A 72,089-nucleotide genomic window follows, 5' to 3' on the forward strand; every position below is an offset into this window, starting at 1 on the left:
CGATGTGTTTGATTGATAGGTGATTTATGTATAAAATGTCATGTTGGTTATTTTTATTGTATTTTTCATGTAGATATTTATAGTTAAATATGTGATTTTAATATATACTTATTGTTAATACATTCATTTTTATGTAATGTGTATTTTTTTGAACATGTAAAACATGTTAGATACGTGTTTTACACTTGCGCTTACCCAATGTTTCTGTTACCCAACAAACCAGGGTGCCTCCGGCTGTTTAAAAACTACAATACCCAGCATGCCCTGACAGCCAAAGGCTGTCCGAGCATGCTGGGAGTTGTAGTTTTGCAACAGCTGGAGGCACTCTGGTTCATTGGCAAACAATGCGCTAACCTATTTCTGTTTTTTATTTTTTACATTTCCCTCTCTTTTCACTGAACTGGTTAGTAGGTTAATGAATTGCCATGGGAAATTTTTTTATTGACAAAACCACAGACATAATTTGATAATTGCCCTTTAGAATGTTTGTTGCTTGATAAATAAAAAATTTTCCCACGTCAAATTACTATGCATTTCATTAACCTACTAACCAGTTCTGTAAAAAGAGAGGGAAAAAAAAAAAAAAGAAATAGGTTAGCGCATTGTTTGCCAACGAACCAGGGTGACTCCAGCTGTTGAAAAACTACAACTCCCAGCATGTCCGGACAGCCTTTGCCTCAAATCACATATTTTACAATAGATATCTACATCAAAAATACAATAAAAATAACCAACATGACATATTATACATAAATCACCTGTCAATCAAACACATCAATCATTCATGCAGCATTCATTCATTCATTCAACATTACATCATGTATTAATAAATCACATAAAATTATACATTATCTTACCTGTCTTCAAATGTTCTGATTTCCATGGGTCTCTTCTTTTCCGTACACCCGCTCCCGATAATGGTCCCCTGCTTCTAAATGAAAAAGAATTTTGTTTTAACAAAAATAAAAATAGTTTTTCACAATTTTGTAGGCACGTACAGTTCGTTTTGTTACAAATTAGGACTCATTTGGATGTAAATATTTCGTACCTTCGGATCAATCAGAAAGTAGGAAATATGAACAATTCGGACAAAAACGAATTTCTTACGAAATGAATTGCACATGTCTAATATATACTCATTTAATACATCTATCTATATGTGTCTCCCTCCTTCCTCAGGTTCGAGTTACAATGTGTGGATACAGTACTTTATATATACATATTTCCATAAATACATTAACTAGAGATGAGCGAATTTCCAGTAATTCGATTCATCACGAACCTCTCAGCTTGGTGTTTGCGGACTTTAGCCTGCATAAATGAGTTCAGCTTTCAGGTGCTCCGGTGGGTTGGAAAAGGTGGATACATTCCTAGGAGAGAGTCTCCTAGGACTGTATCCACCTTTTCCAGCCCACCGGAGCACCTGAAAGCTGAACTCATTTATGCAGGCTAAAGACATCAACTGCTGAGCTGAGAAGTTTGTGACAAATCTAATTACTGGAAGTTCGCTCATCTCTAACATTAACCCATTAAACATTTGAAGTTTGCCGGGTCTGAATGCCATTGGAGGCTGAGTATGATGTCAACCTCCAGGGTCTATTGATGGGAGATCTTGCGGCAAACGGGGTAGAAACCTTAACAGCAGGGTCCTGATAGTAACGTGGATGGAAGACCCTGGTGTAGGTTCAATTCCTGGGTTGATATACAGTGTCGGCATTATATTTTAATTAGGATAGACATATATGGGTCAATTGATAGTTAAGAAAGTGTTTGAACTGTGTGAACTAGGTCAATTGGATACCATAAATGGGCAATTAGGTTAATTGAAACAGAAGGTAATGTGTGGTATCCAATTGGCCTAGTTCCCAGGGTTCAAAAAAATCATGTCTATCCTAATTAAAGTATAACCCAGGAAATGAACCTACACCAGGGTCTCACATACACATCGTTTGCCGCAAGATCTCCATAGACCACAATGGGCCCATTGATTTTAACCCCTTAAGGACTCAGGGTTTTTCCGTTTTTGCACTTTCGTTTTTTCCTCCTTACCTTTAAAAAATCATAACCCTTTCAATTTTCCACCTAAAAATCCATATTATGGCTTATTTTTTGCGTCGCCAATTCTACTTTGCAGTGACATTAGTCATTTTACCCAAAAATGCACAGCGAAACGGAAAAAAAATCATTGTGCGACAAAATAGAAAAAAAAACGCCATTTTGTAATTTTGGGGGCTTCCGTTTCTACGCAGTGCATATTTCGGTAAAAATTACACCTTATCGTTATTCTGTAGGTCCATACGGTTAAAATGATACCCTACTTATATAGGTTTGATTTTGTCGCACTTCTGGAAAAAATCATAACTACATGCAGGAAAATTTATACGTTTAAAAATGTCATCTTCTGACCCCTATAACTTTTTTATTTTTCCACGTACGGGGCGGTATGAGGACTCATTTTTTGCGCCGTGATCTGAAGTTTTTATTGGTATGATTTTTGTTTTGATCTGACTTTTTGATCACTTTTTATTCATTTTTTAATGTTATAAAAAGTTACCAAAATACGCTTTTTTGGACTTTGGAATTTTTTTGCGCGTACGCCATTGACCGTACGGCTTAATTAATGATATATTTTTATAGTTCGGACATTTACGCACGCGGCGATACCACATATGTTTATTTTTATTTTCTTTTACACTGTTTTATTTTTCTTATGGGAAAAGGGGGGTGATTCAAACTTTTATTAGGGAAGGGGTTAAATGACCTTTATTAACACTTTTTTTTTACTTTTTTTTTGCAGTGTTATAGGTCCCATAGGGACCTATAACACTGCACACACTGATCTCCTATGCTGATCACTGGCGTGTATTAACACGCCTGTGATCAGCATTATCGACGCTTGACTGCTCCTGCCTGGATCTCAGGCACGGAGCAGTCATTCGTCGATCAGACACCGAGGAGGCAGGTAAGAGCCCTCCCGGTGTCCGATCAGCTGTTCGGGACGCCGCGATTTCACCGCGGCGGTCCCGAACAGCCCGACTGAGCAGCCGGGATACTTTCAGTTTCACTTTAGAAGCGGCGGTCAGCTTTGACCGCCGATTCTAAAGGGTTAATACCGCACATCGCCGCGATCGGCGATGTGTGGTATTAGCCGCGGGTCCCGGCCGTTGATTAGCGCCGGGACCCACGCGATATGATGCGGGATCGCGGCGCGATCCCGCTTCATATCGCGGGAGCCGGCGCAGGACGTAAATATACGTCCTGCGTCGTTAAGGGGTTAATGGGCAAAAAATCACAATGTTATAGATCTAGCCCATTCATTCCTATACACCACCAATAGACCCTGGAGGCTGATGTCATTCTCAGCCTCCAATGGCATTCAGACCTGGCAAACTTCAAATGTTTAATGGGTTAATGTATTTATGGAAATATGTATGTACTGTAACTCTGACTTGAGGAAGGAGGAAGCCCCTCAGAAATGTGTAGTCCTACCATGTATTGCCACTTTTTATGATTAGAAGTAGAGGAAACACTGTGACTGAAAAAAAACTGTCTGCGACAGAATTTACATTGCAACAGAAAACCCTGCAACAGAAATTACCATGCGACAGAACCATGCGACAGAAATTACGTTGCAACAGAATTTTTACCTTCGACTAAAATATCGGGAAAAGTGCGACAGATTAGTAAATACCAAGTTAAAAAAAGGTTGAGAACACAAAAAAGAAACACAAACTGACACTCCATTCTTAGTAAATGAGGGCCAGTATGTTCACATGAAGCAGCTTTTTTGCAGCAATCCCTTCCATACGTGTGAATTGCGAAAAGAGTTGTTCCTACAGCATGTGCATGGATTTTTGCAAATCCCATTCAGATGAATGGGATGATGTCACAAAATGGTACCACTAAAAAGGACCTGTGGCCAACCACAAGAAGTTGAGATTGTCATTAAGTAGCCTAGGATGCCCTGATCAAACACCTTTGTACAGTTTCTTGATATTCCCTTCTGTTCCTGAATTCAGGAATTAGTGGGCGTGCATGTTGTACATTGAGAGTGTGTATGCCTAATACACAACCCTGGTTGTAGATTCTCTCCTATCATCTGATTTTCACTCCCATTATTAGCAATAAGTTCACGCCCATCTGACTGATTCTCTTAATTGTCAGACAAACTATAAACCCTTATATCTCGGGAATGGGAGGGAGTATTAAGAAACTGTATAAAGGTATGTGATCATGGCGCTCTTCTCTTTAATGACAACTCAATCCCTTTTTCTTGGGACTGGCCACAGATCCTTTTTAAAGTTTTGCAACCAGACACAGAATATAGTATCAATGTGAAATAGGTGAGTGTGCCATCTAGATAAACAGGGGTTCTGTACCATGTGGCTTATAGTAGCTTTCAATAAGAAAATAAGCTGAGGCTCTGTCTGTATGAGCCCATGTAGTAGAGACTGGTGGGGCATCTGGGATGGAATGGAAATGTGTAAAAATTACACGCCCAGACGCCAGACAAACCCTTTAATAAAACATTGTATTTTCATTGTCCTGCTTTGTCATTGGAGCAGAACAACAAAAAGCAGCATCGTCCGGATCTGTTACATGCAAGGCCTGAAAGACACCCAATGGACCCCCTGGATCGTAATGGGAACTGCTGGGTTTTCGACATGATGTCTAAGTAGCATGGCCTGCTGCACTATTTTGGAAGGTATTTTTAATAAAACCTGCTGTTTCCCCCATCATCTGGATACACTATAAATGTCTTCTGGTGGATTACCACTTTAAAATGTATCCCAATATAACTCTCCAGCTCAAATTCTATCAACCTCGCAGTGAAGAAAGGGTAAATGTACTACAGCATGACAAGCACTTACACTGAATGGAGCTGCCCTTTAAAAGTTAGACCTTTATAATTTAAGTTTCCTTAGCAAACTGGCAGCCACATGCTGACAGCACACGACAGACAAACCTTTAGTAAAACAATTGGAAGTGCTGCTGCTAAATGTAATTTCATCACTAGATGGAGCTCACTGCTTATTACAACACTTTGTTTCTGCTCTAAAAGCTTTGGCTGTTTTCTCTAATATATAAGATGCAACTGTCATCACTGTACCATTGTATCTTTTTTATTTAAAATAAATGAAAGAGCATTCTCACTTATATAAGCTTTTTCATCAACTTCAAGTTTTAGAATTGTCCTTTGTTATACAGAATTGATTTCTTTCCTTTCATTAGCTGTTTTATAGCCATGTAATTGAATTTTTCTCTGCCAGATGTGATTTTATAAACTATCGCAAATTTCAGCAAGAGAGATCATGCTGTATGCAGAGTGTATTCTCATTTCATGTGTACAGTGCTAGTATTGATGTCATAATTCAACCTTAAGTATTTTCCAGTTCAAAATAAAATAACATACATGATTGTGCAATAGCCTGTGGAAGAATATGATGTAATACTAAGTTAATGTTCCTCCAAATATTAAAAATAGATATTGTTCATAGACCTGGATCTTGTGCTGTACATAGATGTCATCTGAGCGAAAAATAATATGGCACTCTCTTGCAGGGCCGGATTAAGAGCATAATGGGCCTGGTGCTGAGAATTTTTCTGGGCCTTTTTATGAAATGTATCACTCCTATCCTTATATAGTGATCCAGACACTGATGGTGGTACGGTATAACTCCTATCCTTATATAGTAGCTCCCCACATTAGGTGCAGTATAGTTCCCCCATATTAGGTGCAGTATAGCTCCCCACATTAGGTGCAGTATAGTTACCCTCATTAGGTGCAGTATAGCTCCCCACCTTAGGTGCAGTATAGTTCCCAACATTAGGTGCTGTATAGCTCCCCACATTAGGTGCAATATAGTTCCCACACATTAGGTGCAGTATAGTTCCCTACATTAGGTGCAGTATAGTTCCCCACATTAGGTGCAGTATAGCTACCCACATTAGGTGCAGTAAAGTCCCCCACATTAGGTGCAGTATAGTTACACCACATTAGGTGCAGTATAGTTCCCCCACATTAGGTGCAGTATAGTCTCCCACATTAGGTGCAGTATAGTTCTCCACATTAGGTGCAGTATAGTTCCCCACATTAGGTGCAGTATAGTTCCCCACATTAGGTGCAGTATAGTTCCCCCATATTAGGTGCAGTATAGCTCCTCACATTAGGTGCAGTATAGCTCCCCACATTAGGTGCAGTATAGCTCCCCACATTAGGTGCAGTGTAGTCCCCCACATTAGGTGCAGTATAGTCCTCCACATTAGGTGCAGTATAGTTCCCCCACATTAGGTGCAGTATAGTTCCCCCACATTAGGTGCAGTATAGTTCCCCACATTAGGTGCAGTATAGCTCCCCACATTAGGTGCAGTATAGTCCCCCACATTAGGTGCAATATAGCTCCCCACATTAGGTGCAGTATAGCTCCCACATTAGGTGCAGTGTAGCTCCCCACATTAGGTGCAGTGTAGTCCCCCACATTAGGTGCACTATAGTTCCCCTACATTAGGTGCAGTATAGTTCCCCCACATTAGATGCAGTATAGCTCCCCACATTAGGTGAAGTATAGTTCCCCACATTAGGTGCAGTATAGTCCCCCACATTAGGTGCAGTATAGCTCCCCACATTAGGTGCAGTATAGTCCCCCACATTAGGTGCAATATAGATCCCCACATTAGGTGCAGTATAGCTCCCACATTAGGTGCAGTGTAGCTCCCCACATTAGGTGCAGTGTAGTCCCCCACATTAGGTGCACTATAGTTCCCCTACATTAGGTGCAGTATAGTTCCCCCACATTAGGTGCAGTATAGCTCCCCACATTAGGTGCAGTATAGTTCTCCTCATTAGGTGCAGTATAGTCCCCCACATTAGGTGCAGTATAGCTCCCCACATTAGGTGCAGTATAGCTCCCCACATTAGGTGCACTACAGTTCCCCCACAGACAATCAGCCTTCAGCCATATACAGTGTATGGCTGGAGGCTGTATGCCTGTGTACTGCCCCACTTCAGTGTTCCGACCACCACTCCTCCGGTCCGGGGTCACAATCTACTGCTATGGCCTACGCACGGGACGTCAGTGATGCGGCCCCTGCATTTTTAAAGTTAATGCGGGGTGGCAGAGAGGTAACCGCCAGAACATCCTTGTGTCCCGAAAAGATCTTTTGGGACACAGGGATGTCCAGAATATGTGGGGAACTATACTGCACCTAATGTGGGGAACTATACTGCACCTAATGTGGGGAACTATACTGCACCTAATGTGGGGAACTATACTGCCTAATGTGGGGGAACTGCACTGCACCTAATGTGGGGGAACACTGCTGCACCTAATGTGGGGGGAACTCTGCTGCACCTAATGTGGGGGGAACTGTGCCGCACCTAACGTGGGGGAACTATACTGCACCTAATGTGGAGAACTATACTGCTCCTAATGTGGGGGAACAATACTGCACCTAATGTGGGGGGACTATACTGCACCTAATGTGGGGTAAACTATACTGCCAACCTAATGTGGAGAACTATACTGCACCTAATGTGGGGTAAACTATACTGCACTTAATGTGGGGAACTATACTGCACCTAATGTGGGGAACTATACTGCACCTAATGTGGGGGAACTATACTGCCAACCTAATGTGGAGAACTATACTGCACCTAATGTGGAGAACTATACTGCACCTAATGTGGGGGACTATACTAATGTGGAGAACTATACTGCACCTAATGTGGGGAACTATACTACACCTAATGTGGGGTAAACCATACTGCACCTAATGTGGGGAACTATACTGCACCTAATGTGGGGAACTATATTGCACCTAATGTGGGGGAACTATACTGCCAACCTAATGTGGAGAACTATACTGCACCTAATGTGGAGAACTATACTGCACCTAATGTGGGGAACTATACTACACCTAATGTGGAGAACTATACTGCATCTAATGTGGGGTGAACTATACTGCACGTAATGTGGGGAGAACTATACTGCACCTAATGTGGGGGAACTGTACTGCACCTAATGTGGGGAGAACTATACTGCACCTAATATGGGGGAACTATACTGCACCTAATGTGGGGGAACTATACTGCACCTAATGTGGGGGACTATACTGCACCTAATGTGGGGAGAACTATACTGCACCTAATGTGGGGGAACTGTACTGCACCTAATGTTGGGAGAACTATACTGCACCTAATGTGGGGGACTATACTGCACCTAATGTGGGGAGAACTATACTGCACCTAATGTGGGGGGAACTATACTGCACCTAATGTGGGGGAACTACCGCCTAATGTGGGGGAACTATACTGCACCTAATGTGGGGGACTATACTGCACCTAATGTGGGGAACTATACTGCACCTAATGTGGGGGACTATACTGCACCTAATGTGGGGAGAACTATACTGCACCTAATGTGGGGGGAACTATACTGCACCTAATGTGGGGGAACTACAGCCAAATGTGGGGGAAATATACTGCACCTAATGTGGGGAACTATACTGCACCTAATTTGGGGAACTATACTGCACCTAATGTGGGGAACTATACTGCACCTAATGTGGGGAACTATACTGCACCTAATGTGGGGAACTATACTGCACCTAATGTGGGGAACTATACTGCACCTAATATGGGGAACTATACTGCCTAATGTTGGGGAACTATACTGCACCTAATGTGGGGGAACACTGCTAGCCTAATGTAGGGGGAACTCTGCTGCACCTAATGTGGGGGGAACTCTGCTGCACCTAAAGTGGGGGAACTCTGCTGCACCTAAAGTGGGGGGAACTGTGCCACATCTAACGTGGGGGGGGGGGAACTGTGCCGCACCTAACGTGGGGGAACTGTGCTGCACCTAATGTGGGGGCCTCGTATCGACGTTCGCTCACGTCGCGCTCCCAGCATTCAAGGGCCGGCGTTACTACGTCCTGACGCCAGCCCTGACGTGCGTGAACATCAAGGGGGGGCCGTTCTTGTCCATTTTGCTTGGGGCCCCCAAATTCCTTCAAACGGCCCTGGGTGGGGGGTGAGGTAAGGTAAGTGTGGGTTTGGTAAAGGGGGCAGAGGAGTGTGAAGGGGACTGGGGGGGGGGGGAAGGGGTGCAGAAAAGTGGAATAGTGGAGAAAGGACCAGGAGTGTTGAAGGGGGGGACTTAAAGGGGTACTCCACCCCTAGACGTCTTATCCCCTATCCAAACGATAGGGGATAAGATGTCTGATCGCAGGGGACCCCCGCAATATAGCATGCAGCACCCACCTGTATCTGCTTCCGGCATGGGTGCTGCATGCTATGCTATGAGTGCTGCATGCTATATTGCGGGGGTCCCCAGCGGCGGGACCCCCACGATCAGACATCTTATGCCCTATCGTTTGGATAGGGGATAAGATGTCTAGGGGTGGAGTACCCCTTTAAGGACCAGGGGAGGACTAAGGCTAAGTTGCCAGAGAAGTCAAAAGCACAAAAAAAATGCCAAAAAATTATCATAACACAGGAAAAAGCAGTAGCAGTTTTTCTGTGTTTTTGCAGGTAAAAAAAGGGGGAAACCTAGCCTTAGGGGTCTCTGGGAGAAGGAGTCTGGAAGAGGACTTAGAGGTCTGGGGGGCAGAAGGCTCGTCCACACTACGAACTTCCGCCAGCAGAATTTTGCTTGTTTTCAATGGGACGCTGCTGCTATGTGCACACTACAGAAGACACAGTGTGTGGTAGTATTATTTTTAGAGGGCATGATGTTTGGCAGTATAATATACAGGGTACACAGGGTTTGGCAGTATTATATTTAGGAAGCACAGTCTATTGAAGGGTTATAATGATTGTTGTCTTTATACAGAGGATCGGCTGGCAAAGTGAGGAACCAATGATGTCCAGGCGTCGAACTTTACAGAGGAAGATGGAGCTGGAAGAAGACAAGGCGTCTGGGCCAGATGAAGAAGAAAAGGAAAGACAACAGAGAAGACGTCTCCTGTGAGTCATTTTATGTTTGTGTATTCTCCTGACTGTCCCATTAGATCTCTCGTTACTTCCACGTTTTGCAGTAATAATGGATGACACTGTACCCCAATTTGAAGCTCTAGCTGTTACAAAACTACAACTCCTATAATGCCTGAATCTCTCCAGACATAATGGCTGTTGTAGCTTTGCAACAGCTGGAAAGAGTGACTTGAACTGAAGTGATTTTAGACCATGCAGACCATTTTATTTTAACGGGGGCCTGACTCCTGTGACACCCACCAAAAAATTAATTTAAAAAAGGCGACATAGTCTAATATGCCCAGGCCTATTTTTGGTCTCAGTCTGTTCCTTACTTGACAGGCCCGCAACAATTCTCAGTGGAAGGGAAGGGGGGACTGTCAAGGGGGGGGGGGATCATAATGAAGTGCTCCATCTTCCAGGCAGCCTTAATCTGGCCCTGCCTGTAGCAACACACAAGGAATTACCTCTGAAAGAGCTTCCTAAATTCACACATATGACATTCATTTCTGAAATTGCACCAAATTCGTAGCCAGTAAGTTGTAAAGCCGCCCATGAAAAAAAAGGAGTAAAAAAACACATAACACAGCCATTATTCGTAAATACCCCCAGATGTCTTCACTCATAGGCTGTCCTTGCACATCCATTTGTGCTGCAATATATATGAAAAGGGAGCAAAGAAGAGGTTAACCTGGAAAAGGGGGTTAAGCTGGAAAATGTAAAGAATATTGGGGAGAATTTATCAAGAGTGGTGTAGGTAAACTTTTTTTGCACCTTTAATTTGTGTGATAGAAACTGTGTATGTGCGCCAAATGCATTATTTGATGCAGAGCATATGATAAATATGGTGCTGGTATACATTTTTAACTTCAGTACTCCACTTTCTATGGTGCCTCCTCTGTGACTTGTTAACATGTGCACCAAAATGTGCAGCCTTTTTAAAATGCTATTTACAGTCAGTTTTGTAGCAGAGCACAGGCGCTTCTCCCTTTCTACACCCAGAAGAATGGCCCATGTGATCTGCTACAATAGCAAAGCACTCACAGGACTGCAGGTTCTCATGTCACTAGGACGCAAGAGTGAAGAAAATTGTATATTTATATCAGGGGCGAGCACATTGCGGCATATTGAGGAGACAGGGGAACTCGACTTTCAAACTGCTGGATTAACTTATGTAAGTGACACATTGGCCCTGATTTACTATTGTAAACCCGACATGTTTTGTCGGGTTGTGCACAAGATTCTGGCACATTGCACCAGAATTATGGCTAATTGCGCCAGGAATTAAGAAAACCCAACCAACTCTCCATTTTACTGAGAAAACCAGAAAAAGGGGCGTGGTATTGGGAAAAGGGGCTTGATCACATAAAAGAGGGTGTGTCCCCGACATATTCACAAAAACCCAACATATTAAATAAAGTTTCCACAGAAAATGTGGTGGATTTCAGCTGAGGGAAACCCTCCAGGTCAGAGCATGTGTAAAAAAAGGAAAATGTAGGGAAAAGTGCAAAATGTAGGGAAACCTTACACCGTGGAAAAAAAATTGTAGGGAATTAAAACCCATAAAGAAAATCACACTCCACTCTTAGTAAATCAGGGCCATTGGGGGGAGACTTATCAAAACATGTCCAGAGCAACAGTTGCCCAGTTGCCCATAGCAACCAATGAGCTTGCTTCTTTTATTTTTAACAATGCATCTGTAAAATGAAAGAAGCAAACTTTTCCTTTGCACAAATTTTGATAAATCTCCACGATTGTTTTACTCCTGTTCCCCCGCACTGTAATCCAGTGTATTCGGTTTAGTGCTGGTGAACAGGCTGTCAGTTTCCCTTTAATGTCCATTTCATTAAACAAATCCACTTAACCTGTTCACGACGCAGGGCGTATGCATACGCCCTGCATTCCGAGTCCTTAAGGACGTAGGGCGTATGGATATGCACGTGGGAATTCCGGTCCCCGCCGCTAGCCGGTTGGGGACCAGACCGGGATGCCTGCTGAAATCATTCAGCAGGCATCCCGCCCCATCGCCGATGAGGGTCCTGAGACCCACCATGTCGGCGATCACAGGAAATCGCATGTAAACTCAGACATGCGATTTTCTGCTATTCCGGGCTGATCGGGTCTCTGGTGACCCGATCGCCTGGAAAATAGGGATGATCAGAGCTGTCAGTGACAGCCCCGATCATTCTGAGGGATATGAGTGAGGTTGCCGTGCTGAAGCCTCCTCCTATCCCCTGCCATTAGTCAGTAATGAATGCTGACTAATGGCAGTTGAAGATGGGGCGTTGCCATGGAAACCCCCCGCTCTGCCCACCCCTGGATGTCGGGCAGAACGGGGGGAGAAGATGGCAGCAAGTACCTGCAAAGAAGATGCTGTGGGAACCGCCGATCGTCGATGACATCAGCGGAGATCAGCGGCGCATGTAGGGAGGTGACGGCGTGGAGCATCAAGGAAGGTGGCAGTAAAGTGATCTTTACTGCTGTATTCCTAGTGGTTGCCAAACTACAACTCTCAGCATGCCCAGACATGGGCATACTGGGAGTTATAGTTTTGCAACATCTGGAGGGTCACAGTTTGGAGACCACTATTACAGTGGTGCCCAAACGGTAGCCCTCCAGATGTTGCAAAACTACAATGCTCAGCATGCCTAGACTGCCCAGGCATGCTGGGAGTTGTAGTTCTGTAACATCTGTCCCATCAGATTTTCAAATTTTCATGAACATTTTGAAAATTGCTGCTATACTGTTATGATTCGGCAAGCTGGAGGTGGATCCTCTGTGTCAGAGAGGGATTGGCGTGGACCGTGCCGGCGGACCGGTTCTAAGTTGCTACTGGTATTTACCAGAGCCCGCCGCAAAGCAGGATGGTCTTGCAGCGGCGGTAGCAACCAGGTCGTATCCACCGGCAACGGCTCAACCTCTCTGACTGCTGAGATAGGCGTGGTACAAAAGGACAAGGTAAGAGCAAGGTCGGACGTAGCAGAAGGTCAGGGCAGGCAGCAAGGGTCGTAGTCAGGGGCAACAGCAGAAGCACTGGAACATAGGCTATGGACATACACTAAATGCTTTCTCTGGCACATGGCAACAAGATCCGGCAAGGAAGGGAAGGGGAAGTGAGGTTATATAGACAGGGAGCAGGTGGAAGCTAATAGACTGATTGGGCCAGGCACCAATCATTGGTGCACTGGCCCTTTAAATCTTAGAGACCTGGCGCGCGCGCGCACTAGAGAGCGGAGCCGTGCGCACCAGAACGTGACAGCCGGGGACCGGGACGGGTAAGTGGCTTTGGATGCGATTCGCGAGCAGGCGCGTCCCGAATCGCATCCCCATCGTGAATGTCAGTGCAGCGCTCCCAGTCAGCGGGTCTGACCGGGGCGCTGCAGAGAGGAGAACGCCGCGAGCGCTCCGGGGAGGAGCAGGGACCCGGAGTGCTCGGCGTAACAGTACCCCCCCCCTTAGGTCTCCCCCTCTTTTTGTCTCCTTGTCCCTTCAAATGAGACGAGAACATAGGGGACGCCTCTTGAGTTTCCTTCCGGAACAAAAAGAAGTCCTGGGTAGCTACATCAGCGGCAGGTAAACCAGAAGAAGTGGGAATGGGGAGGGGGGCAGAGGGTGAAGCTTGTCACAGGGCAGAGTGTCACCAGGAAGGAGCAGGAGCAGATGTGAGGCATCGTTTGTGACAAGCAGGACCCCAATTCTTGATCTCCCCGGTGGTCCAGTCAAGGGTGGGAGAATGACGCTGGAGCCATGGCAGACCGAGGAGGACTTCAGAGGTGCAGTTGGGCAGAACAAAAAATTCAATTTTCTCGTGATGCAGTCCAATGCTCATAAGCAAGGGCTCTGTGCGGCAACGCACAGTGCAGTCCAACTTCACTCCCTTGACCGAAGAAATGTAGAGCGGCTTGACGAGACGGGTCACCGGGATGCATATCAGCTGCTATCCACATTTTTTTTTAGGGAGGAAATTTTAATGAAAACCAAAATTTTGCACATTTTGGAGGGCTTTGTTTTCACACTGTACACTTTACGGTAAAAATGATATGTGTTCTTTATTCTGTGGGTCAATCCGATTAAAATGATACCCATGGCTAGATACTTTTATATTTTTGTACCGCTTAAAAAAATCTAAAACTTTTTGTACAAAATCAGTAATCTAAAATCGCCCTATTTTGACCACCTATAACTTTTTCATTTTTCCGTATATAGGGCGGTATGAGGGCTCATTTTTTGTGTTGTCATTTGTACTTTTTTTAGATACCACATTTGCCTATATAAAACTTTTAGATAATTTTTTATTATTATTTTTTTAATAAAATGTGACAAAAAAAGCAGCATTATTGGCCTTTTTAAAATTTTTACGTTTACGCCATTCACCGTACGGGATCATTAACATATTTTGATAGTTCGGACATTTATGCACCAAATATGTTTATTAAAATAAAATGTTTACGCTTTTTGGGGGTAAAATGGGAAAAACTGAAATTTTCATTTTTATTGGGGAAGGGGATTTTTAACTTTTTTAAAACTTTTTATTTTTACATTTTCAACTTTTTTTTTAACACTTTTTATGTCCCCGTAGGGGACTATCTATAGCAATCCTTTGATTGCTAATACTGTTCAGTGCTATGCATAGGACACAGCACTGCTCAGTATTATCGGTGATCTTCTGCTCTGGTCTGCTCGATCGCAGACCAGAGCAGAAGACCCCGGGAGACGGCCGGAGCTAGGTAAGGGGACCTCTGGCTGTCATGCTGGATGATCGGATCCCCGTGGCAGCGCTGCGGGCGATCCGATCATCCAATCAAAGTGCCGCAATGCCGCAGATGCTGTGATCTGTATTGATCACGGCATCGGAGGGGTTAATGGCGGACATCCGCACGATCGCGGATGTCGGCCATTACGGGCGGGTCCCCGGCTGCTGCTGGCAGCCAGAACCTGCCGTGTATGACGCCAGCACCCTTCCGATGCTCACGGTCATACACAGGACGTAAATGTACGTCCTGGTGCGGGAAGTCCCGCCAAACCAGGACGTACATTTAGGTCCGTGGTCGTTAAGGGGTTAAAATGACAGTGGTCAGAATTGCAAAAAATGGCTCCGTCCTTAAGGTGAAAATGAGCTGCGTCCTTAAGAGGTTAAAGGGAACCTCACACCAAGAAAATGCTGTCTTACCTACCAGATCATGTTATGGAGCTGAAGTAGCTCAGCAGATTTATGAATTGTTTTGTATGAAAAGATTTAGTATAACTTGTGATATATCGATTGAAATCCCTTCTTATTTTACAATTAAAACTATAGGGGGATTGACCGTCCTCCCTGTACATACAGATAACAGTCTATTACTGGAAAGAACCACCCAATGGACTCCTAAGACTAGAATCAAAGGATTTTAATTACTACATTCAAGTTACACTAAATCTTTCACCACAAAACTATACATCAATTCACTCAACAAATCCAGCTCTATAACATGATGCTGGCAGGTCAGACTTTTTTTTAGATAAAAACAAGCAATCTCCAGGTAGCAGAGCGGGATCAATGGAAGCGCTGAGACCAGATAAGAAGGTAAAAGGATTTATTTCCCATAATGCAACGCGTTTCACGGTCACCCGCTTCCTGAGGAAGCGGGTGACCGTGAAACGCGTTGCATTATGGAAAATAAATCCTTTTACCTTCTTATCTGGTCTCAGCGCTTCCATTGATCCCGCTCTGCTACCTGGAGATTGCTTGTTTTTATCGTGATTCTATTTCAGCGGGACAAAGCTGCAGAGACCCTTTGATGATACGCCCTGTTCCATTGTTGTACTTGGTTGGAGTACAACTTCATGTGGTAAGCGCAATTCACCAACTCACCTTTGGTGTTACACTACGGAGCGCATCCGTTTGTGCTTTTTTATTTCAGACTTTTTTTTAGGGTATTTCACACATACTGTATATGCTACAGATTTGATGCTTTGCAAATCAATATAAATTAATAACTGAACATGTGCATATCCGTCAATGTGTTTGCCATATTCACATTGGCACAAAACAAAACCTGATTGCCAGCACTAACTAAACACTTTTTACAAGCCCTCACTATACAAGTGGATTACTACCGACCGTTCGAACACTGGCAATTGTCACAAAGTCCGCTTTTTGAGGCTGCAGCCTTCTAGAGTACAACTCCTATCAGAGAGGGTCAGGTTCCTCTCAGCCTTTGTCTGCATTCTCGGTTACACTTTTTCTTATTGCCCATTAATAAGCTTCTCCTGCATCTATTCTGCTTTGGCCTCATCTAAAACCTTGAGCAGCCTTGGAAGCAGAATGAAAGGACCCACTACCAAACCTGCCTTTCATTCCATACAAATCCAGGCCTAAAAATAGGACATACCAAAGGACTTACCAAGTTAAAGGGGTACTCCAGTGGAAAATATTTTTTTTAAATCAACTGGTGGCAGAAAGTTAAACAGATTTGTAAATTACTTCTATAAAAAAAAAAATCTTTATCTTTCCAGTATTTATTAGCAGCTGTATGCTACAATGTAAATTCTTTTCTTTTTTGTCTTGTCCACAGTGCTTTCTGCTGATACCTGATGCCAGTATCAGCAACTGTCCAGAGCAGGATAAATTTACAAATCTGGACAGTTCCTGAAACGGACAGAGGTGTCAGCAGAGAGCACTGTGGAGAAGACAAAAAAGAAATTCGAAAATAATTTCCTCTGTAGCATACAGCTGCTAATAAGTACTGAAAGGATTAAGATTTTTAAATAGAAGTAATTACAAATCTGTTTAACTTTCTAGCACCAGTTCATTTAAAACGTTTTCCACTGCAATACCCCTTTAAATCTTGCCAATGATTTAACTCTCTCTTGGATTTCCCATATCTTCCATAGCTTTGCCTGGATGAGATATGCGCTCTTTGAAACCTGGGATGTATGTACAACATGTATTTTGGGAAAATATAGCCATTTATTGCCACCAAATCGGTCACTGTATCACAATATACTCTAAACTATGTATTGAATTGTGGTGGTAACATAAGTTCTAGTTCTATTAAATATGTTATTTGTTCACTTCTTGGCTTAACCCACAAGTTACATAGGTACAGCAGAGATTACTTATATATTTTGAGTTTATCTCAAAACAAAATTTTATATTCTGCAAGGCCTCAAACTACAGGTTAGCACTAGAGGGCAGGCCACTTACTCAGGTCACAGGTTGTGCTTAGTTTTATACATGCAGTCCACCTAGATATTTTAATATGTAATACAGCCGATATGGTTATAAGTGTAGAGGGGACATATAATAAAACACAGGAGAATTCCCCATAAACTAAAATGTCTGGTATAAATGGAGAAAAACTGGGTGCGGACATATATGAATATTTGTTTATAGCTGACTCCATATGGACCTTGAATTTTGGCAGATAATAAAGAATCTAAAAGCCCTATTCATATCTCTTTATCTTCCTGCCAGTCCTTTCTGTTTATGCAGTAACAAGGCACTATATTGCTGCTTCTCATCTGTATCATCAGAAATGTTCTGTGCTACACAGAAAGCATCATATCATGGGGAAAATGTATCATTGCTGGTTCATTATATAAACATTATGCCAGTTTCTGCCCCTGGAGATGCATACACAAGGCATATGCCCTGTTGATAAATCAGTTGTAGAGGGGCGACATTAGAAAATCAGAAAACTTGGGCAAATAAGCAGCACTTGGTACTACCTGCTTGTCATATTTTTCATTCTATTTATGCTTGAAAACTGGGACAAATACATAGATAAATCTGCACCTTTGTGCATAAAACATATCTAGTCAGCAAAGTGACTAGTACAGGAATTTCAGAAACATATTAATCAGGAAATACAAGAAATACTGTGAAATAGTAGAATGAGATACCGTAGTATAATTGTAATACTTATCAGTCATCCTATCTTAAATATTAAAGGGGTACTCCCCTGGAAAAAAATTTTTTTAATCAACTGGTGCCAGAAAGTTAAACAGATTTGTAAATTACTTCTATTTAAAAGTCTTAACCCTTCCAGTACTTATCAGCTGCTATATGCTCCACAGGAAGTTATTTTCTTTTTGAATTTCCTTTATGTCTGACCACAGTGCTTTCTGCTGACAACTCTGTCCATTTTAGGAACCGTCCAGAGTAGAAGCAAATCCCCATAGCAAACTTATCCTGCTCTGGACAGTTCATAAAATGAACAGAGGTGTAAGCAGAGAGCACTGTGGTCAGACAGAAAGGAAATTCAAAAAGAAAAAAACTTTCTGTGGAGCATATAGCAGCTGATAAGTACTGGAAGGATTAAGATTTTTTTTTATAGAATTAATTTACAAATACGTTTAACTTTCTGGCACCAGTTTATTTAAAAAAAATGTTTTCCAGGGGAGTACCCCTTTAAGGGCACCTTTACGTGCTATGTATAAATACACCCAAAGGACACTTTTAGTGTAAAAGTGTAAAACAGGTGCTTTTTTGCTCTTTGATGCCTGCAAGATCTGGCTTGACCAAAGGTCTAAAAATCTGGGTGGAAAAATATGCCTGTATTACAGGTATAAAACCGGCCTGTGTAAATGGTTGTTCGACAATTTGGGGCTTGTCTGCAACCTGCTGGGCACTCTTTTTAAAGCAACCTTCAACCATGACAAGGATTTCCTTTCCAGCAATTGAATTACTGTTACATTTACATTTTTAAGCAAAATAACATCACTGAACCTAACTTTTGGATCACAGGGATCATGTCATAGGTAAAAAGTGGAAGACTATTCCTAATACATAAAAAAATATTTATCAAAGAATTTACCTGTTTTTTGGGTTAAAAAAATTGTGTTAATTTATTGCAGCATTTGTCTCTGTGTAAAATTTGCAACTTTTCCTTATACTTTTGGTTTACGCAAAAAAATCAAGGCATGCTGTAATACACTGATTTTTCACACAATTTGTTGCAAAGCCCTCTATTTGTTCCAAATCTACACACGCACACACAGACACAAAGAGTCCCAGAGGAATTGGGGTACTAAAGTAAAACATGTGTACCAGCACAATATTTATCACATGCCCTGCACCATTTAATAAATTTGGTGCACATACACATTTTCCACCACACAAATTAAAGGGGTAAAAAAACACGTTCATCTTCACCACCCAGGGCCGACTTTAGAGCGGGGAAAACCAGGCAATTGCCTAGGGCCCCCATCCCCGAGGGGGGCCCCTGCCGGCTGCTCAGTAGGGGGGCAACTGTTTTAAAGTGGCCACAGCGCCGGTTGCTTGTTAAAGATAAGCAGCCCGGCCGCGGCCACTTTAAAACAGTGACCAGCGGCGGTCCAGGACACTTCTGCTTTTTCTATTTTTCATATATCCTTACCTGGCCGCGCTCGGCGGGCTCAGGTAATGCGGTGGCTCTTGTGGGCTGTGTGGATAATACGACGAGTGACGTCTCCTGCCGGGTCCTCTGTGCGGCATCATGGACGTCACTCCTCATTCCCTGCAGTGCCGGCCGGACTGCTAAACTTAAGCAGCCGCTGCTGCAGGGAATGAGGAGTGACGTCCCTGACACCGCGCAGAGGACCCGGCAGGAGACGTCACTCGTCGTATTATCCACACAGCCCACAAGACCCGCCGCATTACCTGAGCCTGCCGAGCACGGCCAGGTAAGGAAATATGAAAAACAGAAAAAATAGGGGTAGAAGGGGGGGGGGCAATGAGCAGGGAAACTATACTGCCAACCTAATGTGGGGGAACATACTGCAAACCTAATGGGGGGGGGAAACATACTGCCAACCTAATAGGGGGGAACTGCAACCTAATGTGGGGGAACTATACTGCCAACCTAATGGGGGGGGGGACATACTGCCAACTGAATGGGGGGAAACTGCGACCTAATGTGGGGGAACTATACTGCCAACCTAATGTGGGGGAACATACTGCCAACCTAATGGGGGGGGACTGCAACCTAATGTGGGGGAACATACTGCCTACCTATTGTGGGGGAACATACTGCCAACCTAATGGGGGGAACTGCAACCTAATGTGGGAGGAAATACTGCCTACCTAATGTGGGGGAACATATTGCCAGCCTAATGTGGGGGAACTATACTGCACCTAATGTGGAGAAACTATACTGCCTACCTAATGTGGGGGAACATACTGCCAACCTAATGTGGGGGAATTATACTGCCTACCTGATGTGAGGGAACATACTGCAAACCTAATGGGGGGGGGGGGACTGCAACCTAATGTGGGGGAACATACTGCCAACCTAATGTGGGGGAACATACTGCCAACCTAATGTGGGGGAACATACTGCCAACCTAATGGGGGGGGAATTGCAACCTAATGTGGGGGAACATACTGCTTACCTAATGTGGGGGAACATACTGCCAACCCAATGGGGAGGAACTATACTGCACCTAATGTGGGCAATCTATACTGCCAACCTAATGTGGGGGAACATACTGCCAACCTAATGGGGGGAACTGCAACCTAATGTAGGGGAACATACTGCCTACCTAATGTGGGGAACTGCGACCTAATGTGGGGGAACATACTGCCTACCTAATGTGGGGGAACATACTGCCAACCTAATGGGGGAACTGCTGCCTAATGTGGGGAAACTATACTGCCAACCTAATGTGGGGGAACATACGGCCAACCCAATGGGGGGAACTTCAACCTAATGTGGATGAACATACTGCCAACCTAATGGGGAACATACTGACAACCTAATGGGGGGAGGGGAACTGCAACCTAATGTGGGGGAACATACTGCCAACCTAATATGGGGGGAACTATGCTGCCAACGTAATGTGGGGGAACTATGCTGCCAACCTAATGTGGGGAAAACTATACTGCCTACCTAATGTGGGGGAACTATGCTGCCAACCTAATGTGGGGGGAACTATACTGCCTACCTAATGTGGGGGAACTATACAGCCAACCTAATGTGGGGGAACTGTACAAAAATATAAAATTGTACTATTCTGATCCCTATAACTCTTTTATTTTTCTGTGGGATTTTTTGTGCTGTGATCTGTAGTTTTTATCGGTACCATTTTTGTTTTGATGGGACTTTTCAATTGCTTTTTAGATATTTTTTTTTATGGTATTTGAAGTCACCAAAAATGTGAAAATCTGGTTTGTGCACTATTACGACTTGGGGGCCCCTCTTTTGATTTTGCCTAGGGCCACGCTAAGCCTAAATCCGGCCCTGTCACCACCCTTGATGAATTTCCCCCGAAATTCCTCACAGTTTGCAGAATTGTTTTGACGGACATTTTATGGCAAAATGAAGGATAAAAAGCATATTAAGTAGTGTAAAACGTACAATTGGTCTTGAAAAAAAAAACATGTCTTTGCATGGCTCTGTGTACAGAAAAATAAAAGAGCTTTGGCTCTTAGAAGGCCATACAAATAGGAGTTACAAACAAAGTTTTACAAAAAGGAGTTGCCAAAAATTCTGAAAGGAGAATGTCACATTTTTGTTTACAGCTCCAATGAAAACCTAGGAGTTCTCACAGCTACACTACCATGTTACTGCCGTGGTTCTTGTCCTTCTCTGGCAAGCAAGGCAGGAAAGATATTGCTCCTGGCTGCTCTTCAGTGAAACTGAATACCAGTTGACCCAATTGTCATAACTTACTGAATCATTTCAATAACTTAAACTAAAGTAACATAGCACTTAGTAGCACTTTAACTAAATAAGCTAACAAATCTAATGTCTAACCAGATGTGACTACTGAATAGTGCTTTAGGGTGCCAAAGGTTGCGGGACCATATACTGTAGGTCATTTTGTAAGCATTACTAATATATTCCTGAATATTACCATATGTGTTGATGTACTGGCCCATGCTGAGGTTGACGTTCATATTTTGCTTTTTTTGTGCTTTAACTCTTTTACTTTTTGGTTCAGATCCCAGATCCATATTAAATATGTCTTCACAAATGCAGTCACATTAAAAAAGAAAATGTCAGATTAAATGATTGTGATGTAACTCAGTGTTTCATGGTTGACTTTGGAATGTACTTTACAATTGGCCTATGTATAATGATTAAGATATTACAAAGTGTATTATAATGAGCAACTTTATGGCTGATCATAACACATCAGACGATTGCATTCCTCTGCACAAAGCCAAATTAAATCTTTAATATTTATCTTAGAGATTTTCTTTGTTATTCATTGTAACAGTGCTTCACCTTATATTGCTGCCTGCATATAATTCAATTTCATTTAATTGTTGAAAGAGTCTGTTGCACAGGGAGAAAGGTAATCACGTATAATAGAAAATCTTCCATACCGCAATGTAGCTCTTTCAGGCCTGTTCGTCAAGATTTAATTTAACAGGCAGATAATGCAAATGCCTTTTCTTCAGCATAATCTGCTTTCTAGTCCCATAATGTTTTATAATCCTGTAATTTGGGACATTTCTGAATCTCATGTTATCTACAAGGACCTAAGTTAAGGGAAATTATTTGCGTGCTTCTCTTCCATATAGTAGGAACATTACTACAGTTGTGTGATCACACACAGTAATCCAACTAAAAGTCATTTATGGGACTGACAGAATAGTGAATAATCGAGTTATGGAATGTTCAAAGTCCAGTCAAAATTGTGGTGATGACTTAAGGAGGACCTGTGGTCAATCTATAAAAATTGTAGCCTTGAATGCCCTGATTCCAACACTGTTTTTACTTTCGAGCTACCCCCCCCCCCCCCTCGGTTCCCAAAATATAGTTGTTTTACTATTTGGTTGACTGTCTGCACTTCTATTCCCTGAATAGTCAGATGGGCGGGAACTTTATTACAAAAAGTGGTGTGAATGCTAGGCTTAAAGGGGTACTCCGCCCCTAGACATCTTATCCCCTATCCAAAGGATAGGGGATAAGATGTCAGATCGCCGCGGTGCCGCTGCTGGGGAGCCCTGGGATCACCGCTGCAGCACCCCGCTCTCATTACAGCACAGAGCGAATTCGCTCTGCACGTAATGATGGGCAGTACAGGGGCCGGAGCATCGTTACGTCACGGCTCCGCCCCTTGCAATACAAGTCTATGGGAGGGGGCGTGGCAGTCGTCAAGCCCCCTCCCATAGACTTGCATTAAGGGGATGGGCCGTGATGTCACGAGGAGCGGAGCCATGACGTCACGCTTCTCCATCCCGCGTATCGCCTGTCATTACGCACAGAGCGAACTCGCTCTGTGCTGTAATGATAGCGGGGTGCTGCGGCGGGGATCCCAGGGCTCCCCAGCAGCGGGACTGGGGCGATCTGACATCTTATCCCCTATCCTTTGGATAGGGGATAAGATGTCTAGGGGCGGAGTACCCCTTTAAGGGGTGTGATAAGTCGACTGAGGAGGCGTGAATCATGTTTCTGGGGTGTGTGATTATGAAGCTGGTATTCAGACCCCCTTAGCCCAATATATACCCTGTTTAGTAATCCTTTTTACACCCATCTGACTATTCAGTAAAATATACATATAATCAGCCTATTTAATAAAATACCTATATCTTGGAAACTGGGGAAAGTAGCAGAAAAGTAATAACACCACAGAACCAGGATACTTGGGGCTACGAAGTGATATAAGATGCTATTTTTTGGAACTGACCACAGGTCCTCTTTAACAAGAAGTAAGCTGTTTCCACGCTTTAGTCAGTCTAAAGGAGTGCTAGCATTGGGGGAGATTTATCAAAACCTGTCCAGAGGAAAAGTTGCTGAGTTGCCCATAGCAACCAATCAGATCAGTTCTTTCATTTTTCAGAGGCCTTTTCAAAAATGAAAGAAAGAAGCGATCTGATTGGTTGCTATGGGCAACTCAGCAACTTTTCCTCTGGACAGGTTTTGATAAATCTCCCCCCTTGACACTGTTTAGACACTGCAGCTGAACACTTTAGCTGGTAATGTGTAGGTGCACTAAATTTATCAAAGTGCCGCAGGGCATTTGATACATCTTGTGCAGATTAGTCGCAAATCTTAACAGCTGATCTGTACACACTTTTTTTTAAAGTTTAAACAAAAAAGACACAAAAAAAAGTCCAAAACGCTGCATAGTGCCAACTTTGCGACAAATATACACACAAAATCAGTATGCATAAAACAGTGATATGCATAAAATTCTTCAAAATTTTCACATAATTCTTAATGTAGGGAAATATATTAGCTGTCATTTTAATATTTTCTTCTAGTGACTAATTATAATGGCTATCCAGAAAGCTCATCGTGAAGAGATTCTTTTCTTTAATGTGTTATATCTGCAGGAAGTAAAGAGCTAGGTTACTTAGGCTTCACTATCTCCATATACGGTAGTTCTTGTAACAAAAGGATGATTCCAACCTAAAAGAAAAAAAAAAAAAACATTGGACTTGACCTGTTTTCTTGAGCTCTACCAATTCAATAATAATACTCCTACAGATTACATAAAAAAAAAAAAAAAAAAAATCACAGCTTTATTTAAAAAAATATAAATCATAATAAGCCATACTCCAAAAAAGTATGCAGGCATATAATCACCATAGAAATAGAAAAATACTATTCATGAGGGGGGTGGCAAGGCAGTAATTTATTATTTACCTATGTTTTCCTTCATATTTTTAGTTTATATGTTTTATGCTATAGTGAATTTATTTCGAATTTTTAAAATAAAGATGCTTTTCTGTTTTCAACCCCTGCCACAAATGAGATGTTGTAAAAAATGTAAATTGTCTTTACCTCAAAGGTAATCTGACATCAGTGTCACCTGTACTAACCTGTTGGTACAAGCTTATAGAGCAGGTGACACTGATGGCAATGATACTTACCAGTCACCGATCCATCGCTCTGTTTGCCTGTTATTCTTCTTATTGGGTTGATGGTAATCGGCAGGCGCGGTGCTCAGGCGGTGTTCCAGGAGCATTCTGACGTCACAGCTACTGCTTCCTCTCGACCAGCATGTTTATCCTATTGTGCCTGTGCAGCCATGGGACTTGTGATTTGCTGGAGCACTACTGCCCCCCAAAAAAACCAAGAAAAACAATAAATTCCTCCTTTGTGGTTAACAGATAATTATTTAATTGTTTATTCTGCTACTTAGAAATAATCTGGAGAAGCTGACTGCACATATGTCCTCCTTTTATCCTTTATTTAGTTGTCATTAAACCTACGAAAAACACTTCAGCAATTGTTATCACTTTGCAGTGTCTATTTGTAAAGTTGATGTGAAAGTTTCTTGGCTTGTTAACTGATGTCATCTATGCCGCATATGTTAATAAAAAAGCACTTCTGTACATCTGAATCATTTAATTAGAATCAACAAAAATAGAACAAATTATAGAACAATTGTTTTGTTTGTGATTGAAACATGCCAATATCTAACCATATGATTCTTCTTGTGTATCAGATATGTGACTGTAGAAACATTTTCATAATTATAACAATAGACTTTTTTGGGTCATTTCACATGCCAGGGCTATTATTTATTTTGCTCTAAAGTTTCCTTTTTACATATAGGTCTTTTATACCACAGTTTATAACCCGCTGTATGTTACAAGGTTGTACAGAAAAGTTGCCAATATGATGTCCCTTAACCCCTTAAGGACTCAACCCATTTTGGCCTTAAGGACTTAGACAATTTAATTTTTACGTTTTCATTTTTTCCTCCTCGCCTTCTAAAAATCATAACTCTTTTATATTTTCATCCACAGACTAGTATGAGGGCTTGTTTTTTGTGCGACCAGTTGTCCTTTGTAATGACATCACTCATTATATCATAAAATGTATGGCGCAACCAAAAAACACTATTTTTGTGGGGAAATTAAAACGAAAAACGCAATTTTTCTAATTTTGGAAGGTTTCGTTTTCACGCCGTACAATTTATGGTAAAAATGACGTGTGTTCTTTATTCTGAGGGTCAATACGATTAAAATGATACCCATTATTATATACTTTTATATTATTGTTGTGCTTAAAAAAAATCACAAACTTTTTAACCAAATTAGTACGTTTATAATCCCTTTATTTTGATGACCTCTAACTTTTTTATTTTTCCGTATAAGCGGCGGTATGGGGGCTCATTTTTTGCGCCATGATCTGTACTTTTTTTTTATACCACATTTGCATATAAAAAACTTTCAATACATTTTTTATAATTTTTTTTTAATAAAATGTATTAAAAAAAAGTAGAAATTTTGTACTTTTTTTTTTTTTCGTTCACGCCATTCACCGTACGGGATCATTAACATTTTATTTTAATAGTTCGGACATTTACGCACGCGGTGATACCAAATATGTCTATAAAAAAAGTTTTTTACGCTTTTTGGGGGTAAAATAGGAAAAAACGGACGTTTTACTTTTTTATTGGGGGAGGGGATTTTTCACTTTTCTTTTACTTTTACATTTTTTTACATTTTTTTTACACTTGAATAGTCCCCATAGGGGACTATTCATAGCAATACCATGATTGCTAATACTGATCTGTTCTATGTATAGGACATAGAACAGATCAGTGTTTTCGGTGATCTTCTGCTCTGGTCTGCTCGATCACAGACCAGGGCAGGAGACGCCGGTAGCCGGACGGAGGGAGGTGAGGGGACCTCCGTGCGGCGTTATGAATGATCGGATCCCCGCAGCAGCGCTGCGGGCGATCCGATCGTTCATTTAAATCGCGCACTGCCGCAGATGCCGGGATCTGTATTGATCCCGGCACCTGAGGGGTTAATGGTGGACGCCCGCGAGATCGCGGGCGTCGGCCATTGCCGACGGGTCCCTAACTGCGATCAACAGCCGGGATCAGCCGCGCATGACACGGGCATCGCTTCGATGCCCGCGGTTATGCACAGGACGTAAATGTACGTCCTGGTGCGTTAAGTACCACCTCACCAGGACGTACATTTACGTCCTGCATCCTTAAGGGGTTAAAGGGGTACTCTGGTGGAAAACTTTTTTTTTTTTAAATCAACTGGTGCCAGAAAGTTAAACAGATTTGTAAATTAGGGAAATGTAGATATGTGTAGCTCAACCACAGAAAAATGAGCGAGGTTAACTAAAAGCTCTCCCCCACAGAGAGATGCAGAAAAGTGAAAAAATAGAATATTAGTCCTCAGCTCAATACCAGAAAAAAGATTAATGGGGGATGTCTGGTATCAATAATAGAGAAAAAACACAATTAATGTATAAATGGTATTTAATAAATATTAAATAGTGCGTTCCCGCAGGGCCCTACGGTAGCGCACAATTAGTTAAAAAAGAAATATAAAATACAACAAGTAGTTACACTACAGAGCGAGTGTATCTATTAAGGCTAACAGCCGTATAATGATACACTGGGTGATACACTGGGTGATGATATGTTAAAGTGTTACTCTGATCAGAATGATAGTAAATTCAGTGTGCACAAAAATAAGAATAAAAATAAAACGTTCCTCCTGGAAAGAAAAATGGTTTGATAGAAAAAATGGATGATACAAGAAAAATAAGTCCTGAAAAATAAGTCCTGAAAATGAAAAGTGACAGTCCTGTAAATGATGGAGTTATGACCTGTAGGATGGATCCTATAATTGGCCTAAAATAATGTCCTGCAAAAAATAATGTCCTGCAAAAAAACGCATACTGTATATGATGATACCATATGAATTGTTTGAATAGTGGATATTGCAATTAAATCGCTGTTGCCGGTTTCTCCACTCCACAGCCTACAAATAGAAATAAAGTCACTGGCACGATTGTGCCACTCACCGCACCGCTGGTGGACAGATGGATGATGAACGAATAAGCTCTAGCCGGGGCGGCGTGATGGTCGCGGGATATACAGCCGTTCTCACCGGCGAGCTGTCCCTTGGCGTCAGGTGTACTCTAGCCGGGGCGGAGTGTTGGTCGCAGAATATCCAGCTGCTCTCACCGGCGAGTTAACTCTTGGCGTCTGACGTAGCAGGTCAGCTGATGGCAGGTCAGCTGACCTTGTGCGGGAGGTTAGTTGGTGCTGAATGATGTTGTATAGTAATACTGCATGCAGATAGAGATGTTGATCCAATGGTGGAGGGTTCTACACCGGTTCAGCAGATAAGTTTAAGTACCGGACCATGTAATGAATGGATAGTGGATGAAATCTCTCCAGAGAGGAACTATCCGATAGGTGCTTGTATAACCGCAGCTGTAGTGTGAACTAGACCAATAAAAGAGGCTCAATCTCAGTCACCAAACGCGTTTCGGGGTTCAGAGCAGATAAGTAATACCCCTTCCTAATTGTGCGCTACCGTAGGGCCCTGCGGGAACGCACTATTTAATATTTATTAAATACCATTTATACATTAATTGTGTTTTTTCTTTATTATTGATACCAGACATCCCCCATTAATCTTTTTTCTGGTATTGAGCTGAGGACTAATATTCTATTTTTTCAGATTTGTACTTCTATTAAAAAATCTTAATCCTTCAAGTACAGAGGAAATTATTTTTTTTTGGAACACAGAGCTTTCTGCTGAATCACGAGCACAGTGCTTTATGCTGACATATCTGTCCATTTTAAGAACTGTCCAGAGTAAGAGAAAATCCCCATAGTAAACATATGCTGCTCTGGACAGTTCCTAAAATGGACAGAGGTGTCAGCAGAAAGCAATGTGCTCGTGATGTCAGCAGAGAGCACTGTGCTCGTGATGTCAGCAGAGAGCTCTGTGTTCCAAAAAGAAAATAATTTCCTCTGTAGTATTCAGCAGCTAATACGTACTGGAAGGATTAAGATTTTATTTAATAGAAGTAATTTACAAATCTGTTTAACTTTCTGGCACCAGTTGAAAAAAAAAGAGTTTAAGGCCACTTTAAGGACCCCCCGCGATTAGGCATCTTATCCCCTATCCTTTGGATAAGGCATAAGATGTCTTAGCGCCAGAGTACCCCTTTAAAAATCTCTGTATCTTACCTTTCTTCTTGCTCACATAGTGCAATTTTCCAGCAGGAGTAAGTGGGCGTTATCCAGCAGGTATGACATCACTGAATAAGAAATAAAGTTCTCTCAGCTCACCTCCTCCACGGTCTGCAAGGACTTGAGCCCGGCCAGGCTTGGATCTTGTAGGTAAATGAAGAAAGGTAGTCCAGCAGTCCCTTAAAACGTAGTTCCTTTATTTCACTTTTCTTTAAAAATACAGAGCACACACCATCCACCTTCACCTGGTCAGCAAACAACTCCTATGGACGCGTTTCGAACGCATGCGCGTTCTTGATCACCACCTGATCAAGAACGCGCATGCGTTCAAAACGCGTCCATAGGAGTTGTTTGCTGACCAGGTGAAGGTGGATGGTGTGTGCTCTGTATTTTTAAAGAAAAGTGAAATAAAGGAACTACGTTTTAAGGGACTGCTGGACTACCTTTCTTCATTTAATGACATCACTGAAGCCTGCTGGGGGACCACTCCTCCCTTACATTATTGCAGCGCTGTGATGAATAGAACACCTCAAGTGTATCTTTCCATGAGGCTCTTTGCAGCTTTCAGTGAGGCTCTGTGCAGCTGTTAATCAAGCTCAGTGTAGAGAAGCACTTCTTGAGTTTGGTCTTCTGCCAGGCCAGGAGGACACCAAACTCACTGTATTAACCACTTAGGGACCAAGGGCATACAGGTATGCCCTGATGCCCTGGTACTTAAGGACCAAGGGCGTGCTTGTACACCTGTGGGAACTCCGTGGGAATTGTACCCCGTGCAAACCCCGGAGGGGTCCTCAGACCCCCCCATGTCCGCGATAACCACAAAACGCTGGTCAATTCAGATCTGCGGCAATTCCGAGTCATACAGGTCTTCGGGGACCAGGTGACCCGGAAAATAAGGGTGATCAGGGATGTCCAAGACACCCACGATCCACCCCAGCGGGCAGTAATGAGGTGCGGCACCCTGGTGCAGACTACGGAAGCTGGTGAGTTGTTGCCTAGCATTATCTGAAGGGCTACAGTTAAACTGTAGCCCTCCAGATGTTGCAAATATACAACTTCCAGCATGCCCAGACAGCTATTTTCTGTCTGGGCATGCTGGGATAAGTAGTTTCGCAACATCTGGAAGGCCACAGTCTGGAGATAACTGTGCGGTGGTTTTTAAACTGTGGCTCTGTAAATCTTGCAAAACGAAAATTCCCAGCATGCACGAACAGCAAACGGCTGCCTTGCCATCCTGGGAGTTGTAGTTGCGTGCCTCCAGAAAGTTAAACAGATTTGTTAATTACTTCTATTAAAAAATCTTAATCCTTTCAGTACTTATGAGCTGATGAAGTTGAGTTGTTCTTTTCTGTCTAAGTGCTCTCTGATAACACCTGTCCCCATAGCAAATCTCTTCTAATCTGTGCAGTACCCGAGACAAGCAGAGGTGTCAGCAGAGAGCACTGTTGCCAGACAGAAAACAACTCAACTTCAGCAGCTGATAATTATTGAAAGGATTAAGATTTTTTAATAGAAGTAATTTACAAATCTGTTTAACTTTCTGGAGCCATTTGATATATATATATAAAAAAAAGTTTTTTTTCCTGAAATACCCCTTTAAGGTGAAAATGGACTTGGTCCTTAAGGGGTTAATTGTGGCAGGGAACAGAACAGAGCAACCTAGTGAGCGTTTTTTTCTATTACATTTTAAACATATTCATGTTGATAATTTTCTTAACGGAAAAGTGTCTGCTAATTGCACAAGGAACACTATATTAAAAGTTTTATTTGTTAACAGGTACCCTTTAAGCACATATCCTGTTGTATGGTATGCATAAAAGTGACACACAGAAATATGTTGGTAAATTTCTGGGTTTTATTTTTCACCCCCCCCCCCCCAAATGTTTTAAAAAAAGTTAGCCAGTACATATGTACCCCCCCCCCCCCCCAAGAAAAATACTAGTCAAAAATTAGTCCTCACATGGCTACATGAAATGTGGAGATAAAAACTAAATAAAATCAGTGGCCCTAATTTACAAATTTTTCAGAGAGAGAAACTGGAGTGATTTTCCCTAGCAACCAATCAAGGCTCAGCTTTTATTTTACCAGACATGAGCTGTGATTGGTTGCTTGGGAAAATCACTCCTGTCACTGTCTCAGACAGATTGATAAATCAGGGCCAGTGTGTCCTTAAAGGGGTACTCAGCTGTAAACATCTTATCCCCTATCCAAAGGATAGGGGATACGATGTTAGATCGCTGGGGGTCCCCAGCGGCAGTACCCCCGCAATCTCTGCTGCAGCACCCCTGTCATTCGGTGCAGGGAGCAAAGTCCGCTCAGGGCCCGATGACTGGCGATGCCGGTCACCACACCCCCTCCATTTACGTCTATGGGAGGAGGCATGACCATATGTAGTAGACGTCACGCCCCCTCCCATAGACATGAATATGGACCTTTTAAGGCCCAAACTAGGCAAAGTCCATAAAAGTCTAAATAACCCTTAAATACAGTATTAATGTAATGACATCAGTTGATCACAAAATGGCAAGATTGGATTTTGGCTATAGCATTCAACTTTCAGAAAGTAAGCCAGATGGATGATAAAAAGAAACTAACTACAAATGGACCCTAAGTCTTCTACTATAGTTATAAAAGAACACTGACACCAGGTGCCACCAGCCGTACAGGGCCAAGGCGGGGCCCGCTACAGGAGATCGCGGGGGGTTCCCAGCAATGTCCCCCCACAATCAGACATTTATCCCCTATTCTGGACATCTTCTTTAAGTAACAAATACAGTAAGATAAAACTGGGAGAAACAACAATAACTATGAGATACAAAAACAAGAAATGCACAAGAATGAACCAAAAACCAACTGCAATGGCAAAGAGCAAATTTTGCATTATGAACAAAATACTAGAGAAATATAAGGAATGCTGAAATACCGGGTTTAAATGCACGGAGCATACAGTATAATCTGCACCACACACAGTGTGGGATATAATTAACCCCCGAAGTTTTTTTTTTTTTTTTTTTTTTTGTACTTTTATTCTAAAAAACACAACACTTTTTTTAAATTTTCCACTTACAGACCTATACAATATAGGGGCTTGCTTTTCGCACCACCAATTTTACTTTGTAAGGTAATCAAGTATTTCACCACAAAATCTATGGCAATTTGTAACTTTTGGGGGCTTCCGCTTTTACGCAGTGAACTTTTTGGTAAAAATTACACCTTACTTTTATTCTGTAGTTCCATGCGTTTACAACAATACCCAAATAATATAGGTTTTATTTAGTTTTTCTTCTTTTGAAAAAATAAAAAGTTTTGTATGAAAATTTGCATGTTTAAAAATTTCCTTTTCTGACTTTTTAATTTTTCCATATACGGGGATGTATGCTCCTTTTTTGCATCATTATCTGTAGTTTTTATTAGTATGTAGTTTTTATTGGTTGTTGCCTGCAGTTTGTAATATTTGCACACCAAAAATAAAGTGATCATTTCTTCACGATTCCTTGGTGAGTGCCTCCCAGTTACCTTCTGTTTGCATAATCCTTAGGATAATGATAATGATTTTTTTTAAGAAAGAAGATTTCTCGTTTTTATTAATTACTCATTTTTTCTGCTTCCTTTTCTTCATAAACTATTTTTTCACTAATGAGCTGCACTTATCGACCTTTAAAATTCGCCTCTTCCTCAGTTTAATTTACTCTCATTATTGCTTTTATACACATGAGGCTTTAAAATAAAGAGAAAATGCCAAAATAGCATCTATTATAAGCAGTTTTGTATAAAAAAAAATGCTCCTGCATTGAAAAAGTTACTTCTGAAAGTTAATGTTACGCCGAGCGCTCCGGGTCCCCGCTCCTCCCCGGAGCGCTCGCAACATCCTCGCAATCGCAGCGCCCCGGTCAGACCTGCTGACCGGGTGCGCTGCGATACCTCTCCCAGCCGGGATGCGATCCGCGATGCGGGTGGCGCCCGCTCGCGATGCGCACCCCGGCTCCCGTACCTGACTCGCTCTCCGTCGGTCCTGTCCCGGCGCGCGCGGCCCCGCTCCTTAGGGCCCGCGCGCGCCGGGTCTCTACGATTTAAAGGGCCACTGCGCCGCTGATTGGCGCAGTTGGCTTAATTAGTTCATTCACCTGTGCACTTCCCTATTTAACCTCACTTCCCCTTCCCTTCCTTGCCGGATCTTGTTGCCATCGTGCCAGTGAAAGCGTTTCCCAGTGTGTTCCTAGCCTGTGTTCCAGACCTCCTGCCGTTGCCCCTGACTACGATCCTTGCTGCCTGCCCCGACCTTCTGCTACGTCCGACCTTGCTCTTGTCTACTCCCTTGTACCGCGCCTATCTTCAGCAGTCAGAGAGGTTGAGCCGTTGCTAGTGGATACGACCTGGTTGCTACCGCCGCTGCAAGACCATCCCGCTTTGCGGCGGGCTCTGGTGAAAACCAGTAGCAGCTTAGAACCGGTCCACTAGCACGGTCCACACCAATCCCTCTCTGGCACAGAGGATCCACCTCCTGCCAGCCGAATCGTGACAGTAGATCCGGCCATGGATCCCGCTGAAGTTCCACTGCCAGTTGTCGCCGACCTCACCACGGTGGTCGCCCAGCAGTCGCAACAGATAGCGCAACAAGGCCACCAGCTGTCTCAACTGAACGTGATGCTACAGCAGCTACTACCACACCTTCAGCAATCATCTCCTCCGCCAGCTCCTGCACCTCCTCCGCAGCGAGTGGCCGCTTCCGGCCTACGACTTTCCTTGCCGGATAAATTTGATGGGGACTCTAAGTTTTGCCGTGGCTTTCTTTCACAATGTTCCCTGCACTTGGAGATGATGTCGGACCAGTTTCCTACTGAAAGGTCTAAGGTGGCTTTCGTAGTCAGCCTTCTGTCTGGGAAAGCTCTGTCATGGGCCACACCGCTCTGGGACCGCAATGACCCCGTCACTGCCTCTGTACACTCCTTCTTCTCGGAAATTCGAACTGTCTTTGAGGAACCTGCCCGAGCCTCTTCTGCTGAGACTGCCCTGCTGAACCTGGTCCAGGGTAATTCTTCCGTTGGCGAGTACGCCATCCAATTCCGTACTCTTGCTTCCGAATTATCCTGGAATAATGAGGCCCTCTGCGCGACCTTTAAAAAAGGCCTATCCAGCAACATTAAAGATGTTCTGGCCACAAGAGAAATTCCTGCTAACCTGCATGAACTCATTCATCTTGCCACTCGCATTGACATGCGTTTTTCCGAAAGGCGTCAGGAGCTCCGCCAGGATATGGACTTTGTTCGCACGAGGCGTTTTTTCTCCCCGGCTCCTCTCTCCTCTGGTCCTCTGCAATCCGTTCCTGTGCCTCCCGCCGTGGAGGCTATGCAAGTTGACCGGTCTCGCTTGACACCACAAGAGAGGACACGACGCCGCATGGAGAATCTTTGCCTGTACTGTGCCGGTACCGAACACTTCCTGAAGGATTGTCCTATCCGTCCTCCCCGCCTGGAAAGACGTACGCTGACTCCGCACAAAGGTGAGACAGTTCTTGATGTCAACTCTGCTTCTCCACGCCTTACTGTGCCTGTGCGGATATCTGCCTCTACCTTCTCCTTCTCTACTAAGGCCTTCTTGGATTCCGGATCTGCAGGAAATTTTATTTTGGCCTCTCTCATCAACAGGTTCAACATCCCAGTGACCAGTCTCGCCAGACCCCTCTACATCAATTGTGTTAACAATGAAAGATTGGACTGTGCCGTGCGTTACCGCACGGAACCCCTCCTAATGTGCATCGGACCTCATCACGAAAAAATTGAGTTTTTGGTCCTCTCCAATTGCACTTCCGAAATTCTCCTTGGACTACCGTGGCTTCAACGCCATTCCCCAACCCTTGATTGGTCCACAGGAGAGATCAAGAGCTGGGGTACTTCTTGTTTCAAGGACTGTCTTAAACCGGTTCCCAGTACTCCCTGCCGTGACCCTGTGGTTCCCCCTGTAACCGGTCTCCCTAAGGCTTATATGGACTATGCTGACGTATTTTGCAAAAAGCAAGCTGAGACTTTACCCCCTCACAGGCCTTTTGACTGTCCTATTGACCTCCTCCCGGGCACTACTCCACCCCGGGGCAGAATTTATCCTCTGTCCGCCCCAGAGACTCTTGCTATGTCTGAATACATCCAGGAAAATTTAAAAAAGGGGTTTATCCGCAAATCCTCCTCTCCTGCCGGAGCTGGATTTTTCTTTGTGTCCAAAAAAGATGGCTCCCCACGTCCTTGCATTGATTACTGCGGACTTAATAAAATCACGGTAAAGAACCGCTACCCCCTACCTCTTATCTCTGAACTCTTTGATCGCCTTCAAGGTGCCCACATCTTTACCAAACTGGACTTAAGAGGTGCATATAATCTCATCCGCATCAGGGAGGGGGACGAATGGAAAACTGCATTTAACACCAGAGATGGACACTTTGAGTATCTGGTCATGCCCTTTGGCCTGTGCCACGCCCCTGCCGTCTTCCAAGACTTTGTTAATGAAATTTTTCGTGATCTCTTATATTCCTGTGTTGTTGTGTATCTGGACGATATTCTGATTTTTTCTGCCAACTTAGAAGAACATCGCCAGCATGTCCGCATGGTTCTTCAGAGACTTCGAGACAATCAACTTTATGCCAAAATGGAGAAATGTCTGTTTGAATGTCAATCTCTTCCTTTCCTAGGATATTTGGTCTCTGGCCAGGGACTACAAATGGACCCAGATAAACTCTCTGCCGTCTTAGATTGGCCACGCCCCTCCGGACTCCGTGCTATCCAACGTTTTTTGGGGTTCGCCAATTATTACAGACAATTCATTCCACATTTTTCCACTATTGTGGCTCCTATCGTGGCTTTAACCAAGAAGAATGCCAATCCTAAGTCCTGGTCTCCCCAAGCGGAAGACGCATTTAAACGGCTCAAGTCTGCCTTTTCTTCTGATCCCGTGCTCTCCAGACCTGACCCATCTAAACCCTTCCTATTGGAGGTTGATGCCTCCTCAGTGGGAGCTGGAGCGGTCCTTCTACAAAAAAATTCTTCCGGGCATGCTGTTACTTGTGGTTTTTTTTCTAGGACCTTCTCTCCGGCGGAGAGGAACTACTCCATCGGGGATCGAGAACTACTGGCCATTAAATTGGCACTTGAGGAATGGAGGCATCTGCTGGAGGGATCAAAATTTCCAGTTATCATTTTCACCGATCACAAGAATCTCTCCTATCTCCAGTCTGCCCAACGGCTGTGTCACGATGCCGGCTGGCAGATAGTGGATCCTCTGTGCCAGAGAGGGATTGGCGTGGACCGTGCTAGTGGATCGGTTCTAAGTCACTACTGGTTTTCACCAGAGCCCGCCGCAAAGCGGGATGGTCTTGCTGCGGCGGTAGTGACCAGGTCGTATCCACTAGCAACGGCTCAACCTCTCTGACTGCTGAAGATAGGCGCGGTACAAGGGAGTAGACAGAAGCAAGGTCGGACGTAGCAGAAGGTCGGGGCAGGCAGCAAGGATCGTAGTCGGGGGCAACGGCAGGAGGTCTGGAACACAGGCTAGGAACACACAAGGAAACGCTTTCACTGGCACAATGGCAACAAGATCCGGCGAGGGAGTGAAGGGGAAGTGAGGTATAAATAGGGAGTGCACAGGTGAACACACTAATTGGAACCACTGCGCCAATCAGAGGCGCAGTGGCCCTTTAAATCGCAGAGACCCGGCGCGCGCGCGCCCTAGGGAGCGGGGCCGCGCGCGCCGGGACAGGACAGACGGAGAGCGAGTCAGGTACGGGAGCCGGGATGCGCATCGCGAGCGGGCGCTACCCGCATCGCGAATCGCATCCCGGCTGGAGACGGTATCGCAGTGCACCGGGTCAGTGGAGCTGCCCGGAGCGCTGCGGTAGCGAGAGAGAAGCGAGCGCTCCGGGGAGGAGCGGGGACCCGGAGCGCTCGGCGTAACAGTATCCCCCCCCTTGGGTCTCCCCCTCTTCTTAGAGCCTGAGAACCTGAGGAGCAGACTTTTGTCTAGGATGTTGTCCTCAGGTTCCCAGGATCTCTCTTCAGGTCCACAGCCCTCCCAATCCACCAAAAAGAACCTTTTTCCTCTGACCGTCTTGGAGGCCAGTATCTCTTTCACTGAGAAGACGTCAGAAGAACCGGAGACAGGAGTGGGAGAAACTAATTTGGGAGAGAAACGGTTGATGATGAGTGGTTTAAGAAGAGAGACATGAAAGGCATTAGGAATACGGAGAGAAGGAGGAAGAAGAAGTTTGTAAGAGACAGGATTAATTTGGCACAAGACTTTGAAAGGACCAAGATAGCGTGGACCCAGTTTGTAACTGGGGACACGAAAGCGGACATATTTAGCGGAGAGCCATACCTTGTCTCCGGGAGCAAAAATGGGGGGAGCTCTTCTTTTCTTATCGGCAAACTTTTTCATGCGAGATGAAGCCTGTAAAAGAGAATCTTGGGTCTCTTTCCATATGGTGGAAAGATCACGAGTCACTTCATCTACAGCGGGCAAACCAGAGGGCAAGGGAGTAGGGAGGGGGGGAAGAGGGTGACGGCCGTACACCACGAAAAATGGGGATTTGGAGGAAGATTCAGAGACTCTAAAGTTATACGAGAATTCGGCCCATGGTAGAAGATCTGCCCAATCATCCTGGCGGGACGAAACAAAATGTCGTAAATAATCACCCAAGACCTGGTTAATTCTTTCTACTTGTCCATTGGATTGAGGATGATATGCAGAAGAAAAGTTTAATTTAATCTTGAGTTGTTTACAGAGAGCCCTCCAGAATTTTGACACGAATTGGACGCCTCTATCCGAGACTATCTGTGTGGGCAACCCGTGAAGACGAAAAATGTGTACAAAAAATTGTTTAGCCAACTGAGGCGCTGAAGGAAGACCAGGAAGAGGGATGAAATGTGCCATCTTGGAGAATCGATCAACGACCACCCAAACAACAGTGTTGCCACGGGATGGGGGTAGGTCTGTAATAAAATCCATACCAATCAGAGACCAAGGCTGTTCGGGGACAGGCAGAGGATGAAGAAAACCAGCGGGCTTCTGGCGAGGAGTCTTATCCCGGGCACAGACAGTGCAGGCTCGCACAAAGTCCACGACATCCGTCTCCAGAGTCGGCCACCAATAGAAGCGAGAGATGAGTTGCACAGATTTCTTGATGCCTGCATGACCTGCGAGATGGGAGGAGTGACCCCATTTGAGGATTCCGAGGCGTTGGCGTGGAGAGACGAAGGTCTTTCCTGGAGGAGTTTGCCTGATGGAGGCTGGAGAAGTGGAAATCAGGCAGTCAGGAGGAATGATGTGTTGCGGAGAGAGTTCAACTTCCGAGGCATCCGAGGAACGAGAGAGAGCGTCGGCCCTAATGTTCTTATCGGCAGGCCGAAAGTGAATTTCAAAATTAAATCGGGCAAAGAACAGAGACCACCTGGCCTGGCGAGGATTCAGCCGTTGGGCAGACTGGAGATAGGAGAGGTTCTTGTGATCGGTGTAAATAATAACTGGAAATCTTGATCCCTCCAGCAGATGCCTCCATTCCTCAAGTGCTAATTTAATGGCTAGAAGCTCTCGATCCCCGATGGAGTAGTTCCTCTCCGCCGGAGAGAAGGTCCTAGAAAAAAAAACACAAGTAACAGCATGCCCGGAAGAATTTTTTTGTAGAAGGACCGCTCCAGCTCCTACAGAGGAGGCATCAACCTCCAATAGGAAGGGTTTAGATGGGTCAGGTCTGGAGAGCACGGGAGCCGAAGAAAAGGCAGACTTGAGCCGTTTAAAGGCGTCTTCCGCTTGAGGAGGCCAAGACTTGGGATTGGCATTTTTTTTGGTTAAAGCCACGATAGGGGCCACAACGGTAGAAAAATGTGGAATAAATTGCCTGTAATAATTGGCGAACCCCAAAAAACGTTGGATAGCACGGAGTCCGGAGGGGCGTGGCCAATCTAAGACGGCAGAGAGTTTGTCTGGATCCATTTGTAGTCCCTGGCCAGAGACCAAGTATCCTAGGAAAGGAAGAGATTGGCATTCAAACAGACATTTCTCTATCTTGGCATAAAGTTGATTGTCACGAAGTCTCTGAAGAACCATACGGACATGCTGGCGGTGTTCTTCTAGATTGGCAGAAAAAATCAGGATATCGTCCAGATATACAACAACACAGGAGTATAAGAGATCACGAAAAATTTCATTAACAAAGTCTTGGAAGACGGCAGGGGCGTTGCACAGGCCAAAGGGCATGACCAGATACTCAAAGTGTCCATCTCTAGTGTTAAATGCCGTTTTCCATTCATCCCCCTCTCTGATGCGGATGAGATTATAAGCACCTCTTAAGTCCAGTTTGGTAAAGATGTGGGCACCTTGGAGGCGATCAAAGAGTTCAGAGATGAGGGGTAGGGGGTAGCGGTTCTTTACCGTGATTTTATTAAGACCGCGGTAGTCAATGCAAGGACGTAGAGAGCCATCTTTTTTGGACACAAAGAAAAATCCGGCTCCGGCAGGAGAGGAGGATTTACGGATAAAGCCTTTTTTTTAAATTTTCCTGGATGTACTCCGACATAGCAAGAGTCTCTGGGGCGGACAGAGGATAGATTCTGCCCCGGGGTGGAGTAGTGCCCGGGAGGAGGTCAATAGGACAATCATAAGGCCTGTGAGGAGGTAGAGTCTCAGCTTGTTTTTTGCAAAAAACATCCGCAAAGTCCATATAGGCCTTAGGGAGACCGGTTACAGGGGGAACCACAGAGTCACGGCAAGGGGTACTGGGAACCGGTTTTAGGCAGTCCTTGAAACAAGAGGGCCCCCAACTCTTGATCTCCCCAGTGGACCAATCCAGGGTTGGGGAATGGAGTTGAAGCCAGGGTAGTCCAAGGAGGATTTCGGAAGTGCAATTGGGGAGGACCAAAAATTCAATCTTCTCGTGATGAGGTCCGATGCACATTAGAAGGGGCTCCGTGCGGAAACGTATGGTACAGTCCAATCTTTCATTGTTTACACAATTGATGTAGAGGGGTCTAGCGAGACTGGTCACTGGGATGTTGAACCTGTTGACGAGAGAGGCCAAAATAAAATTTCCTGCAGATCCGGAATCCAAGAAGGCCATAGTAGAGAAGGAGAAGGCAGAGGCAGATATCCGCACAGGCACAGTAAGACGTGGAGAAGCAGAGTAGACATCAAGGACTGTCTCACCTTTGTGCGGAGTCAGCGTACGTCTTTCCAGGCGGGGAGGACGGATAGGACAATCCTTCAGGAAGTGTTCGGTACTGGCACAGTACAGGCAGAGATTCTCCAAGCGGCGTCGTGTCCTCTCTTGAGGTGTCAGGCGAGACCGGTCGACCTGCATAGCCTCCACGGCGGGAGGCACAGGAACGGATTGCAGGGGACCAGAGGAGAGAGGAGCCGGGGAGAAAAAACGCCTTGTGCGAACAAAGTCCATATCCTGGCGGAGCTCCTGACGCCTTTCGGAAAAACGCATGTCAATGCGAGTGGCAAGATGGATGAGTTCATGTAGGTTAGCAGGGATTTCTCGTGCGGCCAGAACATCTTTAATGTTGCTGGATAGGCCTTTTTTAAAGGTCGCGCAGAGGGCCTCATTATTCCAGGATAATTCTGAAGCAAGAGTACGGAATTGTACGGCGTACTCGCCAACGGAAGAATTACCCTGGACCAGGTTCAACAGGGCAGTCTCAGCAGAAGAGGCTCGGGCAGGTTCCTCAAAGACACTTCGAATTTCCGAGAAGAAGGAGTGTATAGAGGCAGTGACGGGGTCATTGCGGTCCCAGAGCGGTGTGGCCCATGACAGAGCTTTTCCAGACAGAAGGCTGACTACGAAAGCCACCTTAGACCTTTCAGTAGGAAACTGGTCCGACATCATCTCCAAGTGCAGGGAACATTGGGAAAGAAAGCCACGGCAGAATTTAGAGTCCCCATCAAATTTATCCGGCAAGGATAGTCGTAGACCAGAAGCGGCCACTCGCTGCGGAGGAGGTGCAGGAGCTGGCGGAGGAGATGATTGCTGAAGCTGTGGTAGTAGCTGCTGTAGCATCACGGTCAGTTGAGACAGCTGTTGGCCTTGTTGCGCTATCTGTTGTGACTGCTGGGCGACCACCGTGGTGAGGTCGGCGACAACTGGCAGAGGAACTTCAGCGGGATCCATGGCCGGATCTACTGTCACGATGCCGGCTGGCAGGTAGTGGATCCTCTGTGCCAGAGAGGGATTGGCGTGGACCGTGCTAGTGGATCGGTTCTAAGTCACTACTGGTTTTCACCAGAGCCCGCCGCAAAGCGGTATGGTCTTGCTGCGGCGGTAGTGACCAGGTCGTATCCACTAGCAACGGCTCAACCTCTCTGACTGCTGAAGATAGGCGCGGTACAAGGGAGTAGACAGAAGCAAGGTCGGACGTAGCAGAAGGTCGGGGCAGGCAGCAAGGATCGTAGTCGGGGGCAACGGCAGGAGGTCTGGAACACAGGCTAGGAACACACAAGGAAACGCTTTCACTGGCACAATGGCAACAAGATCCGGCGAGGGAGTGAAGGGGAAGTGAGGTATAAATAGGGAGTGCACAGGTGAACACACTAATTGGAACCACTGCGCCAATCAGCGGCGCAGTGGCCCTTTAAATCGCAGAGACCCGGCGCGCGCGCGCCCTAGGGAGTGGGGCCGCGCGCGCCAGGACAGGAAAGACGGAGAGCGAGTCAGGTACGGGAGCCGGGATGCGCATCGCGATCAGGCGCTACCCGCATCGCGAATCGCATCCCGGCTGGAGACGGTATCGCAGCGCACCGGGTCAGTGGAGCTGCCCGGAGCGCTGCGGTAGCGAGAGAGAAGCGAGCGCTCCGGGGAGGAGCGGGGACCCGGAGCGCTCGGCGTAACAGGCTGAATCCTCGCCAGGCCAGGTGGTCGTTGTTCTTTGCCCGTTTTAACTTTGAAATTCATTTTCGCCCTGCCGACAAGAACATTAGGGCCGATGCTCTCTCTCGTTCCTCGGATGCCTCGGAAGTAGAGGTCTCTCCGCAACACATCATTCCTCCTGACTGTCTGATCTCCTCTTCTCCAGCCTCCATCAGGCAAACTCCTCCAGGGAAGACCTTCGTTTCTCCACGCCAGCGTCTCGGGATTCTCAAATGGGGTCACTCCTCCCACCTCGCAGGCCATGCGGGCATCAAAAAGTCCTTGCAACTCATCTCTCGTTTCTATTGGTGGCCGACTCTGGAAACAGATGTTGTTGATTTTGTGCGGGCCTGTACTGTCTGTGCCCGGGATAAGACTCCTCGCCAGAAGCCTGCTGGTCTCCTTCACCCTCTGCCTGTCCCCGAACAGCCTTGGTCTCTGATTGGTATGGACTTTATTACAGACCTACCCCCATCCCGTGGCAACACTGTTGTTTGGGTGGTCGTTGATCGATTTTCCAAGATGGCACATTTTATTCCTCTTCCTGGTCTTCCTTCAGCGCCTCAGTTGGCAAAACAATTTTTTGTACACATTTTTCGTCTTCACGGTTTGCCCACGCAGATTGTCTCGGATAGAGGTGTCCAATTCGTGTCAAAATTCTGGAGGGCTCTCTGTAAACAACTCAAGATTAAATTAAACTTCTCTTCTGCTTATCATCCTCAATCCAATGGGCAAGTAGAAAGAATTAACCAGGTCCTGGGTGACTATTTACGGCATTTTGTTTCCTCCCGCCAGGATGACTGGGCAGATCTTCTACCTTGGGCCGAATTCTCGTACAACTTTAGAGTCTCTGAATCTTCTGCTAAATCCCCATTTTTCGTGGTGTACGGCCGTCACCCTCTTCCCCCCCTCCCTACTCCCTTGCCCTCTGGTTTGCCCGCTGTAGATGAAGTGACTCGTGATCTTTCCACCATATGGAAAGAGACCCAAAATTCTCTTTTACAGGCTTCATCTCGCATGAAAAAGTTTGCCGATAAGAAAAGAAGAGCTCCCCCCATCTTTGCTCCCGGAGACAAGGTATGGCTCTCCGCTAAATATGTCCGCTTTCGTGTCCCCAGTTACAAACTGGGACCACGCTATCTTGGTCCTTTCAAAGTCTTGTGCCAGATTAATCCTGTCTCTTACAAACTCCTTCTTCCTCCTTCTCTTCGTATTCCCAATGCCTTCCATGTCTCTCTCCTTAAACCACTCATCATCAACCGTTTCTCTCCCAAACTTGTTTCTCCCACTCCTGTTTCCGGTTCTTCTGACATCTTCTCCGTAAAGGAGATACTGTCTTCCAAGACGGTCAGAGGAAAAAGACTTTTTTTGGTAGATTGGGAGGGCTGTGGTCCTGAAGAGAGATCCTGGGAACCTGAGGACAACATCCTAGACAAAAGTCTGGTCCTCAGGTTCTCAGGCTCCAAGAAGAGGGGGAGACCCAAGGGGGGGGGGGGTACTGTTACGCCGAGCGCTCCGGGTCCCCGCTCCTCCCCGGAGCGCTCGCAACATCCTCGCAATCGCAGCGCCCCGGTCAGACCTGCTGACCGGGTGCGCTGCGATACCTCTCCCAGCCGGGATGCGATTCGCGATGCGGGTGGCGCCCGCTCGCGATGCGCACCCCGGCTCCCGTACCTGACTCGCTCTCCGTCGGTCCTGTCCCGGCGAGCGCGGCCCCGCTCCTTAGGGCGCGCGCGCGCCGGGTCTCTACGATTTAAAGGGCCACTGCGCCGCTGATTGGCGCAGTTGGCTTAATTAGTTCATTCACCTTAACCTCACTTCCCCTTCCCTTCCTTGCCGGATCTTGTTGCCATCGTGCCAGTGAAAGCGTTTCCCAGTGTGTTCCTAGCCTGTGTTCCAGACCTCCTGCCGTTGCCCCTGACTACGATCCTTGCTGCCTGCCCCGACCTTCTGCTACGTCCGACCTTGCTCTTGTCTACTCCCTTGTACCGCGCCTATCTTCAGCAGTCAGAGAGGTTGAGCCGTTGCTAGTGGATACGACCTGGTTGCTACCGCCGCTGCAAGACCATCCCGCTTTGCGGCGGGCTCTGGTGAAAACCAGTAGCAGCTTAGAACCGGTCCACTAGCACGGTCCACGCCAATCCCTCTCTGGCACAGAGGATCCACCTCCTGCCAGCCGAATCGTGACAGTTAATTTGTTTCTCCTTAACAGCAGTACAAGTGGGGTATTTCTGCCCCTGTGAACCTGGCTCCACACTATAAAAAGGAATATCCTCTCAAGACAGTCTGTTAGGACTAAGTGTCATGATAGCGTCTCTACAACTGGATGCCAGTCCATCTGCTGACTAAAGTGCAGGGGAGATATAGTTAAGACAATAAACAGGAACTGTGTGATGTCAGGGACACAGGCCAGGACCAGCCCTTGGTGAGTCCCCCCCCTTTTTTCCCAGGTCTTGGACCCTGCTAGAGGGTGATCAACACGGGTCCCGTTATGTTGTAGTCAGGCTCTTTTTTAATTTTTTCAGTGTTTATGGATGTGATGTCTTTTTGTTTTGGCCTAATAAACTTGTATCATTTTTTGCATGATTTGTGTGTGCATTGTTTATACTGCTTTCTCTTTTGTTTTGCTTTTATTGTAAGATTGTTCATGATATGCACTCAATAGCACCCCATTATACATTTGCACTGAACCTCCTATTTTCATGTATAGAAAAGGAAAGGCAGTCTCCACAAGGAGACTACCAGCGTATGTCCTACTGTCCAACAGGAAAGAATATAACATATTGTTATATTGAGGGATATTTCTTCTTATTTTTATTTAATACTCGACTGCATTAAACATTCTGTGCTGCCATTATCCCAGGGGTGAAAATACCTCACTTGTGCTGCTGGTTAGGATGTAAAGGAATCTATGATATCATTATTAAATGGCCAGTTCTCAATTTGCATTTGCTAATAATTACTAAACTTTATTATTAAAGTGGTTGTTTGGAGATTTATTATTTTATTTACATATGCTCACCTCTTGCCAATTCCCTGTTAGTGCCATTCCATTGGTGCCAGTCCCTGCTGCTGAGTGCTTTCTCTCGTGTAAATGCCTATAGAAAATGCCAACTCAGCAAGTCACTCCTGAGGTAAATTACTAGCACTCAGCAACATGAAATGGCATTGCCTGCACAGCAGCAGCAGAATGGCACTGGTGAGATGAATACCTTTTTAGTTTTTTCAATCCGCCCTGATTTAAGCGCCTCTGTCAACTTAATATATATATTTTTTTTAAACTTGCATGTTTTGTTACATTAACCTTTAACAGGGACGACAGGGTGATTTGAGTGCTTCTGCTATTGAGCCTCCAAGAGTCCCTTCCAATTTTTTTTAATCCTTTTCAGGAAACGGGACCTTTTCATAATTTCTTTGGCCAATTACAGCATTGCACATACTTCCCATCACTAAGCCATGACATAGTGTTGGTGAAACTGCACTGGACTGAGCAGGCTGCGGAAAATGCTGGAGGATAATTTACACAGTGCAATACTATAGTTTAAATGTGGAGGGAGAAGGGGTTACTGATACACTTTTTAAGGTGTTCTGTGAGTAGAAACAACAGCAGAGAGAGGTGATAGGTAGGGGTTACACTAAGCACTAATATGCTGCTGAAAAGCTAAAGGTAGGGGGAGAGGACATAACTCTGCGGCACTGTACACGGATAGCTGCCCTGAGCTTTATGAGTGATAAGAAATAAAAGGGAATCCTTGATCTACATTTCAGGCACAGTGTAGATAATCTTCAGCAAGCAGGTACAAAGCCCAGGCTTTCTTCAGTTCTGTCATATTCTCTTCTGCACATAGCACAAGCTAGGCCCAACCCCCACTTTCAGTGTTCTGTCCTGGTCTAGCTGTTACTAGATATAGCAGCAAATAGGCAGCAGCAACTCCATTAAAGTGCAAAAAGTGCATTTTATTCACACAACGTGAGGCGACGTTTCGGTTTGCTCACCAAACCATTTTCAAGCGGCTTGAAAATGGTTTGGTGAGCAAACCGAAACGTCGCCTCACGTTGTGTGAATAAAATCCACTTTTTGCACTTTAATGGAGTTGCTGCTGCCTATTTGCTGCTATTCTATGGACCCCTGAACCTGGGCCCTATGCTGACGGCACCCGTGCACTTTATTTTGGGGATGTGCTGCTCTCCTTCTGCTTTGTTACTAGATATAGATTTCCTCTAACAACAGGCAGTGAATAAAATATTGCAGAATTGTCTTACATGGGATATTGAGACATTCGGAATTTAATCCTTTAATCTAAAGCTTGCCATGTTCATTAGTTTATTGTCAGAAAATGATTTATTTCCTAGCAGCTGCAGTAGTGAAAGGACTGGAATTTGGAACCCATCCAGGATCTAGGCGGAAGTATTAGTTGGTGGCATTGGGGGAACCATCTGTCTCGTATTGGCAGAGCACGGTGAAGCCCTAAGTCACCCACAGGAACTGTCCCTACCTATTGCCTATCCGCCCATAGAGATGGATTGACAACCACAATGACAAACCCTCCCTGTTAAGTGCTAGGGCAGCGTTGTCAAAATAATAAAATACAAAGACAGTAGAAGTCTGGAAACAGAAGAGAAGGGAGTAGATGGTCTCTTACCGACTCCGGTTGTGTACCGACATACACAACAATTGGCAGCACGTAGTGAAATATAGTGTGGACAACCCGTCTGCAGCCTTCCTGATGAATCTTAGGATACGAGAACCAGGCGGCTTCAGGGGTAACAGGAATTTTGTGGCACTGACCGGGACCAGACATAAAACAGATGCAGTAGCTTGAGGGTAACCACTTTATTTACCAGGATGCCACGCATTTCAATTTGCAAGCGCAGCTTCCTCAGGCATAGCTAGAATGGGAAATCCACAAGGTAATATACCCGAGAATGAACCCTTACATGTATTAAAAATATTTAAAATGCATGAAACACATGTCAAATGTATTATGATGAAAACAACCATAATGCATAAAGAAAAAAGAAGAATAAAATGCATATGAGACATAGAAAATGTATATAAACAGATAAAAGATGCACTATGCATACTTCGACGTTTGACATGAGATCTTAAAATGATATAATACATTCTATAATTAGATTACTTCTACCAGAGATTACTATATTATAGCAATACCATCAGATATATATATTTATATATATGTGGTGTCCCGGTCCCTTGTCTAAGTCTAAGGTCCCCACAGCTAGAGTTCCTCCATGTCTATAGGGCTCTCCTGAAGGACTCACCCCTAGTCGCCTCATATAAATGTGTTATTTAATGTATATATATAATTTAATGTATAGGAAATATCTATATAGGACCTTAGTGGTCATGTGATACACCGTTGCAATGTATGATATGCTTAAGGACCTTTGGAGGTCTTGTAATGTACCCAGAGTTCACTGGGTTCATAACTTACAGGTTTGCTGACCAATGAGCTTAGTCCAGCCCCTTATTATATAAAGGGCTGTAGTCAATCAATTCACTCTCTTGGTCTCTTATCTCCTGGACACTAAAGAAGCACAAACATCTCATCAGCATTATCAATTCATCTAGGCCCAAAGCCTAAGAACCTGCAGCCACAAAACGTGAGTTACTCAAAGCTCAAACTACTGAATCCTGTGTGACTACTACAAGCTCAAATATTCTAAAATAGTAGCACAGTGGCTAGCATCAAAAGCTCATTGCTTCCAAGTCCCAGCAAACCTGTGAGGAACCTGTATCATTCATTTTTGAAAAGACTGTTATGTTCAATACCGTTGCATAAAATCTGCAATTAAAGTTTCTTCAGTTTACTTCATAATATCTGCTGTGGACATTCCGTGATTTATCCCTGCCGTTTGTGGGACGGTTGGCGGTAGGAACATTACTATTGAGGAAACCACACCCTGGCGTCACGACATTCAAGGGTTAATACCACCAGACCCTACACTAGCACTGCGACACCCCAGTCACCGTTACTCTCCCGACACCATATATATATATATATATATATATATATATATATATATATATATATAGCAAAAGGAGGGAGAAGCAGCACAACCAGACATTGTCAATAATGAAGGGTGCAAGCAGGCCCAGGGACCAGGTCACGGATCCCCACAAATTTCAATGGCAATAATCCAACAGCACTCCAAAAATTTAAAAAACTGTGATAGTTTATTCACCCATGTCTAAAATGTGATGTTTTGGCTACCCGCTTGTAGCCATTCTCAAGCATAACAAACAGTGATCCATGCAAGTTATAATTACAAGTGCATCCAATACAATCAGTAATGAGCTTGTTAATAAACAGTAGAAAAAAATGTGCATTAAGAGGATTCTGATATAGACTAAACTATACTGATCCATTATAGACATATACAGTGCATTAGTGGCAGTGATTAAAATCTTATAAAAGATACAAAATCTTCATGCTATATTCATATAAAGTATATTTGAGTTACGGGTGCAATATGGCATAAGCATCATTAGACAGGAGGGAGATGTGGCATGCATATACTCACCAGCAGTAATATCCTGCATATATCATTTCCTCGTGGCAGAGAACGCCATGTCCGGGATAATGCATTACTATGGTGGCGTGTGTGGCAATGAGCGTGCACATACCTCACACACTTGCCAATCAGATGGAAGCATCATCTGTAGTCATGAGAACACATCCCCGTCATACCTGCGCAAGCACAGTGGAGAATAAAGACATCCAGCGGTCATTGCAGTTAATGGCAAGTGGTTAATTATGCAAAGTTTACAATTTGTAACCTAAAGTGACAAATCAACCAGAGTCAGACTGACACGGACAGTTCAGCTACACACAGATAGTGTGCAGGGGGCATCCAGTGGGACGCCAAGTCTCCTACCTGCAGGGCATAGGGGCGCGGGGAACCCACTATAGTCGGTCTGGTCCGGTAATCCGGCCACTGTACATAGAAACAGGCCACTGGACAAATCACAACATATACAATGATCATACAGGTGCTCAAAATATGCAAACAACATTTATGAATAACATATCTGCAGGTATTTTTTGTGTGAGATCTTCTAACACATGCCACTGCCTCCTACTTGTCATCTATAAAATAAAGTCAAATATAAATGAATAAAAATTCATACATTAAAAATACACCATATTCTGACCAAAGATATTTTATACCGTTCTGTGTTCTAAATTAGGTAGCGATTAGGATACCTTGCCTTACAATGAACTCAACGTTCAGGCCCTTTGGTCTGAGTGATTCAAATTGTAGATCCATCGTAACTCACGTTTTTTTTTTAGAGCATTAGTACGGTCACAACCAAATTTGAACCGGGGGATGTGATCAATTTGCATGAACCTAAGGTCTCTCTCATGATGACCCGCCTCCAAAAAAATGTTTGGAGATGGGTAAATCATCTCTTTGCTTACAGATTGAATATCTATGCTGGTTTAGTCTTTTTTTTTTTATTCCAGAGTTGTCTCTCCTACATATATGAGGTTACACGGAAATGTCAACACAGAAATGATATGCTCCATTGCACATGTGAGGTATGATTTGATCTTATATTCAGTACCCATGCTGGGTTGTTTAAATACAGGTCCTTTAATCATATATTGGCAGTTTACACAGTTCCGTCAAGGGTAAGAACCCTTGTTCTGGACTGTGAGATATGATTGTTGAGGGCCCCTAGATGTAGAGGTATCTGCCTTAACAAGTTTATTGTGTAAACTGGGAGGTCTGCGGTATGATATTAGGAGTAATTCAGTAAATTCTCTGATGTTTGGATAGCTTGCCTTTATGATATGCCAATATTTTTTAATGATATTGGCAATCTTGTTGGAGCTTGGATTAAATGAAGATATGAAAGGGATGCGAGTCATTTTCGTTCTCTGTTTGTTGTCGTGTATTAAGGAACATCTGTCTAGAGCCATAACCTTACTTTTGCTGTGTAGAACTAAATTAGGGGGATACCCACGTTGTATGAAATTCTGTACCATTGACACCATAATAGGCTCAATGTTCACCTCTTTACTGATGAAATGTTGTGCCCTCATCATTTGGCTAGTTGGTAAAGATTTAACTGTGTTTGGGGTGATTGCTATGGAACCTCAAGATGGAATTACAGTCTGTCTTTTTTGTATACAGATCCATGGTTAACTTGGTGCCTTCAACTGTAACTGTTGTATCTAGAAATTATATTGATGTGACCAATGTAATGGGAATTGGATATTGGGATCTATTTGGTTTAGAAATTTATAGAAATCATGTAGTTGTGTCTCGCTGCCCTGCCAGATGAGGAACACGTCGTCTATGTAACACCACCACCCCAGCACAAGGCTGAAGTGGTGAGCACCATAGACGAATGTGTCCTCAAGGGCAGCGATAAAGATGTTTGCGTATGTGGGCACGACTTTTGTGTCCATTGCGGTCCCTGCAATTTGCTTGTAATTACGATCATTAAATGTAAAATAGTTATTTTCTAGAACCAATGTAAGTGAAATTATGAAGGAAACTTTTTCCTCCGAGTAGTCTGGAGTGATACCATCTTTGACAGCCTTAATGCCCTTAGTGTGAGGGATAGATGTATAAAGGCTTGTTACATGTAAGGTTGCTAGGATGACGTGTAATATTTTCTAGTTTGATCAAAAAATCTGATGTATCTTATGTACGATTTTGTGTTAGTGGCATATCCCCTCATTACTTTATCTAAAATTGACAGATGACTGCTAATGGATTCCTTCCCGGAGACAATGGGTCATCCGAGAGGGTCTACAAGGGACTTATGGATTTCCGGTAATATATATAAAATGGGAGTCTTAGGATTAGACACTAATAGATATTGGTACAGGGTTTGATCTATCAGACCGGAGGCCATGGCCTCCTGTAGGACACTTTTGATTTTTTGCTCAATGTGAATACGGGGATCAGATTTCAGTACTTTGTATGTAGAGGTATCATCTAGCTATCTCATGACTTCAGTTTCGTATTTGGAGGGGTCTATGATCACAATTGCCCCACCTTTGTCAGCAGGCTTTGACAATTAAATTGTAATCATGGACCAACTCCTGTAGTGCCTGTGTTTCAGATGATGATAAATTATGAAAATAACCAGAACCTTCAGAGTGTTTTAAATTTTCAATCTCCCTATGTACCATTGAGTGGGAGGTCTCAACTCCACTGGATGCGATGGGAGGTTGAAGCTCACTGGGGTTTCTTAGAGAAAAATCCTTAGCACAAAACATATCACTGTTAGTACATACAGTGACATTGGTATTATCAGCATCTGTTTTGTCATTAAACCAGATCTTCAATTTGATATTCCTCAGGAATTGGTTAAGATCTAACTCGATCCGAAACCAATCCGGAGTTTTGGTAGGACAGTAATTCAAACCCTTACTGAGTAACTGTATTTGTGCGTTAGTCAATGGATAAGAGGAGATATTTACCACTTATTTTGTGGATGGAATTTCAGCTGTGTTTGTAGTTGTTGTTTCCCTGCTCGTTGTCCTCTGGTGCTTACTTGTTCGGTGATTGTGCTTCCCTCCTCTTCTTGTCGGCTTCTTTGTAAACCGTTGCTCTGTTCTTAAAATGCAGCAGTTGCAGCATTATTAGTTGATGGAATTGAAACATTAGTGTTGGAGGAAGAAGACATATTAGTAGGCAAAGATGATTTTGTATCTTTTGTTTCTCTAGACTTTTTAAATGAAAAGGACACATTGTTCCATCCATACACTTGTCCATTGGCATAGTCCTGAGAATCACGGGACAATTTTTGTCTCAACATTTTCTTGTTCCTGTTTAAGCTTCTGTAAATATTCAGTCTGTTTAGAGATAATTGATTCGCAGTCATTATCAGATAACAAATTAGGCAGTTTAGTCTCCAGCTCGGAAACCTTTGCTTTTGTGGTATCAATATCCTTGTAGGAATTCCAAATTTAGCAATAGGAGATCACTTCTCGGAAGAAAAAGTTACCTTCATAATTTCATTACTTACATTGGTTCTAGAAACTAACTATTTTACAATTAATGATCATTATTGCAGTCAAATTGCAGGAACCGCAATGGGCGCAAATGTTGTGCCCACATACGCAAACATCTTTGTCGCTGCCCTTGAGGACACGTTCGTCTATGGTGCGCACCAATTCAGCCTTTTGCTGGGGTGGTGGCGTTACATAGACGATGTGTTCCTCAACTGGCAGGGCAGCGAGACAAAACTACATGATTTCTATAAATTTCTAAACCAAATAGATCCCAATATCCAATTCACATTACATTGGTCACATCAGTCAGTATAATTTCTAGATACAACAGTTACAGTTGAAGGCACCAAGTTAACCACGGATCTTTATTAAAAAAAGACAGACTATAATTCCATCTTGAGGTTCGATAGCAATCACCCCAAACACATAGTTAGATCTTTACCAACTAGCCAAATGATGAGGGTCCGATGTATCATCAGTATGTTATGAACTCAATGGTACAGAATTTCATACAACGTGGGTATCCCCCTAATTTAGTTCTACACAGCAAAAATAAGGTTATGGCTCTAGATAGACGTTCCTTAATACATGACAACAGAGAACAAACATGACTCGCATCCCATTCGTATCTACATTCAATCCAAGCTCCAACAAGATTGCCAGTATCATAAAAAAATATTGGCATGTCATAAAGGCAAGCTATCCAAACATCAGAGAATTTACTGAATTACCCCTCATATCATACCGCAGACCTTCCAGTTTACGGAACAAACTTGTTAAAGTGTACCCATCAAATCCAACAAAAAATAATTTTTAAAAAAATATATCACTTAGTACCTAATCCGGACCATGTAAATCTAATTTTTATATGTCTGGCACCTTTATTTTGTTTTTTATTACACTTTTAATTTAGCTCACTAGTCTGAATTCCTCCCAAAGGGAGGGGTGTGGCCTCACTGTGCAGGTCTCCGCCCCCTCCCTCAGTATGCTGTCTGCTCACATCTCCCCTAGCATTAGCAAAACTACAACTCCTAGCTCGTCCTCACTGACAGAACCGGGACACAAGCTGACAGTGGGAGGATTTTTCCTCCAGCTGTGAGCCCTGCGCTCACAATTGTCAATCAAGGAAGTGTGTCCATGACATGGTGATGACGCATGGACACAGCAGAACTAGTATGTGTCCAAGCATGAAGGGGGGGGGGGGGGCAGGCTGGACTGGCTTTTTCAGTATGAAATACTGAAAATTTTGTAATGAAAGCAATTGCAAAACCTATTGGTTTTGCATGCTTTACAACATATGAAAAGTTTTTGTATATAACAGTGACCATTTAAGGCAGACACCTCTACATCTAGGGGCCCTCAACAAAGACTAAACCAGCATAGATATTCAATCTGTAAGCAAAGAGTTGATTTACCCGTCTCCAAAAATTTTTGGGAGGCAGGTCATCATGAGAGAGACCTTAGGTTCATGCTAATTGATCACATCCCTCATTCAAATTTGGTGGTTACTGCACTAATGCTCTTAAAAAACGTGTTATGATGGATCTACAATTTGAAGTAACTCAGACCAAATGGCCTGAACATTGAGTTCATTGTAACGCAAGGTATCCTAAACACTTCCTAATTTAGAACACAGAACGGTATAGAATATCTTTAGTCAGAATATGGTGATATTTTTGTACAATTTTTCTCACATGTATGAATTTTTATTCATTTATATATTTCTTTATTTTATAGATGACAAGGAGGAGGCAGAGGCATGCGCTAGAAGATCTCACACAAAAAATACCTGCAGATATATTATTCATAAATGTTGTTTGCATATTTTGAGCACCTGTATGATCATTGTATATGTTGTCATTTGTCCAGTGGCCTGTTTCTATGTACAGTTGCTGGACCAGACGGACTATAGTGGGTTCCCCGTCCCCCTATGCCCTGCAGGCAGGGGACTTGGTGTCCCACTGAATGCCCCCCTGCACACTATCAGTGTGTAGCTGAGCTGTTCGTGTCGTTCTCACTCCGGTTTGACTTTTAGGTTACTAATTGTAAACTTTGCATAATTCACCACTTGCCATTAACTGCAATGGCCGCTGGATATCTCTATTCCCCGCTGCGCTTGCGCAGGTATGATGGGGATGTGTTCTCATGACTACAGATGACGCGTCCATCTGTTTGGTCGAGTGTGTGAGGTATGCGTACGCTCATTGCCACACACGCCACCATCATAATGCATTATCCCGGACATGGCGTTCTCTGCCACAAGGGAACGAAATATGCAGGATATTACTGCTGGTGAGTGTATGCATGCCACGCCTTCCTCCTGTCTAATGATGTTTATGCCATATTGTGTGTAGCTGAACTGTCCGTGTCAGTCTGACTCTGGTTGATTTGTCACTTTAGGTTACAAATTGTAAGCTTTGCATAATTAACCACTTGCCATTAACTGCAATGGCCGCTGGATGTCTTTATTCTCCACTGTGCTTGCGCAGGTATGACGGGGATGTGTTCTCATGACTACAGATGACGCTTCCATCTGATTGGCAAGTGTGTGAGGTATGCGCACGCTCATTGACACACACGCCACCATCATAATGCATTATCCCGGACATGGCGTTCTCTGCCACAAGGGAACGAAATATGCAGGATATTACTGCTGGTGAGTGTATGCATGCCACGCCTTCCTCCTGTCTAATGATGTTTATGCCATATTGCACCTGTAACTCAATATACTTTATATGAATGTATCATGAAGATTTTGTATCTTTTATAAGGTTTTAATCACTGCCACTATTGCACTGTATATGTCCATAATGGATCAGTATAGTTTGGTCTATATAAGAATCCTCTTAATGCACATTTTTTTCTACTGTTTATTAACAAGCTCATTACTGATTGTATTGGATGCACTTGTATTTATACCTTGCATGGATCACTGTTTGTTATGTTTGACACTTGCTACAAGCGGGTAGCCGAAACGTCGCATAGACATGGTGAATAAATTATCACAGTTTTTCACATTTTTGGAGTGCTGTTGTATTATTAAACAGCTTACATTGACGTGGTCTGAAATGGCAGGAAGTGCACCTACACTGGGGTGAAGGTCCTGCACTTGTGGTCTGTTGCTATGGGCAATCCCCAGCATAATATGCATACAATGGAGGATGCCTGCAGACGGTCACAAGTACCACAATGACATCCTACACCAGATAAATGTGTGGACGTGTAACACTTATAATTTAGAGATTAAACAACTACATTGATGTGGTCTGAAATGACAGGAGGTTCTCAACCCCAAGTTCAGTTGTGCACCTACCCTGGGGTGGAGGTCCTGCATTTGTGGTTCGTTGCTATGGGCAATCCACAGCATAATATGCATACAATGGAGGATGCCTGCAGATGGTCACAAGTACCACAATATAGGTTAATTACTGTGGTAGATGTAAACAATGACATTAGCTAACCCTCAAAACTGATGTAAAATTGAAACAGCATAGGTGCACCACTGCACTTGGGGTTAAGAACCTCCTGTCATTTCAGACCATGTCAATGTAGTTGTTAAATGTTTTAACTCCTTAAGGACTCATGAGTCCGCTCCCGATCTATAACCCGTCATAGCGGGTCGGGCCCGGCCTCTAACAACGGCTGCCGTGCGCTATTAACCCTTTAGACGCGGCGTTTAAAGTTGAACGCCGCATCTAAAGTGAAAGTGAAAGCATGCCGGTTGGCTCAGGGAGCTGTTCAGGATAGCTGCGGCATCCCGAACAGCTTACAGGACAGCCGGAGGGTCCCAACCTGCCTCCTCGCTGTCTGATCGCCGAATGACTGCTCAGTGCCTGAGATCCAGGCATGAGCAGTCAACCGGCAGAATCATCGATCACTGGTTTCCTATGAGAAACCAGTGATCAATGTGAAAGATCAGTGTGTGCACTGTTATAGGTCCCTAAGGGAGCTATAACACTGCAAAAAAAAAGTGAAAAAAAAAGTGAATAAAGATCATTTAACCCCTTCCCTATTAAAAGTTTGAATCACCCCCCTTTTCCCATAAAAAAAAAAACAGTGAAAATAAAAATAAAAATAAACATATGTGGAATCGCCGCATGCGGAAATGTCCGAATTATAAAAATATATCGTTAATTAAAATTCAGGTAGAAAACAGACATGGTGCACATCTACAATCTTCCACAATGATCTGATTGCTTCTCAGCATAATTTCAAAAACTAACAGGTTGTTAGTATATACGTTTTGATCAAAAAGTACAAAGCCCACTCGCCACGTCAAGGCCACCTATTTAGAGTGGGTCCCTAACGTCCCTACCATAAAATGGCGTAGTACTGGGTGGCGACCACCACCGCCGCGACACCAGTGCCCACAGGGGGAACGACCCACTGGCAGACCGGCCCCAATGCCACTCAAACCAGTCCATGGGTCGCACCTCTCCGCAGACACGGCGCCACGGCAGCAACTGACGCCGCACAGTACCACACCAGTGCGAACAGGTTGTTACAGCACACTTACCATGCTCTCCCAGTCAAACTGGGAGGCTGCCAGGAAAGTGTGTAGCTAACTTCTACTTATATAGAGTTGGGCTGAGGGGGTGGGGAAGAGTGCAGACAACATGTTCAAAAAATGGGTCGCACCTCCCCGCAGACACGGCGCCACGGCAGCACACAGCAGCAACGGACGCCGCACAGCACCACACCATTTTATGCTAGGCACGTTAGGGACCCACTCTGAATAGGTGGCCTTGATGTGGCGAGTGGGCTTTGTACTTTTTGATCAAAACGTATATACTAACAACCTGTTAGTTTTTGAAATTATGCTGAGAAGCAATCAGATCATTGTGGAAGATTGTAGATGTACCATGTCTGTTTTCTACCTGAATTCACACTGTGTTTTCTATCCCCTCTTTTTTTTTTGCTTGAACATGTTGTCTGCACTCTTCCCCACCCCCTCAGCCCAACCCTATATAAGTAGTAGTTAGCTACACATGGGCCTTTTCTTTCTTGGTAGCCTCCCAGTTTGACTGGGAGAGTATGGAAAGTGTGCTGTAACAACCTGTTCGCACTGGTGTGGTGCTGTGCGGCGTCCGTTGCTGCCGTGGCGCCGTGTCTGCGGGGAGGTACGACCCATGGACTGGTTTGAGTGGCATTGGGGCCGCTCTGCCAGTGGGTCGTTCCCCCTGTGGGCACTGGTATTGCGGCAGTGGTGGTCGCCGCCTGGTGCTACGCCGTTTTATGCTAGGGACGTTAGGGACCCACTCTGAATAGGTGGCCTTGACGTGGCGAGTGTGCTTTGTACTTTTTGATCAAAACGTATATACTAACAACCTGTTAGTTTTTGAAATTATGCTGAGAAGCAATTAGATCATTGTGCAAGATTGTAGATGTGCACCATGTCTGTTTTCTACCTGAATTCATATCGTTAATTAAACCGCGTGCGCGCAAAAAAATTCCAAAGTCCAAAATAGAGCATTTTTGGTCACTTTTTTTATATCAAGAAAAAATTTATAAAAAGCGATCAATAAGTCCCATCAATGCAAAAACTACCGCTAAAAACTTCAGATCATGGTGCAAAAAATGAGCCCTCATACTGCTCCATACGCAGAAAAACAAAAAAGTTATAGGGGTCAGAAGAGGACAATTTTAAACGTATAAATTTTCCTGCATGTAGTTATGATTTTTTCCAGAAGTACGACAAAATCAAACCTATATAAGTAGGGTATCATTTTAATTGTATGGACCTACAGAATAAAGAAAAGGTGTCATTTTTACCAAAAAATGTACTGTGTAGAAACGGAAGCCCCCAAAATTACAAAAAAAAATTTTTTTCAATTTTGTCTCAATTTTTTTCCGGTTTTGCCATAGATTTTTGGGTAAAATGACTGATGTCATTACAAATTAGAATTGGTGGCGCAAAAAATAAGCCAGCATATGGATTTTTAGGTGCAAAATTGAAAGTTATGATTTTTTAAAGGTAAGGAGGAAAAAACGAAAATGCAAAAACGGAAAAACGCTGATTCCTTGAGGGGTTAGTTATGAGTGTTACACATCCACACATTTATCTGGTGTAGGATGTCATTGTGGAACTTGTGACTGTCTGTAGGCATCCTCCGATGTATGCACATTATGCTGGAGATCGCAACGGACCACAAGTGCAGGACCTCCACCCCAGCCCAGATGCACAACTGCACTTGGGGTTGAGCACTTCCTGCCATTTCAGACCACGTCAATGTAAGCTGTTTAATGTCTAAAGTTTATACTAATGCACCCATTTATCATATTGGGTAGCATTATGTTTTCACTTGTGAGGCCGGCAATATATTAGCCAACCAGGGTGGGGCTTGTAGCCTGTCTCCCCCTCCCATTGTATGTGTGCTCAGTCACACTGGAGGTAACCGGAGAGAAGTCTACAAGTCGGACCTAATGCTGCTGTAATTTGGTTCCTGGTTTTGCTTATCCGGTACAGGTAGGTTAGTGTTAGGTCCCGTACCACTTGAGAAACCTTGGCGTTGGTGTGCGGGCTCAGGTATGTCCTTCATATAAGGATATACTGGCTAATGTCTCAATTTTACATCTACCACAGTAGTGAACCTATATTGTGGTACTTGTGACTGTCTGCAGGCATCCTCCATTGTATGCATATTGTGCTGTGGATTGCCCATAGCAACGGACCACAAGTGCAGGACCTCCACCCCAGCGTAGGTGCACAACTGCACTTGGGGTTGAGAACTTCCTGCCTTTTCAGACCACGTCAATGTAGTTGTTTAAAGTTTAAATTATGAGTGTTACACATCCACACATTTATCTGGAGTAGGATGTCATTGTGGTACTTGTGACCGTCTGTAGGCATCCTCCATTGTATGCACATTATGCTGGGGATCGCCCATAGCAACGGACTACAAGTCCAGGAGCTGCACCCCAGCCCAGATGCACAACTGCAATTGGGGTTGAGCACTTCCTGCCATTTTGGATTCATAAATTGGTTACTGTAGTACCCTCTGGGCTAAATGAGACAATAGAAAATGTCCGATAATGTCTTAATATGATAGCTATTTTCTATTATTAATATTTATATATTTTTTTTATTTATTATTTTCATTTTTATTGTTTATATATATATATATATATATATATACACACTGTATATATATATATATATATATATATATATATATATATATCTCTGATGGTATTGCTATAATATAGGAATCTCTGGTAGAAGTAATCTAATTATAGAATGTATGACATCATTTTAAAGCGGTACTCTGCTGCCCTGCTTTCGGAGCTCCGCTCCCCAGCGTTCGAAAGTTTATTGTTCCGAACGCTGTATGCGGGCTTCTGTGTTCAGGGCCGCCCCTCATGACATCACGCCGTCGCGCCCCCTTTCCATAGACTTTCGTTGAGGGGTGGGTGTGACAATACGAGTGGGATGGCGTGACGTCACGAGCGGCGGCCCTGAACACGGAAGCCTGCACACAGGGTTCTGAACAATAGACTTCCGGACGGTGGGGAGTGGAGCTCCGGAAGCAGGGCAGCGGAGTACCCCTTTAAGATCTGATGTCAAACGTCGAATTGTGCATAGGCACTAGTGCATTTTTTTTTTCTGCGGAATCTGTTTATATACATTTTCTATGTCTCATATGCATTTTATTCTTCTTTCTTCTTTTTTCTTTATGCATTATGGCTGTTTTCATCTTAATACATTTGACATCTGTTTCATGCATTTTAAATATGTTTCTTACATGTAAGGGTTGATTCTCGGGTACAGTATATTACCTTGCGAATTGGCCATTGTTGCTACGCCTGAGGAAGCTGCGCTTGCACAGTGAAACGCGTTGCATCCTGGTAAATAATGTGGTTACCTTCAAGATATTGCACCTGTTTTATGTCTGATCCCCGTCAGCGCCATGAAATTCCTGTTAACCTTGAAGCCTGGTTCTCATATCTTAGGAAACAGCTGGAGACATACAAACTAACAGAGATACACTAAGCTACACATGGTAAAATCAATGTCAGTCTAGCCGAGGTCGGTACCAGGGAATAGCGGAGCACAGGAACGCAGAGCAAGAGAAGAGACAAGGGAAAAGCCAAAGATCAATAAACAAGCAGGTATCCAGTAAGCAGGAGGTGTCAGCTACAGTATAACCTTTCACAGACAATGAACTGATCACTGCTTCTAGCTTATATAGGCAGGTGATCAGGGATACACATTCCTGATAGGTAGCAGAGCTGAGAACCACACACAGATGACACAGGTGAGCTCCCAGCAGCTCCAGCCCAACTAGAGTCATTTATCTCTTCATGTTCGGCCAGAGCCAGACGTTACGCCATCCTTTTTTAGCACTAATGGAAGCAAGTTTCTCTAGTTTTGACAAACCTAAAAACCGTACAATCTGTCTGATGGTTAAAGCCTGAAACAAGAAGAAACAATTGCTTAATATCACGGGTAGTACCCCATTTATACATATATGGGCAAACCCAAACTTATAGGAGCTCTTTATACTAGAGGACCAAAGTGTACATATTAGTTCAGATGGTACATTTAAAAACTTCCAACAACTGTAGAAAGAGTATAGTTTTCAGGGTTTAATCAATTCCTGTAGCTAAGACAGGAGGAGCCTAAACAAAAAATGTCCTTTCCTTTTACTATAATTACATGTAAAGGCACAGCTGGAGTGATTTCAATGTTATATATATATTTTTATTGGATGATCATTTACAGAAACATCTATTAACACTGAAGACAAAGTGTTGACAGTAAATGGCGGAATTCATCAATGTAGGTATAGGTAAAGCATTTTGGTACACCTTTTTTGTGTGCTGGTAATGTACAGAAGCACCAAATTTATTAAATGGTCGCAGGTACACTTTCTGAAACTTCACTCTACACACACAAAATGCAAAGTCGGAACTGGTGTATTTTTGAGACTTTTTGGTGGTTTTTGCTCCAAAATTTGTGACTTTTATAACAAAGTTTCAGTTGATAAGTGTATTACCACTGCAAAAGACTAACCTTATTAGCTGGTTCGTACACACGTAAACCAAAAAGTCTCAAAAAAGAGCATGAGAAGTTGGGCAGCGCCAACTGTGAGACAAATATACACACAAAAACAGCTCTAAAGACAATGATAAATTCCCCCATGGATCCAATTCTCTAAGAGCAATGGCAGGGCATACATCAGGTGTCATCAATACATTGGGAAAAATGTACTAAACCTAGAGATTCATACACTAGTCTTATGTAAAAATGGGCCTATATCAGCTGATCTGGATTTATTGAGAAGTACTAGCCTCATAATAAAATTCTTAACTGCCTGTTAGTAGTGATCCTCTCTCTGCAGTCATCCCATCATCAATACAGACAGGATTACAATAAAAAAGTAACTCAGGATTACACCATTCACAGTTGGTGATGGAAACAGTTCTCATCCCCCCTTTCCATGCAACAGAAAAAAAACATCTCAGGAAACCAGCAACGTATGTCAATGTAGCTATAAATCAAATCTCTTAAAATGCTGTTTAATAATTGTTCCAGTGGCCCTGGACCCCACTGCTGAGCTCTCACGATAGTCGTCTCCATAATCATTTAAAGACAATAGAATAAAAAATCTATCAGAAAATTAAAACAAATAAAATATGTGACCAAATCCCATTCAATGACTGACTATTCACTGGAACAAAAACTGTTGGACCACCACTGATGACCATCATCTTTTCTATTAATGTGTGGTGTCCCGGTACCATATCCTATCCGGTACCTGCGTGTGTGGGTCCCCTTAGCCAGAGTCCCTAGGACGTTGGGGTTCCCATTGTCTAATTCACCCCTAGTCACCTCTCATCCAGATAGTTATTGCTCCCATAGCTTACTTAGGAAGCATGTAAATATTATATAAATGCCCTATAAATAGTTAATTATCTGTCTATCACGTAGCAGGACCTGCGGGTCACGTTGTTAGGTGAACTCTATGGTATTTCTGCTTTAGGACCTTTGGAGGTCCTTGTGACGTAGTCAATCCCATCACTCATTGTAACAGTGAATGACGGATGTTCAGACCAATCAGATTAGCCCCACCCCCTGCCCATATAAGGGAGCGGCGGCCATCTTCTCGCTCTCTTGGGCTCTTGTTCCTGTTCAGGCAAGCAAGAAGCATCTGCGCTGCTGAGATCTGTGAGTCTAGGCCTGAATCTTGCAGCGATGGCCAATAACTTCTAAATTCTGAGTGTATCAATCCCCACGCACTCTGCAAGATCACCGGACCTTATCTATCCCCTAAATCCGGACGGATCTGCAATAACTACCCTAAATTCTGAGACTTTAATTTATTTCAAGGTCCGCAACAATTGTCAGTCATTGAGCTATATAAAGACTGTATTCCGGAGACTGTCATTGTTCATTGGATGTACCGTAAGCACTTAAGTAAAGTTACCCAAGTTCAAGTTCAAGTACATTGTGGACCTTCAGTCATTTCATTACATGCACCTGTCGTTTCTGAGAAGGGCGGCGACAGGCCAGAGGATTACCTGAGCATACTAGCCCTCAGCCTGGCGTCACAAACTAAAGGGTTAACATTAACCCCTCATCTACCGAAACAATACCCCCACTACCAACACCCCCAAAGGGCTACCACAAAGCCTTTTTGGCGTCGCACGAACAGGATACGGGTGTGCGCCTAGTACAGTCGCCATTAGTGGAAGTGTTGCTGTGTACAGGAACGGTGCTTATGGTGCACCATACAAGGGGGCCAAGAGAAAAGTAAGGGGGAGGCCAAAAATTCTGTTACAACTAAGATGTGTAAACTGCACAATGAGTTAATGCTGTGATCCTTTGGTCCGGTCAGCACAGGCGGAGCCGAACTGCTGCCGGAAAAGCGCGCGAAGAAAGCCCGCGCTGCGCCCCGCCCCGCCCCTGGGTGTGGCCACCAAGTTGCTGTGTCGCAGCCAAAAGGGAACTCAGAGATACAGGAGTTATTTCTGGAGGGACCAGAAGTGTCCTTCCTGCCCAGCGCCATTTTGAAGAATCCCACTATAAAAGACACCACGCAGAGCAACCTCTTCAGTCTGCACGGAGAGCCAGAGAGTACAGACATGGCGGAGAGCAGCGTTCCACTTGGTGAAGTTGGCAAAATGTCACCGGAAACACTGCAATTTGTGGCAGTCGCAGCCATACTTTTTCATGCAGCGGTTGTCATTAGACGAAGAGGGGGCCTGCAATCTTCCCCCACTGCCTGATGATGATGAAGATTGGCCAGAAACACCTCCAGCGGGAAGCACAGGGACATCTGGCGGTGCATCACCGGTGAGATTGTCCCCTCACCACAGAACCTGGGGGCTCGTGGGCCGAGATCCCGTCGGAGGAGTCTGCTGTGAGTACCCCGCCAGAGGAGGCCTATTCTTCCTCCTCCAGCCCTAAGGTCGTTCCTCGATCAAGCTTGCCAAGTGCACGACCGTGCTCACCAAAATTGCCGCAATGGGTGTTCGGAGATGAGCCGGAGCTGATCGAGTACATGCACAGAGTACTTCAACCATTACCTGGGAAGCCACTCCTACCAATCCCAACTGCAGAAAGGGAAAGGGCCTGTCAAGAATCCAAGCTGGCCGAATTGATGGAAAAGCTAAAGGCCCAATACAAAGAACTCTATGCTCCCAAGCACGTACATTTACCTTATGAAGAAAGAGTGCGGTATCAAGAAAATACCAAAGAAATGGAGACATTGTACATCCGTAAATGGGATCACCCCCGAGAAGGGGAGGAGCCATTATAAAGAAGAAGAGCAACTGTGGCCAAGTTCGACAAGGTCAGAGGTTATGGGACACTCCTTGACTGCCACACTGGGCAGACCATCCTTGTAAACCGGCGAGCAGTGCAAAGGCCATATCTCCATAAGAAGTTCTACACCTTGGCGGTGGGGGAAATTGTGGAGTACACCTCCATCCAGAGCCTTCGTGGAGAATGGGCTGCAGCGGTCACCAGACCAACAGCCCAAACACAGCTTCCTTTCAAATATTTCCCGTCAACGAATTGGGAGTCTGATCCCTTCAACTTGAGGCCGACAAGGTCTGCTCCTAAAGCAGGGGCGGACACAGACAGCAGAGGGCCCCTGTGCAAAAAATATGCCTTCTAGTTAGGTAGGTAGAACATTTTCTAAGTAGGTAGGCAAGTAGTAAATTTGCAAGATATTTAGGCAGTTAGTAAGTTCAGTTGGTAGGAAGGCAGGTAAAAGGTTTGGTGCTAGGTAGAAAGGTAGGCAGGTATAAGTATGGTTGGTAGGTGGGTAGCCACGTAACATTTGGTAGGTAGGCCCTTAGTCCAGTGTTTTCCAAACAGGCTTTGGCTGTTTGGGAATGCTGGGAGTTGTAGTTTTGCAACAGCTGGAGACACCCAGGTTGGGAAACAATGGACTAAGGACCTACCTACCAAACCTGAGTGCCTCCAGCTGTTGCAGAACTAAAACTCCCAGCATGCCTGGACGACTAAAGACTGTCCAGGGAATGTTAGGAGTTGTAGTTTTGCAACAGCCGGAGGAGCCCAGGTTGGAAAATACTGACTAAGGAGGTGTTTTCAAAACAGTGTCTCTCCAGGTGGTCCAAAACTACCACTCTCAGCATTCCCGGACAGTCTAGTGAATAGTGAGTACAGCTCTGGAGTATAATACAGGATATAAATCAGTACATAAGTAATGTAAAGTGACCCTACATTCACCGCAATAGTGACATCTTGTACAACGGGTGGCACCCATTGTGCAAAATCTAACTATTGCAATAAATGAAGGCTCACGTTACATTACTTATGGTGGAAGCAGCAGGTCACTCACCTAGTCTCCTAAGGAAACTTTTAGATTTGACTGTTGTGATGCTTCTCAGGTTCTGTTATATGAATGGCGGCTCTGGAGTATAATACAGGATATAACTCAGGATCAGTACAGAATAAGTAATGTAATGTATGTACACAGTGACCTCACCAGCAGAGTAGTGAGTACAGCTCTGGAGTCTGGCCACTAGAGGGAGCATCTTCCTGTTTGGGCTTCCTGTGAGCGTTTGGTGTGCTCGACCTTGAGAGTGATCCACCTCTCTCCCAGGAGCGACCTTCCTTTCCCCAGAAGGAGGGTTTGTTTCCTGGTATGAGCGAGGAGCTGAGAACCCCAACACCTGCCCCCCGAAGTAGGTCCACGGGGGGCAGGGGGAGCCAGCGACCAGTTGCAGAGGGACCAGCATCAGGAACTGCACCAGAGGTCTCTGGGTTAAGGCGCTCTGCCAGGAGATGCAGCAATGTATCTCCAGCACCTCCTGAGCCCATGGAGACGAAGAGTAGCCACAAGGCTGCTCCAACAAAAGGTACTACAGGTACTATGGACTGTGATACTCTTCCTGGAGCAAAGCCAAATGCCCATGGAGGTGTGGAGGAGGATTGGGCAATGCCCAGGGCCCAGGAGCCACTATGGGTCCCGTGTTGCAGAGATACTTCAGGGATATAAAGAAGCAAGGAGCAGCTTGTATAGGCTCCAGGAGGAGGTACAGGAGGCAAAAGCCTTAATGGAAACTGCGTCAAAACGCCAGAAGGCTGAGCTGTCAGCAAGGATTAAACAGCTAAAAACCAACATCAGCAATCTAAAGAAAAGGAAAACGTTTATTTTGGAGAACAGCGGGCCATTTAAAGAAAAGCTTCAGAATGAAGATCGCTTTGCAGAAAAGGAGAGGGAGAAGCAAAGAAATCTGAGGGGGCTTCAGCCACGGGTGGAGGAGGAAGGAGACGTTGCGGAGGCAGATAATGTTGAGCCAAATCCACCTGGGGGTCTGCAACATCTGACCCCATACAGTGGGCTCCCTGCAGGGCAAGTGGCAATGTCATCTGGCTGCGGCCCTGGCGGTTCGGGGGATGAGAGTAGCACCAGTCACCAGGGAGGGGCGCTGATGGCCCAGATCCAGCTCCTGGAGTCCCCAGGTCGCCTCCAGGACTTCATGTTTGGACATGAGTTACCAGAGGAGGCACCTGGGGGAAGGAAAAAGAAAAAGTCAAAGAAGATCAAGCTCCAGGAGCAGGTAACATTTGTATATACCCCCCTCCCTGAGCCCCCCAGACTGGCCGCAGGGTCAGCTCACTGTGTGAACCCCATTTCTCAGCCCAGCCTGAGTTCTGCTGTGGACTCAGTGTAGGAGAGTGGGGAGAGTATGGAGTCTAGTGTGGTGGTGAGCTCCATATCTGTTTGCAGTAACAGTGGTGGAGCAGACAGTGTATCGGCTGTGAGGTCGGACAGTGATATTTGCCCAGCGATGGGCAGTAAAGGCTCTGGCACATTGGGTTGCTCCCTAACGGGGGGGGGGGGGGGGCGGTTTTGTGCCAGAGTCGGCTGCGGGAGCTCCGGTGGCTCTGAGCGTTGGCACTGCTGTTCCTTTGGAGCAGCGGTGTCGTCGTGGAGGAGCTGCCGGGGCTAAGATGTCTTTGCCTCCCAGAAAGACTGGGCTTAAACCCCTATGTTGTATTGGCGCCGCTTATCCAGATCAGTGGCGCCCAGGAGCAGGAAACTTCAGTGCTGATGAGGCGGAGGGTACCAATGAAAACAGGGCTGGGGCCGCTAATAAACAGGCTAGGCAGGCTTCCTGGTCCTTGTATAAGGGACCGGTGACCTGTCCTGTGGTGGTGGCTCCAGCTCTGGTACCCAGTGATGCTGATGGTACAAAATCTGCACCAGAACGCACCGGTCCAGCCAGTATGAGTGAGAAAGTTAATGTAAGAGTGAATGAAGGAGTGAATGTATCTGTTAATAATCTGTCAGGGGCTTTGAATGGTGGTTTGGGCTGTAGCACGGGTGGAGGTATGGGGGGCAAATTAGCTAAAACATGTGACAATGGTTTGGGTATGGATTATGTGGAGGAGGGTGGTGAAGGGGCGTAGATTAGTGGTGGGGATGTAGGGCCTGGTCCAGTTGCACCCCCAGCGGTGGCAGCACCGGTACGCAGCTACGCAAATGTCACCGCTGGGGGGAGGGGGGCATCTTCCTCGTCCTCTGGCTCTGGGGAGAGCAGTTTGCAGCAGCGTCTCCTGGGGGCCTTAAGGAGAGGGGAGAGATCGATCAATGTAGAGGGTAGGGAGGTTGATCTATCCTTCTGGATAGAGAGACATGGTCTTTCATCCTTCCGAGAAGAAAGAGGGGGGGATAATGTGTGGTCCCTCCCTACAGCCGGGCCAGGTGGTCTCCGTAGGAATGTGGTCCGGCTGAGGTGGAGAGGCAGTGATACATGTCCTCGAAGATCTAAAGTTGTTGAGCTTCTGCTGAAGTTGGGCTTTAAGGCAGCTGACATCTACGCCTTAATACATCCTTATGGTACCCCTGAGTTTGATATCAGCTTTGTTCGGCCGGAGGGGCTTGAGCTCTTCTGGTCGAATTATGAGCTGGTAAAGAACGAACCCGGCTGGCGAGACTTTGCCATTCAGGCGGTGTCTCGCCAAAATAATGTCAAGAAAGTGACCGTTTTAACCCGTAACGAATCACTCTCTTGTATTGACATCATGATGTGGCTAGGTCGGTATGGAGAGGTGGTGGAGGTCCCAAAAAAGAACAGGGATGAATATGGCATCTGGTCAGGGGCCTGGACGTTTATGGTCAAACTGAGGAGTTCAGGAAACACCGTTACCCATATACCATCTGCAACCTTCCTCGGAAGAGATCGTATCCAGATCTTCTACCAGGGTCACAGATGTGGTGACCCCACACATTTTAGTGCCAATTGCACTGTGCAGAAGTGCACTCTGTGTGGGGAAATAGGTCATCTCGCTGCATCTTGTGCGGAGATTAGGTGTCACCTGTGTGGTGACTTAGGTCACCCATTCAGTCGCTGCCCTCGTTCCTTTGTCAACGCTGTTGTTGCCCTGGTGGGAGTAAGCCGTGAGGTGGATTCTGCTGGAGGGATGGCTGTCGGGGATGAAGGGGTGCAGGGGCCAGAGAAGAAAAGTAAGCATAAGACGCCTGCCCAACTGAGGCGTCTCAAGAAGCGCCAAAGGGATAGGGAGATTCAGGACTCACAGGAGCATCAACCAACTGGGGTGACTCCTGATCCTGTCCCTGCGGCCAGTCTTACTGCTGAGGCCCTGAGGGATAGTGAACTGGATGAGGAGATTGGGAGGATCCACAAAGAGGGGGATGCCGTCTCCTCACTGTCCTCCCATGGTGAGAGCGCGGATGAGGACAGTGGGGGATGGGCAGAAACAAAGCGGGGTACTCGGAGGAATAAAAAAAGAGGAGATGTAATATTTTCTCCCACCCGCCAGATGCCAAAGGAAGGTACAACTGATCTCCCTCTGATTGGTCTCTCCAACCGGTTCCGAGCCCTCCGCAACATTTCCTCTTCGGAGGGGGAGGAGGCGGGGGGTGAGGTTCCGGATGTTGCGGTGGGGCTCACAGGAGACGCTGAGTCCTCTCTCCCTGGGGAATCTATGTCTTCAGGGGGGGGAGACTGGCCCAGAGGAACGAGGAAACTGTATATAATGGGAAAATGGACACATCCATCTCACTAAAAAGGTGTAAACCATCATCTGATGAGGAGGGTGGTGGGGTGGATGGGAAGGATGGTGGGAAAAAGAAAGCTGTCTAACTCAATCACCCTCGATGGCGGCACCCTCGATGGCGGCACCCTCTCCGTTGACTCTGGCATCCATTAATGTCGCCAGCATTAAGTCAGATACAGCTCGATTTGCGGCCTATGATTTTTTTGCCCATATTAATGCTGATATTTTATTTTTGCAGGAGACCAGGCTAACAGATATGTCATCTATCTACAAGGCTAAAAGAGAGTGGAGGAATGGGCCCTCCTACTGGTCTCTTGGGGCCGAGCCATATAGCGGAGTGACAGTCCTTTTACTGCAGCGGTAGAATGCCGACGGGTTATCAAGTTAGAAATGGGGAGGTGCCTGATCTTAGATGTCCTCATGAAGGGACAAGAACTTCCCCTTATTAACATCTACGGCACACAGTCTAAGTGGGACCGGAAGTGTCTCTTTATGAGGATCAAGCCCTATCTTTTTACAAGTCGGCAGGTGGTCTTTGGAGGGGACTTCAATGCTGTCACGAGGCCCCAAGATAGGGGAGGTTCCAGAGACAAGCTGACTTATGATAGCGTCGCCCTTAATAGCATAGCAAGTGAGGCTCGCCTGGTGGATGTCCACATCCGGTACACCCCAGGCCACGCGGGATTCACCTATCATAGGGGTAGTTGTAGGTCTAGAATAGACAGGTTTTATTTGAAGGAGGAAGCCGTCTCTTCAGCAGTATCTGTTGTTGAGGTGGAGTTCTCCGATCACTGTTTAATTTTGTTTTCTCTGAATGTCACAGAGACCGCCGGATGGGCAGAGGCTATTGGAAGCTGAATTCGTCTCTCTTGGAAGAAGCGGAGATAAGACAGTCCTTTGAGGATTTTCTTCAGAGCCAGGTACCATTGCTGGGCCTTTGTAGCAGTAAGTCAGAGTGGTGGGAGATCTTCAAGAAAAGGGTTGCGAGATTCTTCCGCCAGCTCTCGGGCCTCAGAAGCCTAAACAGGTACCGTTTGTACCAGGGCCTGAGGAAGAAACTTGAGCACCTTGTCTCAACTGGAGGTAGTCGTGATGATATCTCCAGAGTGAAGTCCTTGCTGATGAAGTGCCAGTACGACAGACACGCATCTTTGGTTTTTGAGAGGGATTACGGGAAGTACCGCTCGCCCGACCCTTACAGAAACTGCAAGATGTCAGTGAATAGTAAAATAGTCTCAGGACTGATTGATAGTACGGGATCCTTGAAAAGGTCCAGATCAGGGATCCTGGAGGTCGTCAGATCCTTCTACTCGCACCTCTTGGGAAGGAAGGATCTAGATCGAGATAAGGTATCAGCTTTCTTGGCTGAAACCATCCCTGAACCAGGAGTAGACCCCTCTCTTGACGTTTTGACAAAGATGATCCGGGAAGAGGAAGTCAGGATGGCGATTGATGGGCTTGCCCTCAAGAAGTCACCCGGTCCGGATGGCTTAACATCTGAGTTCTACAAGACCTTTAAGGACACTTTGGTTCCTCTCTTGACTGCGGTTTTTAATGAGTGTCTATCCTCGGGCACTCTGCCAAAGACAATGAGGAGGTCAGCGCTGATCATCTTGTCAAAGGGTAAAGACCCGTCCCACATTCAGAATTGGCGTCCCATAGCTCTTCTCAATGTGGACAGAAAGATTCTGGCAAAAGTGCTGTTTAACCGGCTGGTGGAGTTTGCACCCCGGCTCCTTTCGGGGGCTCAGCATTGCTCTGTTCCGGGCCGCAGTACATTTAGTGCTGTGCTTGGTGTCCGGGAGGCTGTGGAACAGGGTAGGGCTGGCCACTGGAAGGGATACTTGCTGTCCTTGGATCAGGCAAAAGCGTTTGATCGGGTTAACCATGAGTACCTCTGGTCTGTACTTCTGAGATATGGCCTGCCGGGGGGGGGGTTGTTGATTGGCTTAAGACCTTGTATGTAGGGGCAGAGAGTTTCCCGCTTGTGAATGGTTGGATTGGTCGCTCCTTTGAGGTTGGGTCTGGTGTCCGTCACGGTTGTCCTTTAAGCCCTTTGCTGTACGTGTTTGCAATTGATCCTTTCCTTAGGAGGATTGATTGTGGACCGTTGGCGGGGGTGAGAATGGACCTGGCGGTGCCGGATTCGGCTCTGAGGGCGGTAACGTATGCTGATGATGTCACTGTGTTTGTCTCCTCACAAGAGGAGGTCAGATGGGTGATGTCAGAGGTGGACCGCTACTCGGATGCATCCGGGTCCAAGATCAACCAGGATAAGTGTGAGAGTCTCTGGCTGGGAGGAGGAGATCCTAGTTTTGATCTCCCGGACGCCCTTCCAGAGCCCCAGGAATCTGCAAAAGTTCTCGCCATTGAATTTGGCCAAGGGGATTACCCCAAACAAAACTGGGACAGCAGGCTTAAGATCGCCGCTCAGAAGGTGGATCAGTGGAAGGGTTGGTCTTTGACCCTCCGGGAAAGGGTTAACCTGATCAAAACATTCCTGCTCCCTTTGTTGATATATCTGGGCAGTGTATGCATGTTGCCAGAACCTCTCTGGACCCGGGTCTACAGTGTGTTCTTCCAAATGTTATGCGGGAATAGACTGAACCTAGTGAAGAGGGAGGTTACTTACCGTACAAGGAGACTAGGGGGGTTGTGTATGGTCAACCCTATGGTATTCCTAGTGAATACCTTTCTTAAGACCAATATAGCAAACCTCTGGTCAGAGAGGGCTCCTCCGTGGGTATCCTCCTGTAGGGGATGATTTCGGCCTTTCTTCCAGGAATGGGAGACAGGAGGGCAAGTGAAGGATCTTCGCACACCACAAGGAGATCTCCCGGCTTATGCTACCCCGGTTCTGAAGGTTATTCGTTGGTGGGATCTGGGGATGGGGGAGATAAGGACTCTGTCGAGGAAATTCCTTGACAAGAGGGTCCTGTCTTCTCATTTCCAGAGGCCATTGTCGCTCAAGGACTGCCCAAGTCGGGATCTGGAGGTGGGTTTAGAGCTTTTGAATTCTATCAGGATTCCCTTGAAGTTTTGGGACTTGACTTGGCGCTGCTTCCATGGGAAACTGTGTGTGAGGGACAATCTGAAGTGCAGGAGCTCTGATGACCGGGGATGTCCCCGCGAAGAGTGTGGAGGCATGCTGGAAAGCATGGAGCATTTTCTGCTTCATTGTCCCTTTAACACAGAGGTTTACACCAGGGTTGGCGCTTCCATTGGTTGGCCTCGGCTGGCCAGTCTCTCCTATGCGGAATGGGCCTATGGGGCATTCAGAAACCTTGGAGGCTGGGACCGGTGCACTTTATTCCTAGTCAGCTCAGTGATCAGGTACTACACGTGGAATGCACAGTGTTTAGTGTCGATGCAGCGTAAAATCCTCCCTGTGGATGTGGTTTTTAGGAACATTCTCGGTGACCTGGTGAAGGTGCGTTCTCTGGAGTACGAGAGGCTGGGTGCTAGCAGGGCCTCTCGTCTGTGGAGGGGCTCTGCCTTTAAAGTGCCTTAGCCTGTTGTCTCCCCCTGGTGGTGGGCTGATGCTGGCACATTAGTCTTTTTGTTTTGAGCAGTCGGTTTATGGTAATATAGGGCTTGCAGGCACTGAACTTGAGCTTTAGGGGTTTGTTGTTTGGCTTATAGTGTTATATGTATTTGTTATTGTATTTATTGTTGTAGTCTATTTGTATACTTATGTATTGTATATATTTTTAGTCTGTGTATATTTTATGTAATGTATATATTGTATATATATTGTGTGATGCCACCTGGGGTTTGGGTTTAGTTTAGGTTGGGTGGTGGGTTAAAAGGGGGGAGGGGGTTTGTATGGGACTTTTATATATACAGAAAATC

General features: G+C 44.9%; 1 long non-coding RNA gene across 1 annotated transcript; it reads right to left on the reverse strand.

Annotated features, from left to right (window-relative positions):
* Positions 1 to 23,824: 23,824 nt before the first annotated feature.
* LOC130284700 (uncharacterized) lies at positions 23,825 to 48,354 on the reverse strand. The gene is made up of 4 exons (XR_008847124.1): positions 48,285 to 48,354; positions 46,382 to 46,628; positions 24,762 to 24,947; positions 23,825 to 24,297 (listed from the first exon to the last, which is right to left on the reverse strand). It is a non-coding gene; the product is annotated as an uncharacterized LOC130284700 (long non-coding RNA).
* Between the last annotated feature and the right edge of the window lie 23,735 nt (positions 48,355 to 72,089).

This window comes from Hyla sarda, chromosome 8 (assembly GCF_029499605.1).
Source record: "Hyla sarda isolate aHylSar1 chromosome 8, aHylSar1.hap1, whole genome shotgun sequence".
Lineage (NCBI taxonomy): Eukaryota > Metazoa > Chordata > Amphibia > Anura > Hylidae > Hyla > Hyla sarda.